The sequence below is a fragment of the Oryctolagus cuniculus genome, chromosome 11 (assembly GCF_964237555.1).
Source record: "Oryctolagus cuniculus chromosome 11, mOryCun1.1, whole genome shotgun sequence".
In the NCBI taxonomy this organism is placed as follows: domain Eukaryota; kingdom Metazoa; phylum Chordata; class Mammalia; order Lagomorpha; family Leporidae; genus Oryctolagus; species Oryctolagus cuniculus.
Window position 1 is genome coordinate 12,830,480 of NC_091442.1, and position 68,947 is coordinate 12,899,426.

The 68,947-nt window shown below is 57.8% G+C and overlaps 2 protein-coding genes across 9 annotated transcripts; one reads left to right on the forward strand and one right to left on the reverse strand.

The window, feature by feature from the left end:
- Nucleotides 1-30,428: 30,428 nt before the first annotated feature.
- SLC2A10 (solute carrier family 2 member 10) lies at nt 30,429-56,320 on the reverse strand. 8 transcript variants are annotated; one of them, XM_070051760.1, is made up of 8 exons: nt 55,261-56,320; nt 48,284-48,413; nt 47,089-47,556; nt 46,069-46,208; nt 34,865-36,151; nt 33,915-33,999; nt 33,663-33,798; nt 30,429-31,839 (listed from the first exon to the last, which is right to left on the reverse strand). In XM_070051760.1, exons 4-8 carry the CDS (start codon nt 46,094-46,096, stop codon nt 31,816-31,818), a joined length of 1,560 nt encoding a protein of 519 aa, XP_069907861.1. In that variant the 5' UTR covers nt 46,097-46,208; nt 47,089-47,556; nt 48,284-48,413; nt 55,261-56,320; the 3' UTR covers nt 30,429-31,815. The 8 variants fall into 8 exon arrangements, with proteins under 8 accessions (XP_069907861.1, XP_069907857.1, XP_069907855.1 ...); XM_070051756.1 differs by having other exon boundaries at nt 33,915-34,037; nt 48,284-48,387; nt 55,261-56,318; XM_070051754.1 differs by having other exon boundaries at nt 33,915-34,037; nt 55,261-56,318.
- Nucleotides 49,708-51,725, forward strand: TP53RK (TP53 regulating kinase). Its single transcript, XM_051844966.2, has 2 exons — nt 49,708-50,036; nt 51,147-51,725. The coding sequence occupies exons 1-2, from the start codon at nt 49,760-49,762 to the stop codon at nt 51,623-51,625; spliced, it is 756 nt and encodes a 251-aa protein (XP_051700926.2). The 5' UTR covers nt 49,708-49,759; the 3' UTR covers nt 51,626-51,725.
- Nucleotides 56,321-68,947: the final 12,627 nt, after the last annotated feature.

The window sequence follows — 68,947 nt, forward strand, 5'->3', positions numbered from 1 at the left end:
GTTTTATAGCCACTCGTTTCCCGTGGAGGATCCCGCCAGTGGATGGCCACAACCCAGTAAGGAAGAGTGACACTAGACAATTTCTCTACTCCCCCACCCCCACCCAGCACGATAGTCTGCAAATCTCCCCCTGGGACTTGTCAGCCCAGAATCAATCATAAGTGCTCGGAGGCACCTACTGGGCCAGTGACATTTTCTACAGTTACCTGCTCACGGTCCACCTTCGGTCATCCCAGCCACTCCCTTCTCCTGGCTGTCCTGCTGCACCCCAAGGAGGGGGTCGGGGTGCTGGCGGATGGCAGAGTTGGTCACCAGCAGAGCTGATGGGGGCATGCTGAGCAGAGCCAGGGAAGGTGAGGGAGGGAACCATATGTTTCTGGAGGAGACTTCCCAAAGCAGAGAAAAGAGCAGGTGCAAAAGTCCTGAGGCAGGTGCTGTGCCCACGGAGCATGGGGAGCCCAGAGCGGCTGGAGGAGAGAGAGTGAAACAGCATGAGGCCAGAGAGGAAGCTGGGGGCTGGGCAGGTCCGTAGGGCTCCGCGGACCACAGGGAAGGCTTTGGATGTGGTCATATATATATAGAGAGAGAGACAGGCAGAGTGGACAGTGAGAGAGACAGAGAGAAAGGTCTTCCTTTACCGTTGGTTCACCCTCCAATGGCCGCTGTGGCTGGCGTGCTGCTGCCGGTGCACCACGCTGATCTGATGGCAGGAGCCAGGTACTTCTCATGGTCTCCCATGGGGTGCAGGGCCCAAGCACTTGGGCCATCCTGCACTGCACTCCCTGGCCACAGCAGAGAGCTGGCCTGGAAGAGGGGCAACCGGGACAGAATCCGGTGCCCCGACTAGGACTAGAACCCGGTGTGCCGGTGCCACAAGGTGGAGGATTAGCCTATTGAGCCGCGGCGCCAGCCGGATGTGGTAATGTTGATATTAGCTCGATGCTCACTCATCACTGATCACACTCTCATGCACCCAAACTCCCACAGTTCTCCCCTCCCGCCAGCCACACCACACACGTTGTGTAGCAGTGAACACTCGGCCACGGCCACACTCACAGCCACGGATTTTCTCACAACCCTTGTCCGAGCACACGAGCTGTAATGGGCTCACCCACGCTCCCTATGACGAGCACTCACACCCAACCACAGCCAAACAAACATGTGTGTGTGTGCACGTGTGTTTCTTTGCACACATGGTCACGCGCCCTGGTATTGGCCCGGGGACACAGCTGTGTTCACATGGAGTTGCACTGGATCAGCCTCGCGCGGGCCTCACACTGCACACACGTGTGTGGGTGCACGCACACGCATTCTCTCACACACTCACACGCACACACGTGCACCCTCAGACCCAGGCAGCCACATGCTGTTCCCCCGGCCCCGCCACCCCCCACCCCCATTTCGTCACTGAGATCCATCCCCGGCGGGGTCAGGACAGACAGGGCACTGCTGCAGGGGGCGGGGCCGGCCGCTGCTTCTCCGGGGAAAAGGAGCCCCCGGGCCGCCGCTGGGAAGTGGGTTCAGGCGCGGGGGTAGGCGATCAGCGAGATGAGCTGGCTGCTTTCATTAGCCCCACGGTTTATTTTCCCCTCTCCTCCCTGAGAAGTTCGCGGGAGACTGAGGGCCACAGCCATGGCCTGGCTCCGCCCCCTGAACGCTAGGCCTCCAGTGCGGCTCCCCAGGGGCTTGGGCGTGGGCGGGGGTGTGGCTTCTGGCCAGCTCTGCCTTGCAGTGGGGTGATGAGTGTCCCCCCACTCACGTTCACCCGGAATCAGTGAGTGGGCCTTCCTTGGAGACAAGATCTTTTTGCACAAAATTGTTTCAAAGGACTTAGATGAGGTCATCCTGGAGCTGGGGTGACCCAAAGCCAGTGACTGACAGGAGGGACACACACAGAGCAGCCGGTGGAGAGGGAGGCAGAGGCTGGAGCTGCAAGGGGCTGGGGAGGAGCCTCCACGGGAGCCCCTGGAGGGAGGGCGGCCCTGCCCACACCTGGGCTTCGGGCTCCCGGCCAGAGATGCTAGGGCCCCCGGCCGTGCCTCTGCCTGCTCTCTGCATGCGCCAGGACCAGGACCCCACTCCTCTGAGCCTGCGCCGCCTCCTCTGTTCCTGGGGAACCCATGGAGCCCTGTCCGGAGCTGGGCCGGCCTGTTCCCCAGGGTTCCCGCTCTCGCCCTCTCCAGTGGCCACTCCTCAGCACTCACAGCCTTGTGGTGTGCGGGCTCCCGGCTCCCTGGTCCTCTGTAGCAGGGGGGAGCACACCTGCCACGATGCGTCATCATGCTGTCCCCCCCACCCAGGGCCCCCAGCAGCTGCTGATTCCAGGGACGCCGGGGTGGGATGGCGACGGCAGCAGCCGGGACTGGGGGGAGGAGCCGCAGCTCTGCCAAGGGCCCCGAGCTGGTCCCAGGAATGGTCTTCAAAAGCCCACCTTGCAGGGCCATCACTGGCTGATGCTCCCTCCATTCGGGGAGTGAACCAGTGGATGAAAGATTCTCTCTCTCTCTCTGTCTCTCTCTAACTCTGCCTTCAAATAAATAAGTCTAAAATAAAACCCCCACCTGGATCTTTGCTTTAGAATGTGTCACCGCAGCAGCATTTGATGCCTGGTAGCTGGGCACCTGCTAAGTGTCAGGCCGCTGGAGACAGAGCGGTGAGCAAGACAAAGTGCCCCCCACCTCTGTGCAGAGTGCAGAGGGTGAGACTTGGGGAAATACATGACAGGCGACAAAGGGAGAGCAGACAGGGGAGGGCCGAGGCCGCCACGGGGGATGCAGCGAGGAAAGGGAGGAGGGGGGGTGGGGAGGAGGCGGGTATCAGAGGCTGGAGAGTGAGGAGAGGGTCTCTGGGGGCTGTGTGGAGGCCCGCAGGGAAAGGGCTCTCCAGGCGCTGGGACCAGCATGTGCAAAGGCCCAGGGGACAGGGCCGCTCTTGCCCAGCGGAGGGCCAGCGGGGGCCGGCTCGGGTGTCCCAGGGCAAGGCTGTGTTTATTATGAATGGGACTCTTGCAACGCTGTAACCGCAGAGTGGCTTCCGAGCTGGCCTTCCCCACTCCCCACCCGTGTCCTCCTCTCTGTTCTCCCACACTTCTTTGCTGGCCCCTCCAGCCTCACACGCCCAGCTCCTTCCACAGCCTTCTCTGAAGCGCCCGCCCGCTTTGGCCTTGACTCGGGCCTCCAGCTCAGCCTGGCCCGGCGAGGGTCACCCCCAGCTCCGGTTCCGAGTGCAGTCACTTCCACGCAGGCTGGCACCTCCTCCGAATGGGTAAGTGAACTCCCAACAGGGCAGAGATGAGCAGGTCGGCCTGAGCTGAGCAGAGTGGGCGCAGGGCCCCTCTGCCCCCCCCAGAGAGAAGCTGGGGGCAAAGGTCCCTCTCTGGTCTCCCAACCCGCCACGTGCCTCCCCCAGGGCCTGCCTCCCTCCCTCAGGTCACCGGGACACTGAGACGGGGGACATCTGGAAGCCATTAGGATGGCATCGGTCCCACACGGCTATGTTTTGACTGGGCCCGGGGCTGGGATTTCGTGTACATTAACCGTGTTTATTTTCCAATAAAGACTCTTAAGTTGCCAGTGCCGCCTGGCCCCTTCTGAGGGCAGAGCTGCTCTCTGACCCAGGGGTCCTGGGGTCTCCCGGTGTGGACCGTGGAAGCTTCCAGATGTGGTGTAGATGGTCAGATCCCGGTGGCAAGCCCAACCCTGCCATGACACATGGCCTCGGGTCAAAAACCCCGCCCACATTCCACGAGAAGAAAAATGCAGCGTCCCAGGTTCTTCGATAGCTGTGACTTTCTTCGCAACAGCAGCAGCACTCGCTGAGTTGGAAACACCCTGACCTGTCACTCGTCCGCCAAGACATGGGGTCGGGCGGGTGGCGCGGGGATGGCTCGGGAGGATCTGTGGAGGGAAAAGTTCCGGGTTAGCTAGAACCCTGTTGGTCTTGGCAAAGACCTTGGTCTTGACTGTGACTGTGGCGGGAAAGCTGTGGAGGTGGTTAGAGAGTGGAGGAGGAGCGTGAGTGGGTGACATTTTAAAGGACTGTTGTAGGGGCAGGCACTGAGTGTGGCAGCTTGGATGCCTGCATCGCGTGTCAGAGCCCTGGGTTTGAGTCCCACCTCCACACCTGATTCCAGCTTCCTGTTAATGTGCAGCCTAAGAAGCAGCAGGTGATGGCTCAAGTCCTTTGGTCCCTGCCACCCACCCACGTGGGAGACCTGGGTGGAGTCCCTGGCTCCTGGCCTTAGCCTGGCCCAGTCCTGCCGGTGTGAACCAGCACTTGGGAGCTTTCTCTGTCTTTGCCATCTCTCTCTCTCTCTGTCTTTCTGACTTTCAAATGACCAATAAAATAAATAGAAATAAAAAAAATTATTCCAGCAGCCCAGTGCTAATGGGCTTTGGGAGCAGTGGAGGGGAGGCTGGGATTAGAAAGAACAGTTAGGAGGCCACCGTCACAGCCCAGAGAGGGGACAACGCTGGCATGCCGTGGGGTAGCAGGAGTGGGAGTGATGACAAGTAGACAGGGGTCTGAAGTGTGCCTGCACGCATGGCCCACAGGGAGCCGTGCCAGGGCAGAGCAAGGCCTTGAAGAGGTAGCCAGGAGCCAGAGGACAAGTGGCATTAGGCGCAGGTGTGGGCTCCAAGCAGCTGCACCTGTTAGCTGGGGGGGGGGGGGCACGGTGGCAGCTGGTGGTTATCTGTGAGGAGAGGAGCAAGGCTCCAGCAAAGCTGTTCTCTGCAGGTGCGCTGAGGCCCGGGGAGCCCCTGTGTGGACAGCCACCAAGGATCAAAGCATGGCAGTGCCAGGCACCCCCTGAGACCACACCATCGAAGCCCTTCAAAGCCTGCAGGTGTCCGGGCGCAGAAGGTTACGCTGGTGCTAGGGATGCGTCATCCCGTACTGGGGCACCTGCTCCAAGCCTAAGCCACTCCACACTTGCCATCCAGCTTCTAGCTAACGTACACCCCGGGAGGCAGCAGGTGACAGCTCAGGTACTTGGTCCCTGCCACCCAGGGGGGAGATCTGAATCGAGTTCCACACTCCTGCCTTCAGCCTGGCCTGGCCCCAGCTGCTGCAGGCATGTGAGGAAGAAAACCAGCGGGCGGAGGATGTCTTCTGCATGTCAAAGAAAACGAAATAAATAAAATTGAATAAGACTCTATTTTCAGAAATGGGAAATGGGCCATGATTCGCTGACCTCTGCCCTAAGGGACCCCAGCGCTTACCAGAAGATTGCGGCCATAATGTGGAGTCAAGAAACATTTGGTGATTTGCTGGGTGGCTCTTGCTGATGGCTTGCTCAGAAACTCTGAGAAGGTCGCTGTTCTCTGAGCACTCGTTTTCTCATTTGTAAAATAAAGAAATTGGGTTAGGTGAGCTTTGATGTGCCGGGGGCATATATTTGAGAAATGCAAGGTGTTCAAGCATTTTTTAAAAAAGATTTATTTATTTTATTTGAAAGGCAGAGTTGCAGAGAGAGAGAGAGAGAGAGAGGTCTTCCATCCTCTGGTTCACTCCCCAAATGGCCACATGACTGAGACCGGGCCAGGCAGAAGCCAGGAGCCAGGAGCCTTCCTCCGAGTCTCCTATGTGGCTGCAGGGGCCCAAGCACTTGGGCCATCCTCTGCTGCCTTCCCAGGCCATAGCAGGGAGCGGGATCAGAAGTGGAACAGCCGGGACTTGAGCTGGTGCCCATATGGGATGCCGGTGCCGCAGATGGAGGCTTTACCCGCTGCACCACCGCGCCGGCCCCTGGGCACAGCATTTCTGAATCAGTTTCCTGTCTTGAGGAGCCGTGGGCTGCTGTGCGCATGTTGTGCAAGGAGACGGGGTTCTCCTGGTCCCTTCAGGGATTCAAGTTGATTTGCAGTTCCTTTGTGAAAACTGAGGCCAGAGGCTCAGAGTCCGCCCTTCCTAGTTCCCCAGGGGACTCCGACCTGCCCGCCCCTCTGTCCAGGTCTGGCTTCACAGCGACTCCATCCTCAGGGCTCTCCCAGGTGTGGGTGGAAAATGCAAACTTGCTGTGGCCTGAAGAAGAGCAGTTGGCTCCTGCAACTACACACTCCACGAGTATCAAGGTTTCGCACTTTCTGTTGAAAGCTCAAGAAGTTAGAATTGAACTCCAGTAAGTTCAAGTTCTTTAAATCTGAAGCTGGTCTTTCAGGTGTATTTGACAAAGCAGGAAGAGAAGGAAAAAAAAAAAAAAAACCCACGGAGGTGCCTGCACTGTGGCATAGAAGGTTAAGCCGCCACCCGCAACACTGGCATCCCAAGTGAGCATGGGATTCGAGTCCCAGCTGCTCCACTTCTGATCCAGCTCCTGGCTAATGTGCCGGGGAAAGCCGCAGAGGATGGCCCAAGTGCTTGGGCCCCTGCACCCACATGGGAGACCCGGATGGAGTTCCAGCTTCCTGGCTTCAGCCTGGCCCATGCGGCCATTTGGGGAGTGAAACGGCAGATGGAAGATATCCCCCCTACCCCGTCATTCTGCCTTCCAAATAAATAAATACATCTTTAAAAAGAAAAACAAAAAACGCCTATAGCTTTGCTTATTCCTTTTAAATACCAGACGTTTGGGATGTGGGACTCCATTTGTAAGCCTCTGTCTGGGCCCACAGTGAGCTGGACCTGGGTGAGGCAGCCATGGCGAGCATGGGGGACAGGAGGGAGGCTGCTGCGGCCCCTGCCACGCCCTGGCTCCGGGCCCTGGAGCAGGTGCCTGAACGTGCTCTCTGAAATAGGACTAAAATAAAATCTTAGTGCGGGGCTGCTGTGAGAGGCCAGTGTGGTACCGTGTGCAGACGTGCTGGGGAAATCCCGCACAGCGATAAGGAGTTATTATCCTTACTGGAGGTGATTAGTGATGGCCACGCTGTCGTCACCCTCCGGGGAGATGGTGCCTGAGCGCATGGGGCATTCTGGGAAACACCTGACCCAAGGTGAACAGGGAAGGGCTGTGGGCAGGCAGAGGGCACCCGAGGGGCTTCACGGGGCGGGAATTCCCAGGAGCTCTGAGTATCGAGCTCGTGGCCCGGATGTCCGAATGGAGAAGGCTCCAGGAAAGACTGGCAAGCACCCTGTGTCCCGTGTCCGGCTCAGTCACGCACCGTCACCACGTGGCTGTGGTGGAGAAGGCGGGTTCTGTATCCTGGGAGACCGCGGTGTGGACAGAGGCAGGGAGCTGAGTGCAGAGGTGCGTCGAGCGGTGCAGACAGAGGCAAAGAGGATGGGGGTGGGCAGAGGAGTGAGGGGGGGCAACAGGAGAGAGAAGGGGGTGCAGAGTGGAGGTGCCTGGCATTTTCATTTCTTTTAAAGTTTTATTTATTCAGAAGTCAGAATGATAGAGAGAGATCCATCTTGCATCTGCTGGGTTTACTCCCCAAATGGTTGTAACAGCCAGGATTGGGCCAGGCCAAAGCCAGGAGCCAGGAACTCCATCCTGGTCTCCCATGTGGGGACAGGGACCCAAGTACTTGGGCCATCCTCTGTTCTCCCAGACATATTAACAGGAAGCTGGATCGGAAGCAGAGCAGCTGGGACTTCAACCAGCACTCCGATATGGGACGCCAGCATTGCAAGTGGTGCCTTAACCCACTGCTCCACAATGCTGGCCCCTGATCCTGCCCCACCCTCCGGGGATGGGGGGTGGGTCAGAAAGGTCGAGCAGCCTGCCGAGGTCACACAGCTCAGCCTTGGTCTCAGAAGAGACAGATGAGCTGCAGGAGGATGATGTAACAAGGGAGGGGCGAGGGCAGAGACGAGACTGCACCGAGACTCCAAACAGACGCCCCGCTGCAGAGTCGGCCCCAAGTGGGGAGGGGTGGTGGGCTAAGGACCAAGGGAAGCAGCTAACCCTGGCTGAGCACCCACTGGATGCTAAGCTCCATGCTGGGGCTGGCGCCGTGGCTCACTAGGCTAATCCTCCACCTGCGGCACCAGCACCCCGGGTTCTAGTCCCAGTCGGAGTGCCGGATTCTGTCCCAGTTGCTCCTCTTCCAGGACAGCTCTCTGCTGTGGCCCCGGAGTGCAGTAGAGGATGGCCCGGGTGCTTGGGCCCTGCACCCGCATGGGAGACCAGTGGAGGGAGGCACCTGGCTCCTGGCTTTGGATCAGCGAAGTGCTGGCTGCAGCGGCCATTGAGGGGTGAACCAACAGAAAAAGAAGACCTTAAAAAAAAAAGCTCCATGCTGGGTACTTTTCTTGCTCATCAAGCATCGTTTTCCGGTTATTCTTGGTCCAGGGTTTTCTGCTTTGTTTTTATTCATTTTATAGGAAACAGTTGGGAAAGACCAATCCAGTCCTTCTTGGGAATCTCATACAAGGCCAGTGTAAAGGCCCTGGGGTCTGGGGTGGCCTAGTCACATGAGGTCATTCTCACCAGTGCATGTCCCTCCTCAGTGTGTGTCCAGTTTCCACAGGGTCCCTTCAGGATAGCCAGCCTGGACCACTCATGCCGTGGGTGGGGTGCAAAACCTTGGTGAGTTTAGAAGTGCTCTGGCTGGGGCCTGAATTCTGCAGGTGCCCCCACAGCCCTCCAGCCACACAGGTTCAATCGAGGCCTGAAAGGTAGCAGCTGTGCCAATGTGGCGACTGTCTCAACGTCTCTGTGCCCCTCTGTCTATGCAACGAGGAGAAGAAGTTACCGTGTGGATGAAATGAGCAGTTCTGTGCTCAGAACAGAGCAGGCACACGCTCCGTGCTGTGGCCTGGATACGACCTCGGGGGCCCGCCGCGGTGCCTGTGCTACAGGCTGGGTCCCGGGAGGCTCAGTGGGGAGGATGTGGAACCTGGGGCTGGGGGACCTTCGTCCTGCCAGGGGCCATTTGGATATTTATAGCATCATTCACAGGCCACACAAAACAATCAACTAAAAAATCTGTCTGCTGTCAATTTTTGGAATTTCGAGTCCCACCTGCGATGGCCTTGGCACTTCTATGGCCCGTGGGCCGGATGTTTCCCCACCCCTGGGAGTCCTTGTGGGCGTGCCCTGGAAGGTGGTTCTCAGGAGGGCGTTGTCATGGAAGCCTGCATTTGTCCCACTCTGTCTCTGTCGGCTTCCTGGGCTGGCCCTGTGGTCCTTCCCGGCTTAGCCCACGGCTCAGCGTGGCACACGCTCCACCATCTGCCCTCGGCCATCCACTGTGGCTCCCTCGCCGGGGCCAAAGCCCGTGCCATGCCATTTGGACCCTGACCGTCCCGCCCTGTGAACTAAACAAACCTGTCTGAACCACACGGTGGCCGCCTCCGGCGCTTCCTTCTGGTTCTGAAAGCTGACGCTGCCACGCGCTCAGGAAGCGGCTGGTGTCACTGGCCAGCTTCTCCCCTTTCTCTCTCCTTGGCTTTGGAGGCCCTCACCCTCCCTCCTCAGTCTCCATGACACTGGCGCTGGGCTGTCCACGCAGGAGTTCAGAGTGTGGGGAGGAGGGTGGGCGTGGGGCCGTGCAGGGTTTAGCACAGTGCTCCACGCAGGTTTCCAGCGTTTCCATGTTAGAAACACGGGGTGGGTCCTGTTTGTCCCAGAATGGAGCTCAGAAGTATCTGCCCTCACCGATGGGACCTATGCAGTGAAGGGGCAGCAGCAATGGCGTCTCGGCCCTGCGCCCCACCCCTCCGCACCTGGCTCGGGGCAGCAGGAAGGGGGTGTGGCTTCCACACTTCTGGCCTCCCAGGTCCACCCCTGGCAGCCCCCCTCGCAGCTGGCTTGCCTGCCCGCTGGTCTCTCTCTGAGAGGTCCTCCTCTCTCAGACCTTGCCCACTGACCCCTTGCTTCTTGTTGACCAAGGTCCTCTACGAACTTGGCCAGACTTCTCCAGCCAAGCCAACTTCCAGGTCCGTGAGAGAAGTCAGGAGACCTGGGCCTGGAGGGGGCAGGGGCAGAACAAGAATCCAAGTTTCCTTTCCCCCAACCTCGTGCCTCCCACCCCTCCTTGGCCAGAGTGGCTGCCTGGGCTGATGGGCAGGCACAGAGTCCAGGCCTGCGGCTCTCAGTCAAAGTCAAGTGTGCGGCCCAGGACAGCCTGACAACATCTGGGCATCTTTGGTTGTCATGACTGGGGGGCGGGGCCGCTCCTGGCGTCTGCTGGGTGGAGGCCAGGGATGCCGCTAACCATCCCACCGCACACAGTGCAGCCCCTTTGCCACAAAGAGTTAGCTGGCCCCGAACAACAGGTTGAGAAACCCTGGGTCAGATCCACTCGCAGTGTTGACCTTGGCGTAAATTATGGACTGGCAAGACCTCTATGGAGGGCACAGAATTGGAGTAGGGGGATTTAACCATCTGGAGCACATGGTGGAAAGTGAGTGCGCTCTGCAGAGCGGGGGAGGGGCAGACATGCAGGTTGCTGTCCTCTTGGGGTCTGCCCCTGCCGGCATCCCCTAACCCAACTCTAGAAAGTTCCATGGAGGGCCATGGTTTTTCAAAGCCAAGTGCGGTGGCACCCTGGTGTCTAACAGGATTTTGAGTTCCGCCGCTGCTCCCCGCCATCAGCGTTTGAGAATTCGAGTGTTAATTTAAAAAGAAAAACTACATTACCTGCTCGCCACGCAGATCTGAGCCTCCATTTTAATTTGGCTTCATTATCTCTTTCCCTTATTAAGAATGGTAAATCTGTTTTGTGTTTTCATTATTCCATTAGCTCGAGGAAGCTCGTCAGGATGGTGGCGAGGTGCCAACATAAATAGCGCAATTTCCATACAAGCGAGGCAATAATTGACTGAAATCGCTATTCTGCGGGGGCCCGTGGCTCACAATTAGAGAAGCGGTGCGATTTGAAAACGAGTTACAATTGATTGGATTTCAGAGGAAACCAGGTTTGGAATGTGTTAATTGCATTTTGCCTAAACACCAGGTCTAAATGAGCCAGCCGGAGATTTAGGGAAATAACAAAATCTTCTCTGGAAACAGCCCCAAATTGCTTAACAGGCTGGGAGAGATCTGATTAAGACGCGGCGCTAATGGCCTTCCTCTATTTCCGGGGCCACGGACTGAAACGCTCATCTTGGAGACTGCTCGAGAGGAGACAGAAACCAACTTCCACCTGCTCTCCGGCTGGGCTGCCATCCAGGTCACATAGATGTCCACGTCACCTCCCACCCGAGCCCCTCGTCCTCTCACGCCCGCCGGCCACCCGCTGACAAACGCTGTGGGTGCTAACTTCAGAAGCATGGGGAATCTGCTGCCACCAGGGGGTTCAGGGCCTCTCTGGTCTCGGGGTTTCTGTGCTTGCGCCTGATGGTGTCTTCTTTGCACAGCGGAGAATCCCGTGGCAGCATCAGTCACACAGGGTTCCCGCCTCTGCTCAGACCCCTGCAGGGGCTCCCAGCTCATTCCAGGGAGCCAAGTCTCGCGAGGGCTTGTAAGACCCCTGTGGCCCGACCCCTAAACCAGCAGAGCCCCTCCCTCACCAAAGATGTCCATCATCCTTCCCGGTCATCTCCCACTCCTCTCTCCTCCCACGCCAGCAGCCTGGAACAACTTCTTTAAGAAGTTCCCTAATGATTCCATGCTGCGCCTTGCCCAGGGCCTTTGCACAAACGGTCCCCACCTCACTCACCTTGTGAATTCCTAACCCCCACCCGGACTTACTTAGTTCCTGTACCCCTCCTCCTCCAACCTTCCTGTTAAGTTCATAGGAATGCAGAGAAAAAGAAATGAGTGCAAAACTATTGTCTCCTGGGCCGGCGCCACGGCTCACTAGGCTAATCCTCCACCTAGCGGCGCCGGCACACCGGGTTCTAGTCCCGGTCGGGGCGCCAGATTCTGTCCCGGTTGCCCCTCTTCCAGGCCAGCTCTCTGCTGTGGCCAGGGAGTGCAGTGGAGGATGGCCCAAGTGCTTGGGCCCTGCACCCCATGGGAGACCAGGAAAAGCACCTGGCTCCTGGCTCCTGCCATCAGATCAGCACGGTGCGCCGGCCGCGGCGGCCATTGGAGGGTGAACCAACGGCAAAGGAAGACCTTTCTCTCTGTCTCTCTCTCTCACTGTCCACTCTGCCTGTCAAAAACAAAACAAAACAAAACTATTGTCTCCTGTGACTAGCTACCCCCGTCCCCAACTCCCACACCTTTCCCCTCCTCCCCCAGCTGCACAGATAAATGGGAACAGACACATTTATATCCAATGACTCTGCCTCCTCGTCTCAGGTGATTGGTCCAAAGTGGACCAATCAAAGTTTTCCCTGGGAATTTGGAATGTGACAATATTTGAATTTCCATCCCACTGCATGTCTCTCTCTCTCTCTCTCTCCTTCTCTCCTTTTGCTTAATTTCCTTTATAGACATAATTGTACATAAAGTAATACATGTAGCGATAGCATTTTGAGTGCAGTGCTCAGCTCCCTTGTTCCTAAATCTGTATCTTTGATCTCCACAATTCCTGTGACCCAGCGCAGGAGACCCACTTAACAACCCAGAGTATGTCCTTGCGGAAGATGTTTGATCCGTGCTCCGAATCCTATCTGTGTTGTACATGATACATACATGCATTCAAATACACACAAATGGATTGAAATTTTGAAATTATTCTTGGTTTTATAAGATTGTGATTCTAACTCTTTTCTGTACCTTGTTCTTTTCTCGCATTCAAAAGAATCTCATAGAAATGTCTCCAAGCTGATTGACAAAGCTCTCATTTTTTTCCTGCCGACGGCAGTGTGACAGTCTGGGCTGAGTCCACGCCAGGAAGAAAGGCGATTGTTCTCGGAGCAGAAGCAGAAACGCAGGGTCTGAAGGTGGAGGGGGAAGCAGCGCCTGAGAGAGGGACGGAGAGAAGCCCCAGAGACGGGTGCTGTCTGGGTCCATTGCCCATTGCTGTGACAGGACCCTGCAGGATGGGTAACTTACAAGGGATAGAAACTGACTTGGGGGCTGGGAAGTCCAGGAGCTTGGTACTGGCACCTCATGGCCTGTTTCCCTATCCCGCGGTGGAAAGCAGAAGGGCGAGAGATGGTGCCCACGGGAGCAGGAGAGGTCCAAACTCTGCTGTAACAGGCCCACCCTGGTGACAAGGAGCCCACCCCCCTGATTATGCCATCACTCGTGCATGACAGCGGAGTCATGCAGCACTGCTGCTGGCGCTCAGAGTGGCTGTCCTGCCGCCAGCGCCGGGTGCCCCTGTCGGGGAGACAATGTGGAGGTGGAGCCTGGGCCACACACATGGTGGCCCTGAGCCTGGCAAGGGGAGACGGGAGGCTTGCCACGCCCAGCACAAGGCCCGGGGTGTCTTGGCACAGCGTCCTGGCAGCCGCTGGGTCACCTCACCCTGCTGCGTGCCTGGGGCCAGCCAGGGCTCTCGCCCTGTGGCCCCACGGGTTCCTGGGCGTCAGGCTCCAGAGAACGCCTTGAATGGACAGAGCTCAGGTGTTTGCTGCTAACAATACCCTTGTGTCTCCTCCCAGCCCCGTCCCCACCCACTCGCACCCCAAGCCTTTGTGTGTGTTCATTCCTGTAATTGACAAGTGTTTATCGGGCACCTATGAAGAGCCAAGCAAAAGTGATTGTGAATAGAACCAGCCAGCTCCCTGCCCCAGCCCCACCCAAGAGTTTTCAGAGGAGGCTGCGGGCACTCTGAGGGCTGCACCCACTGTGGTCTGGGCAGCCAGCAATTGTGGGGAAAGGGTGCAGCTGAGACCCCCAGGTGAGTCCCGCAACTGCCACACTAATGGAGGTCCCCCTTACCTGGGCACTGCCTGTGTGCCAGCTGCTTCTCCCGGCCCCTCGCCAGGGGGTCCCTGCTCCGTGGACAAGAAGCCGGAGTCTCCAGGGGTGCTGGATGTGGTGCCACACCTGCCCCTGCTCCTACTTCTCTCCGGTCTCATCTTCCAGTACTTTCCCTCTTCCAGCTTGTTCCAGCCGCACGGGCCTCCACCCTGACCTGGTGCACACGCCGGGCATGCTTCCGCCACGGGACTTTGTGCCACTGAGATGGCCCGGAACGTGCCTTCCTCACCTGCATCGGGCCACTGTGCCCACGCCACAGCCTTTCTCCCTATGGTCCTTTGCCCCTGCCGCTGTCTGACATGTCCGTTTGTTACCTATTTCTCCCGTCTGTGTGTCTGTCTGTCTCTCCCTACCAGAAAGTCAATTGCACGAGGGCCAGGATGCGTTGCTCAGGTTCGGGGTCCCCGCTAGCGTGCAGAAGAGCCTGAGCCCGTGCAGGTGGCGTGGGTAGCTCTGTGGAGCCAGCGGATGGCACAGGCGCCTTGCCAACACCTTAGGAGCTGGAGCAATGCTGCTCAGAGTTGCAGATGCACACAGTCCCCCAGAGCTCGTGAGAGCCAGGTTCTGAGTCCGCGGGGCCGGGCTGGGGTCGCAGACCCTGTGATCCTGCCGCCGGGCCTTGGCCACCACTTCCTGGCGAGGACTCGGCTGCTGTGACCATCATCCGGGTCACGGACAGGGAAAAGCAGCTCTGAGACGCCCATTTGGCTGCCAGGAACTGACTGGGCTTGAGAGCAGATGTCAGTGCTAATCACCTGACATATCGGAGACCCTCCCCGCTGTTCACAAATAGAACATTCTCTGCGCTTCCCCAGTGAAGTATCCTGGGTGGCAGCCAGGGATTCTGGGACCAGCAGAAGCAGAAGACCGGCCGGGACTGACATCCTCCACTCCAGGTCTCCTCTGCCACGCAATGTGTGCATGTGTGCGTGCATGCATGTGCATGCGTTTGTGCATGTGTGAGGGTACAGGTGTGCATGAATGTGCATGTATATGTGTGTATAGGTGTGTGCATGTGCACGTGTGCATGCGTTTGTGCATGAGTGCGGGTACAGGTGTGCATGAATATGCATGTATATGTGTGTATAGGTGTGTGCGTGTGCATGCGTTTGTGCATGAGTGCGGGTACAGGCGTGCATGAATGTGCATATATATATGTGTGTATAGGTGTGTGTGAGTGCATGTGTGTGCGCGTGTGCATACATGTGTGGTATGTGTATATAAGTGTGTGTGCATGGATGTGTGTATGCACACACATGTGTCTGTACATGAGTGCATTGTGTGCGTGCATATGGGCGTGTGTGCATGTGTGCATGCATGCATGCGTGGGTGTGTGTGCACATGCACTGGGAGTGGAGGGTGCTTGAAGTCTTACACTTGGTGAGCACGAGCTGGCAAATTCGCTAAGCACATTGGGAAGACACGTGCAGCATCCTCTCATCAGCAGATCAAGGGCTCAGCCCCCTCGCTCCTCCCCACCCCCCAGAGCTCCATCAGAAACCCCAGTGAGGCGGGCACAGGGGGCCATGGTACCCAGAGCCCTCTGAGTCCTTGGCTGCTCTGGACTCTCAGAGACAGACTGCCAGATGAGCTGTTTTGCTCCCTCCCGCCTCTTACCCGAGGCTAACTAGCGAGGCTGCTAGGCCCAAACCTCAGTGGCTCCACCCACGATCAAAGGCCAGGGCCTCCCACTGAGCCAGTGCAGGCGATGGCCAGCCCTGCTGCCCGCCATCCACCCCCGGCCCCCGTCCACTCCATGGCCATGGCCACTGTTGCTTTTCCTTCTCCTTCCCTAGTCACCCTAGGCTACAGGCAGGTCAGGCATGTGTGGCAGACTCCAGGGTGGGTCACAAACTCCTCACCTAAGGGCCCTGGCAGGCAACGTAAGGAAGGTGGGCTGGGTGGGAGGGAGGACCTGGCACAGGCTCCTGGAAGGCAGCAAAGCCACAGCCCCTCGTCTGGCCTACATTGGCCCTGAGGGAGGCAAGCCTGGGGCCGGGTGGCCCCACTCCCCTGCTCTGTGTTTTGTTTGATCCAGGGAAGCCAGACACGCCTGAGTTTTCCATGGCCTCCCTCGGTAGTTAAAGGTTGCGACTTTGGGGTGCTGAGGGCCAGTTCCGTGAACCCCTGCGGGGCGCCCGGTGGCCATCTGCACTTGGAACGAGGGACTGAGGCAGGATCCGAGGAAGAGACGGGGACAAACCAAGCTGGGGGCAGGGGGGGGTGCTTCTGTTTACAGAGCACGGGCAGCTGGAGGGAGCGGCACCCGACACGGAGCTCAGTCCACACCCCAAGGCCTGGGGCATGGACAGAGAGCTGTGTGCAGATGGTCCCGCACATAGCCACGTCCTTGGGACGGGGGAGGCAGCCAGCACGGGCAACTCTGCAGCCGGGGGTGCTGGGGAACAAAGCCCCGCCCTCACATCACATGTGCCTCCCATCCTGTGAAAGATCACTGTTGGCCACGCCCAGCCAGGACCCACCCACCCCATGGGAGCCAGATGGTGCAGTCCCCTGGGCTGAGCCTCCTGGGCAGGTGAGTAGAAAATGGTGGCCCCAGCCCCCACGCCGTGCAGACACGGGCCACCCAGTCTCCTCCCGCGACCCCGTGCCATGCCCCCTTGCGGCATCCGTAGCCAGATTTGACACATGTGGCGCCTTCCAGGCTACAGCCAGGATGCTTTCCACCTGGGCTCTGATGGTGAGGGTGACTCAGACGGGGATGACTTGGTGTCTCACTGCTCACCTGCTGTGTGGTGCTAGGTGACTCCATCAGCCTCTCTGAGCCTCAGCTCCACTTCTGTGCTGCTGAGACCTGTCCCTCATAGGCTTATGCTTCGTGTTCTTACTGCCCATTCTCTGTGTGCTAGGACTTACATCTTGGTTAACAGCATCTCGGTTTGACTCACGCTCCTGCCTGGCTCCCCCTAGTGGTCGGGACGCTCCCCTTCCGGTTCATCCTGGTGTCCGCCCTAACCAAGGGCGCCACCCCGAGGTGCTCTTCTGTGCGGTCACTTTGCTAGTCTGATGGTGACTCCCTGGGCTCCACTTGTGGAAACCACCCCGGGTTTAACCCAAGGAAGTCCTCTGAAATCTGGTGAGACAGTTGTGCAGAGATGTTCACCGTGTTTTTTGTTTTAATTTGAAAGTCAGAGTTAGAGAGAGAGAGAGAGAGAGATCGTCCATCCGCTGGTTCACTCCCCAGATGGCCACAATGGCCAGGGCTGGGCCAGGCCAAAGCCAGGAGCCAGGAGCTTCTTCCAAGTCTCTCACATGGATGGTAGCAGCCCAAGGACTTGGGTCATCTTCTGCTGCTTTCCCAGGCACGTTAGCAGGGAGCTGGATCAGAAGTGGAGCAGCTAGGACTTGAACCGGCGCCCCATGGGGTACTGGTGCCACAGATTGTGGCTTTATCCACTATGCCGAAGCACTGGGCCCATCAATGTGTTACTTATCACTGGGAGAAATTACAAAGGACCCCAGAGTACATGAGTGGGGGATGGGCTAAACAGACAGGGGCACATCTTGTGGAAACGGAGCCCCTGGGGTGACGTGTGTGCAGAACCTGTGACAACGCAGACGCGGAAACAACTCATCCGAGGGAAAGGCGGGCTGCGGGGCTGCACGGTGGGGGGGGGGGGCGCGTGTGCAGGGAGGGCGGGGGTGGGTCCTCTGTCTGCCTGCCTGTTCAGCCGGGACTGCTGGATTGAATGCTTGAACAGGAAAAGAGAGAGAGACACCAGATCCACACAGGCAGCTCTGGTTTAGCAAGCGTTCGCTCCCGTGCGGCGTGGAGCAGGAGGTGGACTCCGAGGCCCATGAGGTCCCAGCCCCTTCTGAGGGCGTCTCACCCCGCCAACCCCCCCTGCTGTGTTCAGATCCGCGATTTCCTAAGGCACCTGCATTTCCTAGATGCAAACCAGCCACTGTGCAGTCACAGAACCATTTAGGAGCGATGGGAGAGGTTGGCAAGGACATTTCTGCAGTTTTCTCGTAGGCATTTTTTTTTTAAAGATTTATTTATTTGAAAGGCAGAGTGTCACAGAGCATCCATCCCCTGGTTCATTCCCCAAATGATCGCAAAGGCCAAGCCTGGGCCAGACCAAAGCCAGGAGCCAGGAATGCTAACTGGGTCTCCCACATGGGTGACAGGAGCCCACGCCCTTGGACCATCTTCTGCTGCCTTTCCCAGAGAATTTGCAAGGAGCTGGATCGGAAGTGGATTCACCAGGACTCGATCAGTGCTCTGACATCGACGCCAGTATCACAAGCAGGGAATCAATGTTGGCGCCTCTCTGGCAGTGTTTCTCTTTATACTGTAATCCCGGTGTATGCGGTGACCCACTGGAGAAGTAAAGATAAAAGCCGAAGTTTAAAAGTAAAGAGATGGGCTGGCGCCGCGGCTCACTAGGCTAATCCTCCATCTTGCGGCGCCGGCACACCGGGTTCTAGTCCCGGTCGGGGCGCCGGATTCTGTCCCAGTTGCCCCTCTTCCAGGCCAGCTCTCTGCTGTGGCCAGGGAGTGCAGTGGAGGATGGCCCAAGTGCTTGGGCCCTGCACCCCATGGGAGACCAGGAGAAGTACCTGGCTCCTGCCATCGGATCAGCACGGTGCGCCGGCCACAGCACGGCGACCATTGGAAGGTGAACCAACAGCAAAGGAAGACCTTTCTCTCTGTCTCTCTCTCACTGTCCACTCTGCCTGTCAAGGAAAAAAAAAAGTAAAGAGACAGACGCGTGAAATAGCACCAAGGCTGAACATAGAGAAGGGCGATTTCTTCTGCCCTTGCCTGGAACCCCTGCCAGATGTCTATGGTTTGCCTACTGTGTGCCCGGAGCCTACTGTGTGTCCCAGAGACAAAGCCCTGAGCTGAAAATTGAGCGGAGACGGACGCAAACACTGCAAGAAGCGAAAGCAGAGCCGGTCAGGGCGCCGACAGTGCTTGGGAGAACAAAATCAAGCCAGGCAGAGGGGACAGGCGGTGGCAGGTGTGGGAGTGGGAGCTGCAGGTGCAGGTGGGGGTGGGGACGGCCTCACTGAGAAGGTGACAGCAAGCAGAGGTTGGAGGGAGAAGAGAAGGCGCAGACACGTCGGGAACGGCCAGTGCGGGCTGTGCAGAGGACAGTTGGGGAGCAGAACGCAGGGGCACGGTCTCCAGTGGGAGTGTGTAACTTGCATTGGGTGGGAGAACCCCTCAGTATCTCTAAAGGAGAAGAATAGAGGGTGTGGGGTGGGTGGGAGGGAAGAAGCCCCAAAGCCCTCTTTTCTGGCCACTTGGGGCGACGAGATGGCTTTTCTCACCTCACTCTGTGGCCATGGGAGCACTGCATGGAAGCCCCAGGTGGCCCCTCTGGCCTGTACTTCCCTGGGTCACATGATCAGCCTGCCGGTCGCCACTGTCTGCAAGCTCACAGCAGCATGGCCAGTGGTCTGGGGACAGCAGCAGAGGGTGCACCTGTTCCTCCCCAGCCCCTCCCACCCCTACCACCTCAAGACCCCCTGGGGCAATGCGGCAGACCACACTGACCCCCAGGCCAGCCCTGGGAAGGACTTACCCGCAGAGATGCAAGGTGCTAAGGAGGAGGTGTCAATCCATTACCTGCACTCCGAGGGAAGGAGGAAATCCGATCACCCGATCACTGAATGGGGAGTCGCCAGCGGCTCCGGGCGCCTCCCGCTGACCCAGAGCATTAGCCAGGCGAGGAAGCCTTCTCCTTGGCTGCTCCCTCCTGTGTCCTTAATAGCATCAAATAAAAAGATTTTAGATAAGATTTCATTCTGTGAATCAATTGGCAAACCACGCGAGGCTTCACGGGGCATTCTGGCCTCAATCTAATGGAAGTTATTATTTTTGAAAATGAGAATATCAATACCAAATTGGATCCTGTCGCAGAAAGCGTATACAAAGGATTTTATTTCAAGTGGCTTCTCTGGCTGCTTCTGAGCTCTGCTTAACCCGGCACCTGCCAGTCTCTCCGGCAAAAGATGGCAAATGGCCAGGAGAAGCACTGAACCCCAAGTCCTCGTGAGGACGGCTCGGCTGGGAAGCTCTGGCCTCTCTCGAGTTTGCTGGGTCTCCCACACCTCTTTGTGCTGTTCCTCCGGCGGCCACACTGCAGCTCACCCCAGCACCCATGCGCTGGCTGCTTCTTCTGCTTCCTCCCTTGCCTTCTCCTGGCTACCCCCACCCCACTCCCACCCCTACCCAACCATGGACTTGGGTTGAAATCATTCACTCCGGGAAGCTGGCCTTGACCTCACACATTCCCCCGTTATTCCCTCTCTCAACACCCCTGATGATTCGCAGTTAGAACTGCCATTAGTAATCATCTCTAATGTTGCTGCTAACTTCTGCGTTGACCAGGGACCTCCATGTGTTACATTTATTTATTTGAAAGGGAGAGACAGAGAGACAGAGAGGTCTCCCATCTGCTGAAGCCAGGAGACAGGAACTCAAGTCGGGGTCTCCCACATGGGTGGCAGGGACCCAACCAGCTAAGCTGTCACTGATTGCCATGCAGGGTGCGCATCGGCAGGAAGAGGGGACTGGTAGTGGGACCCGAGCCAGTGACTCCCATATGGGATATGGGGTTCCAGTGTGCTGAACGCCCACTCCCAGACATTGGCAGAGGCGCTACTGTGTGTCTGTTTCCACAGCGGCCGCTTGCGCTCGTGAGGAATTTAACCTCTGGGTGGTCCGGAGGCTGGCTCGCTGGGTCTGTGTCTATGCCAGTGGCTTCCCTGCCATCCCGATGAATGCTGGGCCCCGTGGTCATTGGTGGCGGTTGTGGCTGAAGATCGGTGACGCAGGTGTCAGGGTGGCTTCTCTTCTGTGACTTCCATGCCATGTGAGGTGAGAGAGTTAGGGTCAGGGTCAGGGTTAGGGTTAGGGTCAGGGTCAGGGTCAGGGTCAGAGTTACCCCAGGGCACCCCCTGCCCTTGCACGAGCAGCATGTGGGACTCCAGGGCTGGGCTAGTGCAGAAGCCACGGCCCCCTTGTGGGAACCTCAATGCCAGTTCATTAAAACCACATTGAGGCTTCCGGCCTCGGTCACTCCGGCTGCATCTCAGGGGTCCTGCTCCGAACAGTACGGTGCGGGGCCTTCCGCCACGGCCAGGTTCCGTGGGACAGAGCTGCTCCAGGGGCAGCCCCGCCCTGAGGACTGGCATCCTCACCTCTGTCCCCAAAGGGCCCCGCCCTGCCCCCCCCGGGGGTGCTGGACACATCCAGCGGCTGCCAGGCCACAGCCTTCGACCCCGGCCATGAGCCTTGTGTGCAGAGCTGTTTCTGAGCCTCCATCTGGCCGGAGAGGTGGCAGCCACTGCGCCCCCGGACCTGCCGACCGCTGCTTTCTGCTGCCCGTTGGCCAGCGCGGCTGCATGTGGCCGAGCCCCGGCGGCCAGCTGCCAACGCTCCAGTTCCCCATCAAACGTCCCGGACCGCCTACTGTGTGCCGGACAGCTTTGTGGATGGTGGGGCTGCCACAGGGCACAGCGTAGGTCCAGTCCTCGCTTCCCAGCAGATCAGACGCTTGGTGCCCTCAGCGAGGAATCAGACGAGTAATTAGACCTCATCAGAGGACCCGAGCAGCCGGAAGGCAGTCGGGCACAGGGACAGGGTGACTGGGGCTGTGCCGAGGGAGCCGTTAGTGGAGCAGACAGAACACAGCCACGCCACTGTCCGTCACGCTGGGATCTCAGCCCTCTCCAAGGCTCTCTGCTGGCCCCTGGGCTCCAGACTTGCAGAGGGCACTGCTCCGGCTCCGGGAGCTTAGCAAGGTCGCTGGGCACGTGTGCGCACGCGCATGCCCGGGTTCCCTGCCCCCCCCCCCCCCACACCAAGTAAATTGCATTTCTTGTTGGGAGCTGCCGCCAAAAGACCAGGGGAGGTCGCCCTGAGGTCACCGGGTCCCTGGGCCCCAGCGCGAGCACACTGTTGATCTCCAGCTCTCAAGCCCGCGGGACCAGACAACTTAACAACGCGCACACGAGCAGGGTGGAAACTGAATCCGGGTGCATGTTCCGAGCAGACATCACCTCCGTTTTTATTATTCCCAGTATGCAAAAACCGCATTAAGGCTGCTCTTACAGACCCGTGACACCGCGCGGAGGCGTGCTGTTTCCTGTGGATCTGCAGCCTGCAACTCTGCAGTGCCCCCACCCCACACCTGCCCGCCCTCCCTCTCCCTGCGTTCCTCTCACACTCAGCCCCACCCCCCTGCACTGAACACCCATTCCGGGGGTGCCTGGCGGGGGCCTGCGGGTTCAGGTGGCGAACAGAGCCAGCAGCTTCCATTCCAAGAGAGCTCATGGTCGGGTGGGCAGTGGGGTTTGTGTCTGATGAGGAGGGATCGGTGACGGACGCTTTGGAAGCAGGATGCGGGATACAGGAGCGGGTGGCGGGAGGGGAGGCTGGTGCAGACAAGCTGCCCAGAGAAGACCTAAGGAGGTGACCAGAAGGAGCCAGGGGAATAGTGCAACAAGGAGGGCGCACGGCACATGCAAAGGCCCTGAGGCAGCTCCTGCTCCTCCCTGAGTTCCCAGTCTCCCCAGTGGCTTCACCTCCCCCTCATCTACCTCCTGGCCTCCCTGCGTCACAGTGAGTCTGCAGGGACGGCTCTCGAGGCCCTGATTCCTCCCTGCTCTGTGCCCTCCTCACACCTGTCATCTCGTTCGTCCTCCCGACCACCCGGGGAGCACCTGCTACTCATTCTTAGTTTCCAGATGTAGCAGCGGTTGCTCAGAGGGGAGAGCATTTGTCCACCAGCAGACGGCTCACATGGTGCCGAGCCAGGGCTTTGAGCCATCTGACTTTGAAGGCCACGGCCGGGGTTTCCGCCGGGCCCTTGCTCCGTTCCACGGCTCTGCAGGCTCCAAATTCGGCTGCTGTGGGCTCCGGGTTTCTCTCTCGTGCTCTGATGGGCTCCCCAGGGGCTGCTGGGAACTCCCCGTGCACAGGAAACCTGAAGCTGCACCCACGTGCAGTATTCATTCACCCAGCGAGGATTTATTCGGCCGGGACTGTGCACCAGGCCCTGTGTGAGGCACTGAACGGGGGCGGCCCACGGAGGAGCTGTGGCGGAGCCAATACAGCCACGGGAGACACAGAAACGGGAAGTCATAGGCTGCAGGGAAGGGGGTCAAAGTGGCAAATGGGTTTCTTCTCGTGGCTGGCTCAGGATTTGTTTATTTATTTGAAAGGAGGTGATACAGAAAAAGAAGGAGAGAGAGAGGTCTTCCATCCACTGGTTCACTCCTCAAATGGCTGCGATGGCCAGGGCTGTGCCGATCTGAAGCCATGAGCCGGGAGCTTCTTCCAGGTCTCCCACGTGGGTGCAGGGGCCCAAGCACTTCCACTGCTTTCCCAGGTGCATTAGCAGGGAGCGGGATCGGAAGTGGAGCAGCCAGGACTCGAACTGGTGCTTGTGTGGGATGCCGGCCCTGCAGGCAGAGGCTTAGACATCTACGCCACAGCACTGGCCCCTTCTCCTCCTCATCCTTTAAATCCCAGCTCAGGTGTCACCTCCTCTGGGATGCCCTCCTGGTCTGCCTCCCGTTGCCCCCTCGTGGCATTGCAGACCCTTACCCAGGCTTACCTTCGTGCACCGACTATCCCGTGTTCCCCCTGCATTAGAAGGAGACCTTGCCCACTGCTTTACCTGCGGGACCTGACACGTGCCTGGCATGTGGTGCGTGCTCAATCAAAAGAAAAACGTACTGAAGGCGTGGCGGAGCTCCCTGGGGTCACACGGCACCCGGCAGAGGAGTCCGGGCTCACGCAGGTAACTTGAGCACAAGTGCTCCAAGCTGCTCGCCTGGCCTGGCCTGGCCTGGCCTGGCACCCCGACCCCGGCTTGCAGGCTGCTCTGAGTGTAGACCTCAGCACCCCGGGGGCTCCCCCACGAGGCTCACGTTCCTGCCGCACGGCCCTGCAATTCTGCTTTCCTGCACCCAAAGACGTGCTTTGGCCCGTCTGAGAAGGAGCCCGGTGGTCCCCACCGCACCACCACCCACGCGGGAGACCCTGATGGAGTTCCTGGTCCTGACCTTCGGCCCGGCTGTCATGGACATTGGGCAAGAGTGCCCCCCACTGACCCCGATAGATCTCTGTCTCTGACACTGTCTCTTGGTTTTTCAAACAAAATAAGTAAACAAATAAATAGGAGTTCAGTGCTTAAATGTTACAGGAAAGGACTTGGGGGAGCAAGGAGCCGTCACAAGCCAGCTTGGCCGGCCCCTCGCTCCTGGGACCAGCGAGCACGCGGTGGAGTCCTTGGTAACGACACTGGTACCCAGGCGATGCCTTCCCTACCCCTGCTTTGGTGATACTTATAAGCTGCTCCCTGTGATGACACCGGATCTGCAGTTTGCTCCAAGATCATCTCCGGCACCTGCAGCCTCATGCCCCGCTCCCTGCAGAGCCGGGCCACGGAGCAGTGTCCCTCACCCCTCACCGACCTCTCCCGGGCACCCTGGGAACCTCAGCGTGGCGGGCATTGTGGCACAGCAGGCCAGGCGGCTGCTGGCGTGCCCGGTTCAAGTCCTGGCTGTGCCGTCTTTCGGATCCAGCTTCCTAGAGGCAGCGGAGGACGGCCGAGTGCTTGGGCCCCTGCCACCCACGTGGGAGACCCGGATGGAGCTCCGGGCTCTGGGCTTCAGCCTGGCCCAGCCCTGGCTGTTGCAGCCACTAGGGGAGTGAGCCCACGAATGGAAGGTTGATTGATGGCTCCTTCCTCCCGCCTTCCCCTCTCTCTCTCTCTCTCGCTCTCGCTCTCGCTCTCGCTCAGTAACTCTGCCTTTCAAATAAATAAATACAAAAGCTTTGAAAAGAAAATGACACGCATGGTTGGCAGTGTCAGCAGCACCACCCGTGTGATGCTCCCCCTGGTCCTCGCACCCGGGGCCTGCGACCACCAGCTCCTCCCCAGGCGGCTCTGGGAAGGGGGTGCGGGCACCAGCCTCACCCTGCACTCCCCGCCACCCTGGGAGTGCTACCATCTGCCCAAGCACCAGGGAGGAAACCCCGAGATGCCAAGCACCCCCCCCCCGCTGCTTCCTTGCCCCCCCCCACCAGGGGCCTCTCTCCAGGATTTGCCCCCTTCCCCCAGAGTCCCCTGGCCAGCCCCGCCCATTCCCACAGCTCTGGCTCACTCAGACTCTGTGCCACTTTCAGGCCCAGGTTCAGTGTCGCCGCCTCCAGGAAGCACCCCCTAGACTGCCAAACCCTGGGTCCCCCATCACATCACCTGCACCTTGACCAGCCTGGCCTGTTGACCTCGTTGTGCCCCCAGCAGTGGGGGAGGGTGGAAGTGTGGGTGAGGGTATGTGAAAATCCGGGCCACCCAGTAGGGCAGCAGTGGGGGTGACACCTGGATGGGTAACAGAACAAAACAAAAAGCATAAGGAGCAAAGTGCCACCATGTCCGCGCTCGGCTGTCCCCGGAGCTGGGACTACGGGCAGTGGGCGTGTCTTTGTTCTGCTCCTGTGGAAGGCACACCTTTATAATGAAAAGCCTAGACAGGCCAAGGCGGCCGAGGATCTCGTGCGCCCCCTTCAGCTCAGTATGTGGAACTGCAACACCACTCCCAGGGATAGCTGTCCCATATAGTTTGGACGCAGGGTTCCCTTGTACCAGGAGGGGATGGCAGGGGGGGTCCTGCCATACTCCCCCTCCCCCTGTGTGGAGTTCTCCCTTCCCTCCCCCCCACCCCGGGATGAGCTAAGAGCGGCAGGTGCAGGCGGCCGGCAGGGTCGGGCAGTCTGGACTGGGAGGTGGATCTCACAAGATGGGATGTGTGATGGGCCGCACCCTGGCCTGGATCTTTCCTCCCACGGGGCCTGCGCTGCGCGGCTGCCAGTTCCCCCGCACCCCTGGCCTCCCCGCACTGCGACAGCAGCGCCCCCAGCCCAGCCCCGCCTGCAGACCCCAGCTTCACAAGCGGCTCCTGGGGCCCCCATGGCCCCTGTTAGGGGGCGCGCGGAGAATCCCCGCGTGGACGCCCGGGGAGGTAGTTGGGGGTCTGCCCTGGTAACTGCAGCGGCTGAGAAACGGAAGTAGAGGCCAGGGGGCCGCCTCCCCCACCCCCCACCCCCCACCCCCCGCCCCTAGGCTGGCTGGGCCCCCTGCCCCTGCCCCTGCAGGCCCAGGCCGCTTCGCACCGAGCCTGCTGTGCTTGGCACCAACCCCGGGGGTCTGCGGCAAGGAGCGCACACTCAGTTCGCCCGAAACGCAAGCGCACCGTGGCCAGGGCTGCGTGCGAGCGCAAAGGTGATGACAGGATGCTGGCAGGCCAGCCCAGGCTCGAGCTGGGCTGGGGGAGGGGAAGCCGCAGGCGGTGGGGGGGCCGGGGCCCAGCGAGGGGGACAAAGCCTCGCCCCCATCCCCCGCCCAGGGCCTGCCGGGCTGCAGGGTGGAGGCCGCGTGGCTTGGGTCATGCCCTGCGTGGGGTGAGGGACTCGTGCACCCTGCGGTCCCCGGAGGAGAGGAGACCAGGCCTGAGAGAGGGCGGCCCAGGGGCTTTGCTTGTTCATTCCGGCCCCGCGAACGTCACCGCACCGGAACCCCTGGCCTCGCGGCGAGGAGGCCTCCAGTGCCCGCGGGGTCGGCGGCAGGTACCTGAGCACCCACTGTGTGCGCACTTGGGGAGCGCCTACTGTGTGCCGGGGTCCGTGCTCGGTACGGAGGAAAGAAAACAGAAGCGCAGAGGCAGAGCCAGGGCGGGTCCCCCGCGTCCCTGGCGGGGGCGTCCGCGGAGCAGCAGTGTCCCCTGGGCCCCCGCCGTCCCGCTCCTGGGCGCGTGAGCTGTGCGTGCGTGCCCGAACGCGTGCGACATCGCCCGGGAGAGGACCCGGCGGCGGCGGCAGCTGAGCCCCCACGCGCGGGGCCGAGCGGATGGAGCCGCCCGGGAAGGCTCGGTTCCTTCCAGGGCGGGTGGACCCAGGGGTGCGCGGGCATTGCGGGGCTCAGCCGCGGGTGGGAGGAGCCTCTGCCGCCGCTGCGGGAGTCAGAGACGTCCTGAAGCCCGAGGCGGGGACCCCAGGACGTCCCCGGGACGTGCGGTTAAAGGGGGAGCGTATTTTGGTGCGTTCTTCTTGAGACCAGCGTGGGTGGGACGGGAGGCGGCAGAGGGGGCCCCTGGAAGGGTGGCCCCGCCGCCCCCGCAGCTCGGGGAGGCCGATGGGGAGCCGCTCGTGGAGAACGTGGCTCTTCCATCCCCCCCGCTCCCGCGAGGAAGCTGAGGTCTCACGGTACCCGGGACCCACGCACGCACGTGTCCTAGGTGGGGCGGAGCTGAGGTCGGGCCCCCGGCCCTTGCGCGGGTGCCTGTTCTAGGCCAAGTCCAAGGACGCTCAGAAGGGAGCCCCTGAGCTTCCCGTGGGCTCTTCCTCGTGGCCCACGGTGTTCTCGTGGCCTTGCGCCAGGGATGGGCTTTAGAGGAGCTGCCGTGGTGAGGCAGTGGGTTAGGTCGCCGCTGTGGTGCCCGCACCTCCTATCAGAGCGCTGGGTCCAGTCCCAGCTGCCCCGCTCTGACCCAGCTCCCTGCTAACGCACCTGGGAAAGCAGTAGAAGATGGCCCAGGTGCTTGGGCCCCTGCATCCACGTGAGAGACCCAGAAGAAGCTCCTGGCTCCTGGCTTTGGTCTGGCCATTTCAGCCATTTGGAGAGAAAACTAGCAGATGGAAGATTCTCTCTCTCTCATTTTGACTGCAGTAGCATATCATTTGATAGGGCCTTACGTTTTCTAGAAAGTGTATGACAAGTCCTGCATGAGGTGACTCCAGATCTCGCCCATCTGGGAGCCCCATCATGCCATACAGGAGGGTGGGGGAGGAGCCCTGCAATGCCCTTGGTCTTTTCTTTGTGGTATAATATGACTGCTGCAGCTCCAGACATTGTCACAACAGCCACAGATAGGACAGAAGAGCAGTTATCCCACAGGAAGATCTCCCAGAGGCTCCCGGGAGACATCTGCTTATGCCTCCCCTGCCAGGGTCAGGATCTAGAAACCAGGATCAGAGCCATCCCAGTCCACCTCGGGGGCTGGAGTCTCTCCGATGGGTGCTCCACCCTGAGCTGCACCGAGGAGCTAAGGCAGAGTCCTCTCAGCCACCAGGAGACACTCGGTGGCTTTCCAGGAGATGAGCTGGGCCCCTCCGATCACACGGGGCCTGCCGGCACTGATGACAGAGGGGCCAGGAGAAAAAGCCTCCAAATCGGGGTGCTGCCATCACCCGCACGGACTCCAGATTGCTGTGTGCTGGGTGTGTGTGCAAGGGGTCACTACAGGAACTCCCCTCTTGGTGGTGCTGTGTGTGGGGTGTGTGTGCAAAGGGTCACTACAGGGACTCCCCTCTTGGTGGCGCTGTGTGCGGGGTGTGTGTGCAAGGGGTCACTACAGGGACTCCCCTCTTGGTGGCGCTGTGTGCGGGGTGTGTGTGTGCAAGGGGTCACTACAGGGACTCCCCTCTTGGTGGCGCTGTGTGCGGGGTGTGTGTGTGCAAGGGGTCACTACAGGGACTCCCCTCTTGGTGGCGCTGTGTGCGGGGTGTGTGCAAGGGGTCGCTACGGGGACTCCCCTCTTGGTGGCGCTGTGGGGTTTCTCTGGGGAAGGACAAAGGTCAGGCTTCTTTGACCTCTGAGAGACCCTGTGTGACCTCACGATGGTCGAGCATGGTGGGTGTGCACGGTGGGTGTGCACGGTGGGTGTGCACGTCCCTGGCCCCCGGCAGGGGAGCAGGGGACACTAAGGCCATGTAAGGGGGGAGCCCCTGGGCCACCCCCATCCCAGGAAATGAATCTTGGCATCTCTGTGGCAAAGCTGGTAGACGAAGCCAAAACTCACCCTTGTAACTCACAGGAGCCCCCAGGATTCCCCCATTCTCCCCACATACAGAATTACTGTGGGGTGGGGCAGCGCTGAAACTCTCCTGTAACAGAGCGCGTGCGCCCTCGTGTGTCTCCACGGTGTAACAACATGGCCGCTGTAACAATGACTACAGCTGACACAGGACTCACCGAGCGCGGCCCGCCAAACAATGCATAGATTTAAATGCACCCTGTCAGCTTTGATTTGCTTTTTTCCCTTTGGGAAAAGTTATGTAAGACAACGGTAAAAACAAATCCCAGCACACAAAGGCAGAGTTGTCTCCACTCCATTCCATCCCCCAGCAGGTGAAAGGTGACACCCAGTGTTGAGCAGTGCACAACCTGCCCAACCACACCTAAGAGATGAATTCTGAGTACTAACATATATATGTATTATAAAAGCCTCTTTGTTTTAACAGAGGATCAGATTTTAATTAATAGCTTTTGTATCCAGAACATTTTTCATTACCTTTTGGGACTTTCTCACATCTTTTACTACTTAAACTTGTTTTTAAAACCTCTTTTTACAATTTAAACCTATTTTTAAACCTCTTTCTTTTTTAACCTTTCTTACCAAGCACAGCTTTATACTTGTGACGCCTTTTTATCTGCTGATTTCTTTATTTATACTGAAATAAACCTTTAAAAGTCTGTGAATTAAGACAACATTGTTAAAATAAGACATCGTATCAGATTTTAACCTGGGGCCAGTGCTGTGGCACAGTGGGTTAACGCCCTGGCCTGAAGTGCCGGCATCCCATATGGGCGCCGGTTCGAGACCTGGCTGTTCCTCTTCCAATCCAGCTCTCTGCTGTGGCCTGGGAAAGCAGTGGAGGATGGCCCAAGTCCTTGGGTCCCTGCACCCACATGGGAGACCCAGGGAAGCTCCTGGTTCCTGGCTTCAGATCAGCGCAGCTCTGGCCGTTGCGGGCATGTGGGGAGTGAACCAGTGGATGGAAGACTTCTCTCTCTGTCTCTATCTCTCTCTGTAACTCTTTCAAATAAATAAAATAAATCTTAAAAAAAAATTTAAGCTTAATTTTTTTTGACAGGCAAAGTTAGGCAGTGAGAGAGAGAGAGAGACAGAGAGAAAGGTCTTCCTTCTGTTGGTTCACCCCCCAAATGGTGAAGACTTTCAGAGGGCGGCTCTGTGAAAATCCTGTGTCTCACCGAAACTCCGTCCTCCCCCACGCCACAGATGAACGCTTATTTGAGCTGATGGTGGAATGAACAAATATGGAAGCTGAGTCTGGCCCTGGGACACAGCGGGGGCTGGGGACGGCCCTCTGGTGAGGCGCGTGGGCGCACGGCCAATCCCAGCCTTCCAGAACCTCAGCCAATCCTCCCCGAAGCCCGCTGAGGTGGGGCTCCCTCTGCTCTCCTGCTCATAGAAGGAGACTGGCTCAGCGGGCTGAAGCCCCCGGTTCAGTGACAAACCTGAATGCAGAGTGGAACTTAGCCCCGGGTCTCGGGGCTGCAGGTGCTGTGCTCTGTCTTCTTCCTGTCGTCCGGGGGCCTCCACTCCCTATGCCCCCATCTGCAACCCACCCACTTCCCTTTGCAGCTCCTGGCAGCTCAGCCTTGTGCAGGGGAACCCCCAATCCGCCACCAAATCATGGCCGAGACAGCAAATAAGCCCCATGGCAGACCTGAGGGCAGGGCGCCCCCTGGGGGAGCCCCAGCAGAGCTGCAGGCTGCCTGGTGCAGCAGTGAGCCCCGCCCCGGACGCGGGTGCAAGGCCAGAGGATGCCTGTAGCTGGGAGGATGTGGCAGGACCCAGTCCTGCTTCCCCCGCTGGGGTCCTGTCCTGGTCCGTTTTCTCTCGCTGGAACGAAACACCACAGCCTGGGTGACTTTTAAAGGAAAGACATTTATTTGGCTTACAGTCCTGGGGACCAAAGGTCCAAGGTGGGGGCCCGCATCTGGCAGAGGCCTCACGCTGCCTCATCGTGGCTCCTGGGGGAGCCGTGTAGGGCAAGCGAGTGAGGGCGGAAGACACAAGGGCCGGGCCGGCTCTGCAGCAGTCCACTCTCGCAGGGACTTATCACTGCGCCAAGAGTGAACCCGGGCTCCAGGGAGCAGCCTGAATTCCTCTTATAACTTAGTCTCCTCCTGAGGCCCTGGGCCCCACGCAGCGGCAGCCCATGGTCCCCAGGACAGGACCGCACGATGGCGGGTGGATGGGGCTAGGGAGAGACAGTGGACGTCCCAAAGGTGGGTGCTGGGAACAGGGGTGAACAGAAATCCCAGAGGCCCTGGCCAGCTGAGTTTAACAGCCGACCCTCCTCCTGGAGGGAGACGGGGGTTAGGTAGCCCCTCAGGGGCATAACTATTCCATTCGGAACTGGACTGAAGCCCGGGGAGGGAGCGGCAATGCTGACATCCAGGTGTGCCTGCACCGTCCTGGAAACAGCTCCGGGTGCTTGTCCGTGCACTGGGACAGCTCGGGGGGCTCTGTGTGCACAACAATAGGATCCTGCTTTCCTTTCCTATGAACTAAGACCCCCAGGAGGGGACCCCCGAGGGCAGGGCCCTTGAGAGCTCGTGTTGGGGTCCTAGCATTTGTAATTCTAGCTCACTGGAGTCAGCAGATGTCCTAATAAAAACCTGGTCCCATCCTCCCATTATACGGATGGGGAAACTGAGGCCCCTGGCCACACAGCAGCGACAGCCCTGGAATCGGGACCAGCACTTGGGTCTCCTGTCGGTTGACTGATAAACGTTCCCAGGAAGAGAATGTGAGGCATGGAACAAACAGAGACCTAGGATGTGAAATGCAGGCTGCCCTGGGCCAAAGTGTCCCAGCCAGGCCGCAGCGGACGCCCTGGGCCAAAGTGTCCCAGCCAGGCCGCAGTGGACGTGTTGTCGGGGTGATGCCGGGAGAGGGCTCCTGCCAGGGTCTTCGTGGAACCAATGGCTCCCTGGGATGTTCCCATTCCAAACACTGCAGTGCTGTGCAAAGAGCACCGGGAAACTGAGGCAGGAAGCTAGGTCCTCAGGAACCCTCAGAGCCTGGGACCAAAGGGAAGAGTCTGGGGTTCTCAGACTTTCTTCCCGTCACCCCAGCCGAAGTAGCTCCAGTGGGGCAGGGGCGACTCTCTGGGGACCCCATGGATCTCGTGCTCCAGGTCGCAGCAGGTGGCAGGCTAGGGGTGGGCTCCTGGTCCGGGCAGGTGGGCTCCTCAGGAGGCTGCACAGGCCTTGATGCGGCTGTACTGGACGCCAGCGGGGTTCTGCCTACGGCCAGAGCTCAGGGAGAAACTGTCAAACACAGAATGAGGGGGTGAGACGGTGGCAGGCCTGGGGGCCTTCCCTGGGGAGGTGGCAGCGGGCCACCCGCCTGGCCCTCCCCCAGTCCCACCCTCAGTCCCACCCTGACCCTCCCACTTCCTACTATCAGGTGCACTTGTTCTCTGCGTGGACACTAAGGGCTGGGCCAGGCTCCCCATGTGGCCCTGACACACCCTCGGCTGCAGTCACACCCTGCCTCACCCCGTCTCACCCCTGGGCCGGCTTCCACCTGCCTGTTGGTCCCATTGTCCCAGAGGGTGGGTCTGGGATGTTCTGCCCAGAAGGGAAGCATGGCAGGAATTCTGGACCTGGCCAGGTAACAGAATCCTTGATGTTCAGCTGGGCACGTGGCTGCCCCAGCATGTGGGCGTGGCCAAGTTCTGACCAAAGGGACTCGGTGGCCTCTTCTCCCTCCTGCGGGAACGTGGGGGTGCATTGTCTTGGGCAGTGTTAAGGAGATGGCAGAGCCCATGACAGAGGAGCTTGGGGCCCTGAACCGCCCGGAGCCTGCGACTCCGCCATCCCGACTCTTCCGGCAAGCTGAGCTGGGGGCTGGGAGGGACTCACAGGGGCATCGGGCTGGCAGGGGGCGCTCTGCAGGGCGGGGCCAGGTTAGAGGCTGTTAGGGCGGGCCAGCCCTGCACCACGTCAGGGGTCACATGGGTGTGCGGCAGGAAGCTGGAGCAAGGGCGGTTCTGCCCCAGAGCTTCCCAGGGAGAGACCAGGCTGCCAGGAGCGGGGCCTGCTCCCTCCCCCGAGACGCAAGCAGGGGGGCTTTGCCAGGCTTGTTCAGGAAGCAGCAGCGCTTCCAAGTCCCTGCCAGTGCCTCTGTGGCACCCTCCCGCCACGTGGGCAGCCTGAGGTCCCACGGTGCTGAACTACCTGACTCTGATCAGCCCAGGCTCCTCCCCCAGCCACACTGGGTCACTTGCTGGTCCTAGTTACTGTTAGAACATCGCGCTTCTCCAAGGTTCCATGGCTCTCAGATTCTGTGGTTTAAGAATCTCTCATTCTTGGGCCCACATAGGAGACCCGGGTGGAGATCCAGGCTCCTGGCTTTGGTCTTGCCCAGCCCTGGCCATTGCAGCCATTTGGGGAGCGAACCAACAGATGGAAGATTCTCTCTCTCTCTCTCTCTCTCTCTCTGTAACTCTGAATCAATAAATAAATACATCTTAAAAAAAAAAAAAAGAATCGGGGGCTGGCGCTGTGGCACAGTAGGTTAATCCTCCTCCTGCAGTGCCGGCATCCCATATGGGGACTAGTTCGAGACCCGGCTGCTCCACTTCTGATCCAGCTCTCTGCTATGCCCTGGGAAAGCAGTAGAAGATGGCCCAAGGCTTTGGGCCCCTGCACCCACGCAGGAGACCTGGAAGAAGCTCCTGGCTCCTGGCTTCAGATAGGCGCAGCTCCAGCCATTGTGGCCAATTGGAGAATGAACCATCGGATGGAAGACCTCTCTCTCTCTCTGTGCCTCTCCTCTCTCTGTATAACTCTGATTTTCAAGCAAACAAATTGATTTTTTAAAAAAGCATCTACCATCTAGCCTCCCATAATTCCATACTCAAGGGATTCTAGAATATTCCTGTGAGCTGAATCTTTTAGTCCGATGTGAAGCTGCTATAGGAAGATGGGAAACAACTCGAGGGGAGCAGCTCGTGTGCGAAGCCAGCACGGAGCTCAGTGGGCCTGGGCAGTAAAGGGCCAGGAAGGGAGGGAAGGGAAGACCTGAGCCGCTACAGCCACGTGTGCGGTTCCATGTGACTTCCCCCGGGCCTGGGCCCACCCCGTACCGCCTCTTCTGGAACTGCTGATCTATCTCCGCCAACGTCTGGCCTTTGGTCTCCGGCACAAACGCGTAGATGAAGCCCAGGCCGAGGGCAGCCGTCAGTCCATAGAGCAGGAAGGTCCAGGACAGGCCGATGGCACCTGGCGGGAGGGGGGCGGGTGTGGGTCGGGGCGTGGACGGTAGCCCCGGCGGTGTCGGGGACACCGTCCCAGGGTCTGGAACGAAGCAGCTTGGGGCTCGAGGCGTGAGGACTCACCGATGAGGTGGAGGAAGGAGAGGCTGGTGAGGAGGTTGGAGCCCCAGTTGAAGCTGTTGCAGAAGGCGAAGGCTCTCCCTCGGATCTGCACAGGGTAGATCTCGCTGAGCACCAGCCAGGTCACTAGGACGGAAGGGTGGGGGGCTCCTGGCACCGGGGAGCAAGCACGCGGCCTCTCCGTGCCCCCGATGTGAGTCCCGCGGAGTGTCAGGCCCCTGGCCCCCGTGCGCCACAGCTGCTTCCCCATACCCCAGACGAGCCTCTTAGGGGCCCCCCAGGCTCGCTGTGCCCCACGACGGAGGGGCTTCCTCAGACACAAGGCTGGGCAGCTGGTCTTGCCCTACTCCTTCCTCTCGAGTGGACCCTTTGGACTGAGCTGTCCAGGGACAGATCCAGGCTTTGTGGAGCCTGGAACAAGGGATTTGGGGCACGGAGTTGGGCCCTACCTGGAGAAGTACAGGCAAGCGTGCGAGGATCATGGGAACGTCATGGCCCACCCACCCTGCTGCCTCTGTGACCCTGGCTGACCCTGCCCCCAAGCACCCCACTGAGGGAAGTGGGGGCTCCAGGGTCACCCGCAAGGAGCCCCACTTAGGGGCAGGTGCAGCGTGGCGGACAGTTAAACTGTTTCTTAAGACAGCTGCATCCCCCTGGCTGCTCTGCTTCAGATCCAGCTTCCTGCTAACGTGCCCAGGAGCAGCAGGTGACGGCCCAAGCACTTGGTCCCTGCCACCCACGTGGGAAACCCAGATGCAGTTTCTGGCTCCTGGCTCTGGCCTGGCCCAGCTCTGGCTGCTGTGGGCATTTTGGGGAGTGAACCAGTAGATGGAAGATTCTCTCTCTCTCTCTCTCTCAATCTCTCTCTCGTTCCCTCTGTAACCCTTTCACATAAATAAACAAATCTTCCAAATAAATAAATGACAAAGGGGAAAAGAGCAAACCTCACTTACCAGGTCCAAACCCAAAGGAGAAGGCACCCACGAAAGCCATCAGGCAGAGCAGTGTGGCCCAGCGCAGCAGGGCACTCCCGGGGACAGGGGTGGGGGGCCCTGGGGAGGTGGAGCCCAGAGCTGGCGGGGGCGGGGCCGTGGAATCTTCGGCGCTGGGCAGGAGCTTGATTTTCTTAGTGGCTAACAGCACGGCCTCCTTTTCTTTCTCCTTGGTTCCTGGTATTGGAGGTGGAACTGAACCCCGTAGTAGGCCAGGGTCTCCAGGGAGGCCGGTGTGCCTTGTGGAATTGGGTGTGGCCAGGCAGCTGGGGCCCGAGGCTATGGGCACGGCAAAGCTGACGAAGCCTATGCCGCTGACCGACAGGGCCATGAGGGCACAGCCGGCGAGCAGCAGGGTCCTGCGGCCCACACGGTCCACCAGCGCCATGGCGGCCAGGGTGGCTGCCACCTTCACCACGCCCAGCCCCATGGAGGCCAGCATAGCCGAGGACCCCGCGCGGAAGCCGACCGAGTGGAAGATGGTGGAGGCATAGTACAGCACGTTGGGCTGGCCCGTCAGCTGCTGGAGGAGCACCAGCCCCAGCCCCACGGTGGTCCGGCCCCGCATGTTATCCCGGGCCCTGAAGAGGTCCAGAAAGGAGTAGCGAGGCGCCCCCAGACTCGGCTTGGCGGCCTCGCTGCCCTGGAGTGGGATGAGGGCTCTGTGAGCTGTGGTCTCGTCGGCAGCAGCAGCAGGGAGGAAGAGGAGGCTGCAGCACTGCAGGACAGCAGGTGCCACAGCCCAGCCGAACATGTGTCTCCACCCCCGGGGGGCCCCGGCCAGCGCGTAGCTGAGGGCGTAGGAGAGCAGGATGCCCGTGGTAATGCCGGCCTCGTAGAGGGACACCAGCACTCCCCGCTGCCGTGGCCCCACCAGCTCGGACACGTATATACAGCAGGCCATGGAGGACAAGGAGATGGCGAAGCCAACCGCCGAGCGGCCCAGGACCAGGCAGGCCAGGGAGCTCGCCAGGCCTAGGCTCAGGCTGCCTGCCAACAGCACCAGGTTGGCCCCCAGGATGGCTTGTTTCCTGCCATGGCGGTCAATGAGGAAGCCCCCGACCAGGGAGGCGAGGAGAGCGCCGAGCAGCAGGCTGCCCACCAGGAGCTCCTGCTCTGAGCAGTTCAGCCCGAAGTCACGGCGCAGGGGCAGCAGGGCACCCGATATGACCGCCAGTTCATAGCCGAAGAGCAGGCCGCCCAGCATAGACACACAGGCACACAGGGGCAAGACGGATGGCAGACAGCCTGGAAGACAAAAGTGACACAGACAGAATTCAGAGTGGGGCCTCGTCAGGGCTTCTGTCTACCCCACCTCCCCTGCATCTGCCAAACCCTCCCCCCTCCACTCAACTGTTCAACCATCCATCCATCCACCCACCCATCCATGAATCCTCTTATCCACCCATCCACCTATCCATCCATCCACCCATCCACCCACCCATCCATCCACCCTTCTATCCACCCATCCATCCACCTACTCATCCACCCATCCATCCACCCATCCATCCACCCATCCACCTATCCATCCATCCACCCATCCATCCATCCATCCATCCACCCACCCATCCACCCATCCACCCACCCACCCTTCTATCCACCCATCCATCCACCTACTCATCCACCCATCCATCCACCCATCCATCCACCCATCCACCTATCCATCCATCCACCCATCCACCCATCCATCCATCCACCCACCCACCCACCCACCCACCCATCCATCCACCCATCTACCCATCCACCCACCCATCCATCCACCCATCCATCCACCCATCTGTCATCCATGCATCCATCCTTTGTCCTTCTTCCATTCCACCAGTTGACTGGCCCATCTGTCCACAAACCTACCCATTAACCCACCCATCCTGGCATCCCATCCCTTTACGTATCCACATGCCCACTCACCCACCATCCATCCATCATGCATCCATGCATCTGTCCATTCAGATTGATCTATCTGACGTCACAACAGGCCAGGCCGTGTTCTTGGGGCTGGCAAGTCAATGGTGTTGTTAAGCACTTGACATTCCAGTAGGAACAGGTGGATGATAAGTAAGTGTACGATAACTTCAGGTGGTGACAAGTGTCATAAAATGGCAAAGCCAGGAAACGGGATTAAAGGTGGAAAGGGGGCATTATTTCAAGTGGAGTAGTCAGCTGAGGCCTTGCCGGAGAGTGGGCATCGGAGTAGAGAGCTGAATGAAGAGCCAAAGCCATTGGAAAATCTGGAGAACATTCTAGAAAGAGGGAACAGCACGTATAAAGTCCCTGAGGTAGGACAGCTCTCAGTGTGTTTGAATAACTATGAGTAGCAAGGGCTGGTACCTACGTGGCACTTACTAAATGCCAGATGTGGTCACACTTCTCATGGTCACATAGCAAGTGGCAGAGCTGACATGGCTGGAGAGTGAAGGCTTTTTTTAAAAAAGATTTATTTTACTTACTTTGAAAGGCAGAGTTACAGAGAAGAGGAGAGGAAGACAGGGAGAGAGAGAGAGAGACAGAGACAGAGACAGAGAGAGACAGAGAGATCTTCCGTCCACTGATTCACTCCCCAAACAGCTGCAAAGGCCAGGCTGAAGCCAGGAGCTTCTCCCAGGCTTTCCACGTGGGTACAGGGCCTTAGTATGGACCATCCTCTGCTGCCTTCCCAGGCACATTAGCAGAGAGCTGGATCGGAAGTGGAGCAGCCGGGACTCGAACCAGGGCGCATATGGGATGCCGGCACTGCAGGCAGTGGCTTAACCTGCTGCACCACAGCGCCGGGGACACTTGAGATGCGTGGTTCCCCGTCATCTCACAGCAACCCAGGCAGGAAGATCACTATCTCTGCTTTACGGACAAGGAAACTGGAACACAGAAGGGCCAGTCGCCAGCTCTGATTTAAGACGAGAAGCCAGAAAGATTATTAAATATAAATATAAATACTATAAATATTAAATACTTTTTGGATCAAATAAAGCACATCTCAGAATCCAGCCCATAGGCACCAGCTTTCATTTAAACTTTTTAACATTTACTTATTTTATTTATTTGAAAGGCAGAGAGACAGAGAAGTCTCCATCCCCTGGTCCGATCCCCAAAAGCGGGTGTGATGCTGTTGTCAAGGTTGTTTTTGCCGCTGGTTTTATTTCCACCCCTGAGTGAGAAATGTAGTTAGGACAAAGCGTGTTAGCAATCCATGGCTGAGCCGCTCCCTTCACCCCATCTGCGGGAAAGAGAGGAGTGAGGTTGCCACCTTACCCCATGTCCCCATCGCACCTGCTCCTGCTGGGATTTCTGGGGAAGCCGGGGATGACGCCAAGCTTTCGTTTTCTTAACCAAGCTGGAAACAGGCGGGTGGGAGTCCCCCTGCAGCCCTTACCGACTGACCTCTTCCAAGAGCCACGGGAAGGGACGTAGTCACATACACTCCATGCTTCGTGCTGCTCGGCTCGTGCACCCGCACCTGCTGGCCCTCCTGCTGGCCCTGCCCTGTCTCCCTGGGTGCTGCTGTCCCTCCTTGGTCCCAGCACACCTGTCACCTCCCCCAGGAGCCTCCAGTTATGCACACCTGCTATTAAACATCCACGCCCTGCCCTTCTCCATGGCCCCGAGGTCTCCTGGCTTGGGTGGAGGAGGCCATCGCATCTCCACCCCAAGGGTTGTGTCCATGGCCCAGATCTGGCCAATCTGTAGACTCCTTGGCTCCGGAAGAGGTTGACCTGAGCCAGTGAGAATCAGCCTGGAGGTGACCGCTCAGCAGAGGGGCTGCCCTGGTAGTTGACCTGCCTGGAGCAGCTGGGGGCATCTTTCCTGGGAGGATCCCTCTCTCTCCCCCACCCCTCAAATGAATGAATAAATAACAGCTTAAAAATACCTATTGATGGGGCTGGCACTGTGGTGCAGCAGGTTAATGCCCTGGCCTGAAGCGCTGGAATCCCGTATGGGCACCTATTCTGGTCCCTGCTGCCCCTCTTTCGATCTAGCTCTCTGCTGTGGCCTGGGAAAGCAGTAGAAGATGGCCCGAGTCCTTGAGCCCCTGCACCCACATGGGAGACCTGGAGGAAGCTTCTGGGTCCTGACTTCAGATCGGCTCAGCTCCGGCCATTACAGCCATTTGGGGAATGAACCAGCAGAAGGAAGACCTCTCTCTCTGTCTCTCTCTCTGTCTCTACTTCTCTCTGTAACTCTGTCTTTCAAATAAACAAAAATAAATCTTTAAAAAATACATATTGCACAAATGAACGAATGAATCAGCTAAGGACAAACTCTGCAGATGTAGGAATGCAGAGAGAAAGGGTCTTGGCTTTGGAGCATCTGGGGTGCTCCAGTGTGGGGAGCAACTGAGACTAGACTAAGTTACTGGAACTAGGACTAATTCTATGCATCTGATCTCCCACAATATGGCGCTGAGAGAGAGCAAACAACTTCTACGCAGCTGCCTCTCGCCAATTTGACTGATAAGCTGCAGGAGCTGATCCTGCTCCTGATTGGAGGAGAGCAGCGTGCTTGGTGTGTGGGTAGCAGAGTTGGGATTGGAGGAAGAGGACTATAAAGGAGGAGAGAGACAACATGCACCGGGGAACACCTGAGGAACATCTGAGCAGCCCCCGAGAGAGCCAGCCGGCGGTGTGCCGCTCCTCTGCGGAAGCGGGGAAAGCGGCGGGGGGAGGGGGGTGCTGCCCCTCTGCGGAGGCGGGGGGGAGAGGGGGAGCGGCAGCTAACCCAGGATGGCGTTCCTCCGCGAGTGAGGGACTGGCAGCTAACCCGGGAAGGGCCGGGCAAAAGAACAGTGCAGGGTCCAGTGTCGTTCCTCTGCGAATGGGGGAGCGACAGTCCAGGGCCCAGCTTGGCCATGGACAGGAAGTAAATCCTGGTGCCCACATTAGCATGGCCAGCCTGGGTTTAGTCACTGTCCCCTTCCGGTGACTTGCCCATCTGATATAGGCAGTGCATGGAGATGTCTCCTGCTGGGGGAGATCCCTTAATCCTCCACGCCTCTCCCCATGGAGGCAGAGGCAGCCGAGAGAAGCCAGGGTCGGGATGCACACACCACCAGCTGCAAGTCCCAGGGTGCCTTCTGTCCCTGACATCAGAGCAGTGTCTCATCCAGAGGTCACAGGGCATCGGGTCCCTCCCTTGCCAAAGACCAGTCATGGCCTCCTCCAGGGCTCCAGGGAGTGGCTGGGAGGCAAACCGAGCTGGACAAACATCCTCCCGGACAGGCTGACTTCTCCCGCCTCCACACCCGTGACCGCCAGCCACTCCTCTGGGGCCACACCTGTGTCAGCAGGTGCAAGGATTTCACTGTGCCCCCAAAGTTCCAGGATTGGAAACTGGCATGTAGAACCCCAAGAGGTGAGCAGGTGGTGAGGGCTCCGCCCCCAGGAGTGCACTAAGGCCGTTATCGTGGGAGCGGCTTCAGTACCGCGAGAGTGCGTTTGTTATAAAGTGAGCCTGCCCCTCAGGCTCTTTCGCCCACGCGGTGCCTCTCACCGAGTGGAGAGGATGCAGCAAGAAGGGCCTTGTCAGATGCCAGCACCACGCCTTCACTTCACCGGCCTCCAGAACAGTGAACCAAACAAACCTACCCACAGGCTGGTGCTGTGCCACAGCGGGTTAAGCCACCGCCTGTGACGCTGGCTTCCCATGTGAACACCAGTTACAGTCCCGGCTGCTCCACTTCCCATCCAGCTCCCTGCTAATGCTCCTGGGCTAGCAGTGGAAGACGGCTCAAGTGCTTGGGCCCCTGTCACCCACAAGGGAGACCTAGAGGGAGTCGCTGGCTCCTGGCTTTGGATTGGGCTAACGCTGACCATTGTGGGCATTTAGGGTATGAACTAGTGAATGGAAGATCTCTCTCTCTTTCTCTCCCTCTCTCTCTCTCTTTCTCTGTAGCTCTGCCTTTCAAATAAATAAATCTCGGCCAGCGTCATGGCTCAATAGGCTAATCCTCTGCCTGCAGCACCGGCACACCGGGTTCTAGTCCCGGTCGGGGTGCCAGATTTTGTCCCGGTTGCCCCTCTTCCAGGCCAGCTCTCTGCTGTGGCCCGGGAGTGCAGTGGAGGATGTCCCAAGTGCTTGGGCCCTGCATCCGCATGGGAGACCAGGAGAAGCACCTGGCTCCTGCCTTTGGATCAGCGCGGTGCGCTGGCCGCGGCGGCCATTGGAGGGTGAACCAACGGTAAAGGAAGACCTTTCTCTCTGTCTCTCTCTCTCACTGTCCACTCTGCCTGTAAAAAAAAAAAATCCTTATCAAATAAATAAATCTCTAAAAAACAAATACTCATTATAAATTAGCTGGTCTGTTACAGCAGCAGAAAATGAATTTAAGACAGCTTGCTTAATCCCTACAACAACCCTGTGTCACAGCTGCATGACCAGTCCCATTTCACAGATTAAACAACTGAGGCACAGAGAAGCGAAAACAGCTGTCCAAGGTGACACAGCGGCATTTAAACATGTGCAGTCGGACTCCAGAATCCCAACATTGAGTGTGATAAGATCTAATGCTAAATGGTCATTTGCCTTGTGCAAATAGTGGGTTCCAACTTCATTTTCTCCCATCATCCTCACGGTGGCGCTGTCATCGTGGGCAGGTGAAGGCCAGAGGCCTTGGCATGAGGTCCCAAGTCACAACGGGGCGGGAACACAGTCCTGATGCCAAAGCCTGTGTGCAGAGCCCAGGCCCTGGCCACGGCCGTGGCCACGCGGGGAGCAGCCTGGGTTGTTCCGTGTCCCCTCATCTGCACCGCCCAGCCCTGGCCCTGCCCATCGCAGACATTCAGCATGTAGCTGTGGCATTAACTCAGGATGGGCAGGAAGGGCAGGAGGAAGGGGCCAGGGCCAAGTTGAGGGTCCCTGGGAGGACCTGGTTCCCTGGGCCTCACTTCCTGCAGGCTGCGGGGCAGTGTGCTGTGCAGGTTGAGAGCATGGACCCCGGAGTCCGCGCTGGCGTGGCCCACCAGCTGTACCATTACTCTGCGCATGCGCGGCCGTGTGGCACAGTGGTTAGGAGAGCAGACTGCAGCCGGACTGCTGGGGTCCCACCCCAGTTTCTCCTCCCCGTGGCTGTGTGATCTTAAGGAACTCGCCTACCCTCTCTGGGCCTCGCCATCCACAAATGGGCCAATCATGCTAGCTCCTACGATTCTCCACAGGACACCCAGAGTGAGTTTCAAACAGACAACTCAGGTCACGCTTCCCACCGGCCCTAGCTTGACAGTTCTGCAGGTTCCTGTGTTACTGGGAACAAGGTGCAGACTCCTTGCCACCCCTGCAAAGCCCCGGATGATCGGCCCGGGCTCACCTGTCCGACACCCCTTGGCCCTTGCCCGCCCACTCTCCAGCTGCCTTGGTCTGGACCACACCAGCTCCTTCCTGCCACAGGTGCCTTGCGTTTGCTGTTCCTGTATGCTCTTCCCCCAAATCTTAGCAAAGCCCCACTTCTGAGTCAGGGCCCAGCTCCAACACGCCTGCGCCAGGAGGCCACTGCTGTCCTACTCAACAAACCTACCTCGCCTGGCCTCCGCTGTGTCTCCCTCACCTCCGCAATCCCTGAGATCATCAACAGCTTACTACTTGATCCAGCTCCCAACTAGAGAGCCAGTGCCGCGAGAGGGAGAATTTCTGTCTATTTTGTTCACTGCTGAGTCTCACCCCCTCCACCAATGTCTGGTATGCAGCAGGTGCTTAATAAAGAATGACAGGACGATCCCTTGAGACTTCTGAATCGGAGAGGAAAATAGAAACCTTAGTCCCCTGTGGCGACACAGAAATTAGCGACTGTGCTGGACTCTCCTTCAGGGAGCACCCGGGTTTTGTCCCTTTGGTTGGGGGAGTATCCAGGGTGCCGAGGAGTGCCTGGGGCCGGGCGATGCACTATCAGCCCCGCGCTGGGGGCTGTCCCGTGAAAGCGGAATTGTAGCGCCCGGCCCTCCCGCATCCACTGGGCGGCACTCGGCGTCGCTTCTCCCGGGCAGAACCCAGGGGAAGGAAGCCCCGGGCCCCGTTCCCAGCCCCGGGCGGGCCTGCTGCCCGCGAGGCCCGCGCCACCCCCTGGCGGATCGGGTGGGGGAGCGCGGAACGGGCGCGCGCTCCCGGGGTGGCGGGGGGCTCCCCGCGGACTTACCCGTGGCGCGCATCCCCGGGCCGGAGTCCCTGCCAACGCAGCAGCACAAACTTTGCGGCCCGCCTCCGGCCTGCCTCCCTCCTCCTCGCCTGCAGCGCGGCTGCCACGTCGGCCGGCCCAGGCCCCTGGGGCCTGGAGGCGGGACGGAGGGAGCCGGGCCCGCCCCGGCCGGCCCCGGTCTGGCCAGGACCAGCCCGCCGCCCTCCCTGCGTCCCCGCCGGCCGTTCTGCCGTGGGGGAGACCCCTCAACCAGCACAGGCTCCCCCTAACCCCGTGTCTTCGAAGGGAGCAAACTCCCAAAATCCCGGGGGTTCACGGCCCCGGGCCTCCCTGGCCTGGGTACACTCAGGGGTGTCTACACTGTCCGTGTGTCCAGCTCTATCCAACCCGCCCGAGCTGCTCAGACACTGTCCCACGAACCCAGCATCCATTCATTCCACACCTTCCACGTGCCAGGGGCTGCGAGTCGGGGTGGCGGCAGAGCAGGACACACGGGTTTTTCCACTCCTGTGGAGTTTGCATTCTCCTGGCAGAGGCTAAACACAGCGAGAGAAATGCCAGGTATTGTATTGGAGGGCTGGGTGCATTCCCAGCTCTGGCTCCTGACTCCAGCTTCCCGCCTAGACAGGGAAGACAGCGGTGACCCCAAGCGGGTGGCTTCCTGCTATACATGAGGGAGACCCAGATTGGGGTCCTGGCTTCCCCAGCTGTGCATGCGTTTGGGGAGTGAACTGGCAGATGAGCGCTCTCTCTGCTGATGTCTCTCAAATAAATTAATTAACTGCACATTTATCTGGGCATTCTGTTTGCTGTTGTTGTTTTGATAAATCTGGCCGTCTTCGCAGCGACATCGCTCTGCCAGTTAGGAGGACGCTGGAGGGAGGAGCAGGGAGCAGGTGCACACTCAGGAGCAGGTTCCAGCTGTCCATCAGGAAGCAGCGAATGGGGCTGAAACCCGGGGGCGGCAGTCCTGAGGTTTAGCAGAAGAGGGCATTCGTTGGGCAGGTGCATTAGGGCGGGTGTGTGTGTGTATGCGTGTGTGTGTGTGGTGTATGTGGAAACTCACCTGGAGAGTCGGTTTTATGACTGGTCTGTGCTTTGAGATCCCTGTGGTTTCTTTATCTTCTGTTTTAGCACTCAGAACCTCTTTCGCAGCCCACCTTACATCCCCTCTTTGCCTAGTCTCTTTCTGTTGCATGTATCACCGTCTGATACAACTATGTCTTTTTCAAGATGAAAACAAAACAAGTACTTTATTAAAAATTGCAGTACCTGGCACCTTATCTTTAATAAGTGTATGTTAAAAGAATACATATTTGGAACAAGAAATAAGCAGAAACTTAGTTACATTTTGGTATCATTCTGCGTAAACTTTGGTTTCTTTATTTCTTTCCGTAAGCTTTGTTGGAGTGCAATTGACAGATCACAAGTTGCACATGCTGGAAGGGCACAGTCTGGTCAGTCTCACAGGTGAGCGCAACCATCATCACAACCATAAGAAATGTCTGTTGTCACACACGTACATATTATTTATTTATTAATATTTATTAATGTATTTGCCACTACCACACTGTATGTCTTATTTATGTGTTCACTGTGTCACCCCATTAAAATGAAGCTCCATGAGCGTGAAGCTTTTTTTAGTCTCTTTTATTCTCTTCTGCATCCCCGGTGTTGTGGATCAACATAAACAGCTAGCATAATGCCCAGCACACAGAAGCTCAGTAGTAACTGTGGGAGGAGTTCGACTTTCTCCTCGTCCACCCCAAGAGGCAGCATATAGGACCTCTTGGTCTTGTTCCCCAAACTCTACCCTTAAAAAGAACTTAAATTAGGGGCTGCAAACTCAGATGCCGATAGATGCCACAGACATGATCACAAGTGTTACAGTGAGCTGGGCATAAGGCAATGGGGACTGGTGAGGACTGCGGCGAACTGAAGCCTGGGCGTGCAGAGCGGGAGTCAGACAACCACAGGTAGCAGCCCGCGGCGGCTGTCAAGTGTCCCCGGACGCAGCCACGCCTGTTCATTTACGGATACTCCATGTGGCTTTCACACTACAAGAGCAGAGTTGAACTGCAAAAGAGATGATGCAAAGCCCAAAATATTTGCTATCTGGATGTTAAAATTGTCTATTTATCACAGCGAGAGAGCAAGAACTCACCTCTGCTGGCTCACTCCCTGGCTTCCCGCTGTGGCTGCTGGGAACTCGGTCCAAGGCTCCCGTTTGGGTGGCAGGAGCCCGACTATTTGAGTCATCATTGCTGCCTCCCTGGGTCTGCATTAGCAGGAGGCTGAATCAGGGACTCCTGCCTTACCTGCCAGGCTCACCGCCTGCAATCACGCGCGCACACACACACACACCCTCCCTGAGAGTGGGGTCTGTACAGAAGCAGTGTAATACTCTGTTTTTAAAACAAGGATGCTGGCAAAATCATCTCCCAAACTGGATACATCCCAGCGGCCACCAGCACGCGCACTGGAGCGAGTGGGTGGCACACAGGCACACGTGGCGAAGTCTCCAAGCATTCCCCAGAAGTCACAGAGGCTGAGCCGCTGGAAGGAGACGGCTCTATGCCTCCCTTTGCAGCAGTTAGATGTTGCCACAAAATTGCTGCGTAACAACTGTGTGAGCAGGCGCCACGGCTCACTAGGCTAATCCTCTGCCTGCGGCACCGGCACACCGGGTTCTAGTCCTGGTCGGGGCGCCGAATTCTGTCCTGGTTGCCCCTCTTCCAGGCCAGCTCTCTGCTGTGACCTGGGAGTGCAGTGGAGGATGGCCCAGGTGCTTGGGCCCTGCACCCCATGGGAGACCAGGAGGAAGCACCTGGATCCTGGCTTCGGATTGGTGCAGCGCCGGCCGTAGCGGCCATTTTGGGGGGTGAACCAATGGGAGGAAGACCTTTCTCTCTGTCTCTCTCTCTGTCTCTCTCTCTCACTGTCTAACTCTGCCTGTCAAACAAAAAACAAACAAACAAACAAAACAAATGTGTGATGATAGCAAAAGGACCCCAGGAACCCTCAGGGGCCTGTAACTCTGTTTACTTACTTCTCAGGGTCATGGCACTGGCTCGCATGCAGCGTGGCTGGCCCTGTCACTTGTCTGCAAATTAGCTCTGTCCACAGGCTTGTCATCCTGGCAGTCAGCAGGCTTTGAGTTGCAAGTGCCAGGGACCTATCGCAAAGTGTCTGCAGCACAGAGCAAACGTATCGGTTCACAGGTATTGGAATATGTGCTTCAGGCATGGCTGGACCCACCTGCGTGATATTGTTAGGTAGCAAGTCAGAAATTCAGCCTGCGTGTGTGTGGAGGTGACACTTGCCAACGGAAGCACGCCTGCACGGGCCGTGGCAACAAAGTAAGGGAAGAGCAATTCTGGCCGGGGGTGTGGGTGGGGGGCACATGGGGAGCATGCAAGAGACACAGAAGGTAAATATGTCAGAAGTGTGGAGATCCCAGGGCGGCTTGCTGGGGGATGGGTGGGGAGGAGGATGCGGGGGTCCCACGCACAGCCTCGTGGTTTGAATTAAGGATTGGGTCTTCATCCAAAGTGCAGTGGGGAGGCAACAGATTCTAAACTCATTTCCCTACTGTAGAAGCCCGAACAGCCTGAGTAGAGCCTGGGTCTTGTAGACAAGTGTGCACTGCAGATTTCTTCCTTCCTTCCTTCCTTCCTTCCTTCCTTCCTTCCTTCCTTCCTTCCTTCCTTCCTTCCTTCCTTCCTTCGCTGTAGATTTCTAAAGCGGGGCTTCAGATGGCTTTGGTAACCACAGAGCTGGCCATGCGGCCACCAGTGGTTATGATAAGGAAGCCACAGCCTGGGGAACTGGGAGCACTCTGCTAGTGTGGGCTGCTGACCCGTGCTGGAGTCCACACGGTCCCAACATAGAGGTCTGCCAGTTGCGAAGGCGCCCTGGCGTGTGTGTGTGTGTGTGAAGGAGACCCGGGGGCTGCCGAGTGGCAGGACCTCTCTGCAGAGTCTCTGGTGGATCCCGGGACTGCGGGAAGGCAGAAGCAGCCAAGCACAGGCAGGGTCTGCCATCCATCGGGCACCCACGTGGGCCATACCTCAGTGGGTCGCAACAGGCACTTGCTGAAGGACAGCTGACTATCCCATCCTGCAACTCGGAGAAATGGTGCTGGCCGCCGTGGCACCCAGGGTGACGGGCACCGGCGCTTGGCTCCCCAGGAGCTATGCCCAGCCGCCTTCCCCCCTGCTTTGTCCGCAGAGTCTGAAGATGCCAGACGCACACTTTTCCAGCTTCTTCTGGACACAGGGGCCAGCTGTGGCTACTGTCCTGCAGGGGCAGTCAGCATAGAAGGGAGAACCAGCAAATACGGTGTGCAAGGGCTCACGCCTCTCCTCTTGAATGCGATGCGGTTGTGTCTTCACAGGATGAAGGGAGCTCTGATGGCCATCTCATGCCCACCAGGCAAGGATGGCAACAACACACCGAGGCTGCTGGGTGCCAATGCAGAGATCCTGTGACCCTGCTTTCAGAAGATGACCGAATCATCGCTGGAATACTCCACTTCCTGAAATGGTGTGAGATAACAAGTGAGCTCATTGTTTACCCTAGTTAACTAACTGACTAATGGGTTACTTGCAGCTCAAAATGTCAAAACTGTGCCATGCCACAGTCTACTAACTGTCCCCTAATATTCTCTTCTACTTCCTGTTTTGGTAATAACCCCCCCAAGGTTTTGGCTGAGTCCTCTGCTGCCCTGCTGGGGGATAGGTTTCCCAACCGCCTTTGTGCCTGGGACCAGGCAACCAAGTTCTGGCCAGTAGGATGGAAGTGGGAATGCTGGGTGTCACTCTGGGTCAAGTCCTTAGCTATTCAATATCTGCTGCCCGCCCTCGTCCCGGCTCGCCGAGTGGGGCAGCTGACAAGTGGAATAAGGCTCAGAGAAGGAAGCAATGGGTGGAAGACGGCTGATCTCCACTGTTGCATAAGAGAGAACCAAACATCTCTCATATTTCATCCACCGTTTAGGTCACCTGGCTGCAGTCGCGTAACCTGGCCCCCAACTGCTACAGGACTCAAAGCACAGAGCTGTTCCCTGGCGGTTTAGGTCACATGACCAAGCTGCTGGCCTTTGTCCAAGCCAGCCTTGCCTCCTGTTCATTCTTTGGGCCTGCAACCCGAGCACTCTCCCATTCCTCTACCTGGTTAGGCCTTTCAAAACCTGGGAAAATCAGAGAGGATGAGGGTGCAGGGAAATGGGATATACTTGCATAGAACTCTAAAAAGACACAGACCTTTGGAAGGGCAGTTTGGCTGACGGATCGGATTTTAAAGAGCTTGTCTCCTGCACCCAGTGACATCACTTGTAGACAGACGTCCCCAGAAACACTTGTGCATGCTGCAATGAATGATGCCTGGATCAGCCTGTTCATCGCAGCGTTTCGTAAGAGAAAGTAAAACGACAATAAGAAATGTACTAAAACTTAGCAACAAGGAACCGTTTGACCCTGTAGAAGGATGTGGCAGCTCTAGATATTCTGATAAGGAAGATTATCTGGGACAAACTGCTTAGGGGGAAAAAAGCAAGTAGCAAAATAATGTGCATCATATTCTCATTTCTGTTGGGGGAGAAGCCTCACAATGATATGTGTGTGCATGCACATTGTATAAAAACATGTGGAGGGGCTGGCCCTGTGGGGTAGCAGGTAAAGCTGCCGCCTGTGACCCGCCATCCCACGTGCGTGCCGGTTAGAGTCCCTGCTGCTCCACTTCTGATCCAGCTCCCTCCTAATGGCCCGGGAAAGCAGCAGAGGGTGGCTCGAGGCTTCAGGCCCCTGCACCCTGTGGGAGACCAGGAAGAAGCTCCTGGCTCTTGGCTTTGGCCTGGCCCAACCCTGGCCATTATGGTCTTTTGAGGAGTGAACCAGCAGGTGGAAGACCTCTCTGTCTCCTCCTTTCTCTCTGTAACTATTTCAAATAAATAAATACACGAATCTTTTAAAAATGCATCTAGAAAGGCATGATACATATAAAGTTCTGTGGGGCCTGGTGAGGAGTATAGCAATCTTTGATGACTGAGTGCAAAATTCTTTATAGCAAGAATCTGTTACTGCTCCTATCAGCCTTGTGATAAAGTCATCAATTTCTGCAACACAGTTAGGTTCTGTCCCCTCTCGGCCCCAGTGATCTGGCCATCACCATAGTCCTGAGTCTGTTTTCTGTAAGGAGGGTTTTCCACCGTTTAACCTTATTATTCCCCAAGGCGCTGAGAGAAACGGTGGTTGCTATCCCAGCACCCGCTCTGACTGCAGTGAGCCTTGTGAGTTCCGAAAAGGCTCTACTGGCCGCAAAGCTTTCCAGGATCCTGAGGAACTCCTGAGAAGGGCAAAGAGCACCCCAAAAATCGTTTTAATCGAAAGTAGCCGAAGTTTTCCGGAAAGAGCCGAAGAACTGGGAGCCGAGCACCCCCGCCCCCGGCAGCTCGCCAGCGTCACCGAGGGCTTCCGGAAAGTGCCGAGCAGTGGTGAGGAACGATTTCCCGAGAGTTGCCGAGCGTTTACGGAGATAGCCGAAGGGCTGGGGGCGGAGTCACAGAGCCGTTCGCTGCGGGCACCAAAGGCTCTGACAGGAGCCGAAAGTTGGGAGGCGGAACCATTTTCCCAGGGCGGAAGTGTTGCAGGGGGAGCCGCTAGAGAGGCGGAAGAGCCCGGAGGATTTTCGGAGCGAGCGGAAGCGTCGCCGGCATTTCCGGGGAGGGCGGAAGCGCTGCCATGGCGGCCCCCGACGCTGGTGCCACAGAGAATCACGAAGAGCCCGCGGCGGAGGCGTTGGCCGCGGCCCTGGAGCGGAGCAGCCGCTTCCTGAGCGGCCTGCAGCTGGTGAAGCAGGGCGCCGAGGCGCGCGTGTTCCGCGGCCGCTTCCAGGGCCGGGCGGCCGTGGTGAAGCACCGCTTCCCCAAGGGCTACCGGCACCCGACGCTGGAGGCGCGGCTCGGCCGGCGGCGGACGGTGCAGGAGGCGCGGGCGCTGCTCCGCTGCCGCCGCGCAGGTGAGGCGGCGCGGCCGGGGCCTGGGGGTGCACTGGCGCCTGCCGCCCGGACCCCCGGTCGGGACGCGTCGTCCTCGCGCCCGGTCTCGATGCGCTCCGGGCGAGTTGCTGGCGCGTTTGGGCCCTGACTGTTGCTCGGTGGTGCACGGTTGCTTTGCCGCCTTGGCCTTGGGTTTTCCCGCGTGCGGTGTCAGGGTTTCCGTCACAGCAGCCGGGCTCTCTGGGCTCGCGTCTCGCGCAGCCTCGGCGTCCTTGCCTGCAAGGCGGCAGCGGTGCTGGGGAGCCCGCCTCCGGGGGCGCTGTGAGCGGTCGCCGGCTGTGTTTGAATGTCAGCCTGGCACGTGTTAGACTTCATTCGTTCATTTTTTTCATGAAAGCACCCCTGTGCCCCGCCGCCGGGAACTCCGACCTCAGCCGAGAACCTGGGGCTGGGAGAGCGGCAGCAGCTTTCCCGGGTCACATCCTCCCGACCTCCTGCACACCAGGGCCATGTCGGGGGCTGGGAGGCGCGGGGAAGCTGGGGGAGAGCAGGCGGACAAGTCCCGGGCGTTTCTGCGGTTCCGGAAGCTGCGGGCGTCTGTGTTCACCCCTCTCTGCGCTGCAGGCGCCGTGCAGCGGGGATCGTGGGCTGTAGCCCCGGGAGAGGTCTCCGTTTCTAGAACGTGGCCTCCTTGACTGTGCGCACTGAGGGTGGCGACCCCATGAGTAGCATAAACCGAGGTCGCACCGCTGCTAAGCGCAGGGATCGGACTCCACCCTTACAGACTGCGAAATGAGCCTCCCCGTGGCCACTCTGCCGGGCTCCGTTGTGTCCAGAAACTTCTGTCTGGGCCGGGCCTCCCCTGCTGGCTCCCAGGTTGGTGTGAGAACTAGGGTTCAGCCCCAAGTTGTAGTGTGGGGAAGGAGGAAGCTTTGGCCCCCCTACCCCGGGCTGTTTAATGGTCTCAGGCCTGAGCCCGAGAATGTTCCAGAGTCGAGTTGTGCCGTTTCCTAAAGCTGTTTCCTGAAGTGAGTAAAGACTGGAAGACTCACTTAACTTTGAAAATGAAGCCTTGACTAAGGGAAAAAACCAAGAATGCAACCCAGTAACCCCCCGCGTCTTGATTCCAGGCATCTGTGCCCCAGTGGTCTTTTTCGTGGACTATGCTTCCAACTGCTTGTACATGGAGGAAATCGAAGGCTCAGTCACGGTGCGGGATTATATCCAGTCCACCCTGGACTCTGAAGGAACCCCCCAGAGCCTCTGTGGCTTGGCCAAGGCGATCGGGCAGGTGCTGGCTCGGATGCACGACGAAGACCTCATCCATGGGGACCTCACGACCTCCAACATGCTCCTGAAGCCCCCGGCGGAGCAGCTGAGCATCGTGCTCATCGACTTTGGGCTGAGCTTCGTCTCGGGGCTTCCGGAAGATAAGGGCGTGGACCTGTACGTCCTGGAGAAGGCCTTCCTCAGCACCCACCCGAACACCGAGCCCGTGTTCGAGGCCTTCCTGAAGAGCTACGCCAGCGCCTCCAGGAAGGCCAGGCCAGTGCTCCGAAAGCTGGACGAAGTCCGGCTGCGGGGCAGAAAGCGGTCGATGGTCGGGTAGGACGCGAGGCGGCTCCACAAGGCTAGGCCGATCTTCAGGGTAAATCTGGACTCTACAAACGTGAGACTAGGCCTCAATAAATGTATCGAGCTGTTTTGAAGCCGTGTGTGTGGTCATGCCTGTTGAGTGTCGCCATCTGCAGTGAGTATTCCTAAGAGCTTGCGTGAGGTGCTCCAGGCAGAACTGGGTGTTTGCAGTCAATCCAGGACTGGGCATCAGCTTAGCGGTTGAGACCCCTGTGTCCTGTCTCGGGGTGCCTGGGTGTGGCGCGACCGGCTTCCCACCAGCGCTGATCCTAGGAGGCTGCAGTGATGGCTCGAGTAACCGGCCCCTGCCATCCCTGTGGGAGACCTGGATTGCCTTCCGGGCTCTGGTCCCTGCCTAACCCCGGCCATCGTGGGCGTATGAGAAGTGAACCAGTGCAGGGGAGTGCACTCTCTGCCTTCATCTGTCTGTCTCTTGAGTGAATGATTCACGAGAAAGTCAATCCAGGGCAGGCCTGCCTTTCAGCTTTGGTGTGTAAGCCTCAGGTGCGTAGACATAGCATCGAAAGCAGCCTGTGGCTGGGTGAGCAGAACGTTCGCTGTCGGTGCTGCTGGTGACACATCAGACCGTTGGTGATGAGCTCGTCTTCAGACTCGTGGGATAGAGTCCGACCAGAAGGTAGCAGAGCGCACTGTTTGATGAAAGCTGCTTTGAAAGCTGCTTCGGACGTGTTTCTGTTAAGGGTCATGGCAAAGCACGATACGTGCTCTAGAGCCTCATTTTCTCTTTCCTCTTACAAAGGGCTGCGCCTGCTCCAGTGGAACGGACATTCTGGTGAGACTGGCACCATGTCTGTTTTGGTCAGCACAGTCAGCGTCCACTCAGGTGCCCTGAATGGAGGCGGCCCTTCCCTGCTAGTGACTGGGGGAGAGGAGCCCTCGCGTGGCTGTTGACTGTTGAGCACTGTGCCTGTGGAAACAGCTCTGAGTCAGGTACTGTCTTTGAATGGTTGGGGAAACAGACTAGAAAGGAGCTCACTGCTCACGATGTCACAGGAGCAGGAGGAACTTGTCCCTGGCGCCAAAGCCCCTGTCTTCCCCTGGTCTGTAGGAGATACTGGACATGACCCATCTCTGTGTTAGGATAGTACGGAGGGGCTCCCAGCAGCTTTGAAGAACTGCAGGGCCCCGGGAGCTGCCAGTGACTTTGTTTGAATTGATAGACTCAGCGTGACTGAGAGGGCTCATTTAGTTTCTTCGTTTGTACTACAAGCCTAATACTTACCTCGTGGGGCGTGTGACTGGTTGATCCACGCCTGTGGGCATAAGTCAGCAAATCCCTGTTGTGTGCTGTGTGCCAGGCCCTGGAGAGCGCCTGGGAGAAGTGAGGAAGTCCCAAGTCGGTGTACTGCAGGGGTGAGGGTAGATGTGAAGAACGAGCAATTCAGGAGATGGGCGAAGTGTGCCCTGCGGAAGTTGGTGACGAGGACCGTCCCTGAGGGGCGGGGCGGCAAGGCTGCAGTGGCTGGCGTGAGGGAGCCAGGATGAAGAGAGGATGGGATTGGAGAGCTGGGTAGAGCCCGGGCGGTCACAGGCTGGATTTTACTCTTACTGGGACTAAAGCAGGGTGACATCCGATCAGTGTTTCGAAAGGGTTGCTTTAGATGCCTGTACAGAAAGTGTAGGGGCAAGAGGGGGAGCAAGAAGCCAGGAAGTGAGAAGGCTGCTGTACCTGGCTGGGCCACTAGGGAGGTAGCTGGGGCTGGGGGTGGTGGTGGTGGTGGCGGCGGAAGCAGTGGGGAGTGTGCTGCAACCCCTTGGCCGGGGCATGGCACCCGGCAGCGCGTGGAATGTGGCCGCCAGCAGCCGTGGGGTGGGTGGGGGGAGGCAGCAGCATAGGAAGCACTAATGAGGGGAGAGATCGGAATGCTGGGGGCTGGATAAAAGCCAGGGTTGTTCCCAGCAGTGTTGTCGCATCCGTGTTCTGACAGAAGCCCCAGGGGAGCCGAGGGTTCCTTTCCCGAGGGCTAAGGGGCCTTCAGAGTTGCAATCCCAACAAGGGTTACAATCCCCCATCCCAGGTGCAGAACACTCAGCAGTGTGAGGGGGCTCTAGGATCACAGTAAGTGATAGCTGCGATTCAAACCCAATTTAAAAAATGACTTATTTGAAAGACAGTGATGGGGGGTGGAGAGAAGAGTTAGCTTCCAGCTGCTGGTTCATGCCCCAAAATGGCTGTAACAGCCAGGGCTGGGCCAGGCCAAAGACAGGAGCCTGGAACATGGGTGACAGGGGCCCAGTTACCTGGGCCATCTGCTGCTGCTGCCCCAGGTGCGTTAGTAGGGAGCTGGGTCAGAGCTTGGCCGCTGGGACTTGAACCTGCACCCAGATATGGAATGCTGGCCTCCCAGGCAGCAGCTTAGCTCACTACACCATGACACCGGCCCCTGCACCCAACTGTTTAGCCCCAGTAAGTAGTTGAGTTGTCACTAGGTTCTCGCATGCACTAACTCATCGTACAGAGGAGGCAGCTGGGCCTGGTCTTGCCCGGGATCATTGACTGAATGCAGTGGGCTGTGACCTGGGCTGTGTCCAGCACTGAAATGGACAGGGGTCCGTGTCCTGTCATCGACAAGGGCTGTAGCTGGTCCACAGGCCTGGAAATGCTTCCAGGACGCAGTTAACGCCTTGAAGGCAGGGCCTGGCGAGTGTTCCAGCCGAGGCTCGGCCTTGGTAGATGAGAGGAGCCGGGCACACTCAGACCTGCTGGGGCATTTGGGAACACCCGGGTTAATGAAAGCTTGTAGGGTGCAGTGCCTGCCCTAGGTAGGAAAGAGAACCCTAATCCTGATCCTGGCTTCAGTAAAACTATTTACAAAAACATGCACGTTTGTCCTAGTTTGCTAATTTCTTTCTAAACAATTGTGTTAAAATCTTTGTCTTGATTATGTTGAGTTACCTGGCTCCCTCTTACCCTGTTACAGTTCATCCCTTGCCTCGTCCTAGTCCTAACCAGGCTGGCACTGGCGGCCAGACCTTCTAACAAGCGGAGCTAGGAGTCTGTCTTGCGTACTTAATTCAAGGCCCTGCACCTCCAAAGGACTGTGGCTCTCCTTTGCCACCAGAGGTCGCAGTCACTGTCGTTGGCTGGGCAAGCAGGTCCTCCACTTCCTTCTCTCCTCCCTCCTCCCTTCTTCCTCTGCTTCCCAACTCCCTGCCTTGCTTCATTCCCTCCTTCCCGTCCTTGAACTTGATCATGCATTCATGCCACACCTCAGCTGAGCACTTGTTTTTTTGTTTTTTGTTTTTTTTGACAGGCAGAGTTAGAGAGACAGAAAGGCCTTCCTTCAGTTGGTTCAAATGGCTGCTATGGCCGCTGCGCTGCGCCGATCCAAAGCCAGGAGCCAGGTGCTTCCTCCTGGTCTCCCATGGGGGTGCAGGGCCCAAGGACCTGGGCCATCCTCCACTGCACTCCCGGGCCACAGCAGAGAGCTAGCCTGGAAGAGGGGCAACCGGGACAGAATCCGGCGCCCGAACCAGGACCAGAACCCGGGGTGCCGGCACCGCAGGTGGAGGATTAGCCTAGTGAGCCGCGGCGCCGGCCGCAGCTGAGCACTTGTAAACACGGCAGGCACCACACGAATCACTCACCAGTAGGGAGCCAGACAGACTTGGGGACGTCCGGTTCTGTCTTGTTTCTTCATCTCTTCTCTCCTTCACTAGTTCCTTCGCTAAGTGGGCGCCTTGCCTGTGTCCAGTGCTGTGCCGTGTCCTGGAGGAGCTGCAGTGCTGACAAAACCCAGGGACAGCCCTGGTGCGCCCGGGCCTCCGCCGCAGTGCTCTTCTTGGTGGCCTCCTTGCTGGTCCCCTGCGTCTGCTGTGGCCCCGCGTTCTCCTGTCAGCAGCCGGAGGGACCCTTCCCTCCCTCCCTCCCTCCCTCTCTTCCTTCCATTTACTTGAAAGAGTTACACACAGAGAGAAAAGGAGAGGCAGAGAGAGAGAGAGAGGTCTTCCATCTGCTGGTTCATTCCCCAGATGGCCACAATGGCCAGAGCTGTGCCAGGAGCCAGGAGCTTCTTCAGGTCTCCCAGTGGGTGCAGGGGCCCAAGGACTTGGGCCATCTTCTGCTGCTTTCCCAGGCCATAGCAGAGAGCTGGATCAGAAGTGGAGCAGCCGGGACTTGAACTGGCGCCCTTACGGGATGCCAGCACTGCAGGCAGTGGCTTTTACCCGCTATGCCACAGCACCGGCCCCCGGAGGGACCCTTTCATGGCCAGGCTATGCCATATCTCTACTCTGAAGTCTGATGGCTTCCATCCCATGCTGCCTTCCTGCAGAGGCAGGGCCTGGGCCTCCTGTCTGTAAAACAGGACAGCGGCGCCCTCCTTAAGAAGCTGCTGGAAGCTCCGTCGGGCTCGGCTGCAGGGAGGCGTGGAGGGTGCTTACTTAGGTGATTGTTCGCAGAGGGGAAGCAGCAGAGAGGGCAGAGCAGGAGACTTGAGAGGCAGCCCCCACTGAGCTGTGCAGCTAGGATTGTCCTGGGACGTCCCACGCTGGGCCGAAGGGGCCAGGCCTTCCTAAGCCCGTATTCTGTGGTCCACGCTGGCCCCCCTGGAAGACAGGCCTGGTCCCTGGAGATGGATTGCTGATGGCTCTCGCTGGCCCTGGGGCAGGCAGTTGTTCTGTGAAGGGCATCTGGGCCGCATATCAGTTCTGCCATCGGCCCCAGTGCCTGGCACCCTGGAACAATGCACAATCATTGTCATTATCATGTCACTTAGATTGCCGTTATATTTAGCGACTGACAAACAGGCGATGATAATACAGTGTCATTTACTCCATTCGTCAGCTAAGGGTAGAAACACGCTGCTGGTCCCCACCCTGTGTTTCTGAACTGGAAGTTGTGAGGCTGGGCTTCTCCGTCCTTCTCCGTCACGTTCCCAGGTGACGCGACCAAGTTTCCCTGGGCCTCGGTTTCCCCATGTGTGAAGGGAAGGGTTTGACCCGGATAAGACTGGTTGCTGTTACTGTCGACATTTGTTGGGCCCATGTGATGTTTGTGTTTTAGTTGACAATGGTAAGGAACTGGGATGGTTTGCTTCTTTGGAAATGTCATCAGGAGGTCTGGGCCTCCCCGGGTCTAACTCTCCCCCTTAGAAGGGGGCTGAGCTCTCAGGGCACCCCAGTCCCTACCTCTCCCTATTGCCCCTCCCCTCAGGGGGCAGCTCCAGTTCCTGTTTCCCGTCCTGCCCCTGCTGATCTCTCTAGAGCTCAGTGGAGTTGCGCTTTCTCTCCCCAGACTCCTGTCCTCATGTTGCTTGTCCCAATCAGGCGGGTCTGGGTCTCCCAGGCGTGTCTGAAACCAAACTGCTCGGTCCACTCCTTCCTCTCTGCCCCCCACCTTCCCAGCTTCCTAAACAGCAGCTCGGAATCCCGCACTTCAGCCCCGAACCCTGGCCACTGCCTCCCGCCCAGCAGCAGGTCTCGCGGCTTTCCTTTCTACATGCAGTCCCGCAGTTAGGCGAGCGGCTCCTCCTGGTGGTGGCGGCGGCTGGGCGGGGACTGCTGGCGGAGGGGCAGGTGCCATTTCTCGGACTTGGTGCTCTTCGGCAGGTGGGTTTGGGCTATAAGCTTCACCAGAGTGCACGCACGTATACCAGTGAGCTTTTTTGTTGTAATGCTGCTAAGCAGTCACGAGCTAATGAATGCGTGACTGTCGCACCTGTGTCCCTCCCAGCCAGCCCTGGGCTCAGGCCGTGTGGTGGTTTGCCTGCACCATCGCCGTCTCAGCTGCCTCCGCACCCCTGCGGTCCGGCTTCCCCAAGCAGGCTGGGGAATCCGATTTCATCTCAGTTCAGATCCTGTCCGTCCTGCATTGCAAGCACTCCAGGGGTCTCTGCCTCACTCAGGGGCCCATAGATCCACCTGTCCCCCCTCAAAAAACTTGTGGACCCCTCTTCTCCTGTGCCCCACTTCCTCGAGGCAGCCGCGTGGGGCTCCTTGCCTGCTTGCAGCTCGCCACGCACGCTCTCATCTCAGGCCTTCCCAGCTGCTCTTGCCTTTGCCATAGAGCCACACGAGGCTCCGTCCGTTATTTCCTTCTGGTCTGCCCAGTGCCGCTCTGCCGGGTAAGCCACCCTGAACACCCCGGGAGGAGGCGATACCCACCCCACCCCCTCCCTGCGTATTCCCCTCTGTGGCCGTTGGGGCCACGCACATCCTTCACTGGTTCGTGTGCCACCGTCCGCACCCCCTCTGGGACCTGGGGTTTGGTCCCCTGCGCTGTGCTGGTGCCTGGAAGGGAGTAGGGAGGGCTCCACAGACGTTTCTTGAATCGAGTTGAGTTCCTTCTCACAACCGAGCCTGCTTGGACAGAAAGCCAGGTCTGTGTGTGAACCTTCCTCCCTCTCCCCCAAGCACACACGCATGCATTTCTCTCTCTCTAATCTGTCTCATGCTCACTCTCTCTCTCCCTGTCTCTCCTGCCTACCCGCACTCTTCCCTGCTGGAGGCCAAGCAAGTGTGGTCCTGGCCTGCAGTTTGGAACAAAAAACAGTCAGAACACTGGGGGTCTGCTGGCGATCAAAGGCCTCTGCGTGTTTGTAAACCTCCCCGCTCGCTGGGATGGAGGGGGCTCAGGACGGCCCAGAGGCCAGAGCTGGCCCTCGCTCCAGGCCAGGGGCACCGGGGGCCTGGCCCTTCCCGTCTTGAGGAAAGGCCCCCCAGGGCCAAGCTGCTTGACTGCCCCCCTCCGGGAGAAATCAAGAGGGAGGCTGTTTCCCAGCCCTGGTCTCAGGGCCTGCTGGGACCTGCTTCAAACCCAATATTGCTCTTGGAGCTGCAGAAGCCTTGGACGAAGATGCTGATGGTGGGGCAGGGTCCGGGGTGGGGAGCTGGAGGCACGGGGGACGCAGCGTCCTGTTGGGGGAAGGCTGAAGTTTGGAGCCAGTGCCGCCCTTCTGCTGTGTCCCTGCTTGGTTTTTCTTCCCAGCATTGAGCACCGTGTCCTGAGCTGTCTCCTTTACACACTTATCTTATCCGTGAGACCAGAGACGTGTGTGGGATTTGAGCACTGCTGTCGGGGCATCGTGGGTACTCAGTTAACCCTTGCTGAGTGATCAGTAGTCATGATTTGGATTGATGTTTACAACGATCAAATACAATGTTATACAGCAGGTTCAATCTGTCAGTATTTTTCGATCCACTACTGTGTTCCAGGCACGGGAATGTGGCCGGGGACAACTGGAACTCCTTGTTCCTGTGACGTGTACACTAGCAGGGGATAACGAAATGGTGAATTATGCTTTGGAGGAAATAACTGGGCGGTAACTTTATACAGAGTGGCTTGCAGAAGGCTGCATTTCGCTGGCTTAGGTGCTCCTGGGGGCTTGTCGGGAGAAGACGTTTGAGACCTGAGCAGGGGGGAGGATGGTCACTGTGATGGGGGAGGGGGAGGTGCTTGAGGATCAGTAAAGCAAAAACCTGGCTTTTTTTTTTTTTTTAACAGGCAGAGTGGACAGTGAGAGAGACAGAGAAAAAGGTCTTCCTTTGCCGTTGGTTCACCCTCCAATGGCTGCTACGGCCAGCGCATTGTGCTGATCCGAAGCCAGGAGCCAGGTGCTTCTCCTGGTCTCCCATGGGGTGCAGGGCCCAAACACTTGGGCCATCTTCCACTGCACTCCCGGGCCACAGCAGAGAGCTGGCCTGGAAGAGGAGCAACCTGGACAGAATCCGGTGCCCCAACCAGGACTAGAACCCGGTGTGCCGGCGCCGTAGGCAGAGGATTAGCCTAGTGAGTCATGGTGCCGGCCATAAACCCAGCATTTTCAAGGAGTGGGAAGAAGGCCTCAGAGAGGGTGGTGCCCTTTGACTGAAGAGGAGGGTGGTGGGCATGGAATAGAACAAGGGCCATCAGTAACCGGGCCGATGACTTTGATTGATGTGTCCACGTCCGCCTTACACAGTTTGTCAGTTCCCAGTGTTTAGTGAGAGGTTGATATGCGCTTGGCCTTGTGCCTTGGCTTTTCATCCTTCGAACCCTGGTGTAACCTCATGGTCTTGTTTTGATTACGCTCATTTTAGTGACACCACAGAGGCTCACTGAGGATGTGACACTGCCAGGGGCAGTGTTTCCGTGTGAAGTGTCTGCTGTTGCCTAATGAGCTACCCCAAACACAGGAACTTAACCAGTGTGTTCTAACGCCTCGTGGCGTGGTGGGTCAGCCACTGGAGCTGGGCTCAGCTGGCTGGTTCTTCTGTTCAGTGAGGCATAAGGGAAGGTCACTCAGTGTTACTCAGCAGATGTGCTTCTCTGGAGGGTCTAGGATGGCTTCACTCACGTGTGTTGTGCCTTGGGGGTGGCTGGAAGTCTGGTTCTGCTGTCCATTAGAACAGCAACTCGGGACCGTTCTGGCATGGCAGCCTCAGGGCAGTGGTCCAGCGCTCCAAGGGCAAGTGTATTAGAAACAAGGCAGAAGCCACATAGTGTCACCACCACTGTAAGCTGCTGAACCAAGTCATCAGAAGCTCACCCAGGTGTCAGGAGAGGGGACATAGAGCCCATCTCTTATTGGAAAGAGCATCCTGGGATTTGTGACTATCTCCAAGTCACTGCAGATGCATGCTCTGACTGGTGTTTGAACTGCCTGCCCCACGAGACCGTGAGCCATGGAGGGAGGGGCACTGACGGCCTCGTTCTGGTTGGGTTTCCAGCTCCCAGCACAGTTCCTGGGGCACAATAGCACTCAATAAATACGTGTTCAATGAATGAGAAAGTGATTCCAGACTCCTGCAGTAGACCTGGGCTCTGCAGAGCTTGGTGCTGGGAACACCAGGAATCCTGGGAGCGCCTCCCAGAGGTCAGGATTTGTACATCAGTTCCGTTCACCCCAGCTGTTATTTATTTCCCACCTGCTGTGTGCCGCCCACTTTGTGCCGGTGGACAAATGACTGGGTAGATCCAGGCCCTGACTGCAGGGAGCTCAAAGCCACATTTCTTTCTCCTCCTGTGAGTTGACCTAAAGTCTTGTGGAACAACCGCTGGGCTGGGAATTGGCCAAAGTGCAGACCCTGACTCTTTTGGTGATATCAGATCTGACGCTGTGACCCTCCATGTGTTGATCTACGAAGTGGTACAGGTGCATCAGAATGGATGACTGTACAGAAGCCTCCCAAGCTAGGGGTAGTCATGGAGATACGCTGCTGGCTGCCCAGCTTCTCAGGGCCTTGAGTCAAGGTCATGATCTTAGCAGGGTGGCCTCAGTGCCTAGGCGAGCACGACATTGGTACCAGTGCCTGCAGGACACTAGTGGGCAAGCTTTTCCCGGTGCTCTCCACTGCTGGCCAAGACCGTGTTGGGTCCACCATGGCCCAGAGGCTCCCTCCGCCCAATCCTGCTTCTCCTTGTTCTGTTTCCTTTTCACAGGTGTTTCTTCCAGTTAAGCTTTGCCCCTCACAGAACCCACACGGTGACATGGTGTGACTTAGGAACTCTGTCTTTTTGTTCTACAGTGCAAAATTCAGAAACTGCTTAAAAAGGCTTGGCTGCAGGTTGGGTCCCCAGGACTTGCAAGTTCACATGCAGAAAATGCACCGGGGCACGCCCTCGGGCTGCACGCTTGTAGAAGGAGGAGAAGGGTACCACGCGAGCAGAGGGCGAAGCTGAGCTGGGCGCAGCCTCTCAGAGGCCTTGCTGACCACGGGGTGCCCTCTGGGGAAGGGACCCTCCAAGTTGTCTCCAGTTAGAGTGAGGGCATCAGCACTTGTTACGCTGCTATAGTCGGCTGGCTTGACTGCACATCCCTGGGGAGGAAGCCTGAGTTGGCTGAGCTGGCCCTTTCTCCTGAGACCACCACAAGGACTGATGGCCAAGGCTGGTGGCTGGCAGCCTTCCCAAGAGTGGGAGACTTTCCTCCCTCAAGGGCTGCAGCGTCGTGCGTCACAGCCTCCGCCCCGGAGCAGGATGTGACAGCGAATCTCCCACTTGCCCAGGTCCCCTGCAGACAGCTTCAGTTGCAGATAAGGGGAAAGCGTGGACATAAAGGCTCAGCACATCCGGGTTTATGCAGCTGTGGCGGTGATGGACAGAGGAGTCCCCGCCTCCACAAAGGAGCCCAGTTCAGCCCATGCCTTCCGTACCACATGTTCTCCCCACATTACAACAGCAATTGTGTTGCTTCTCGTGACAGTTGGCTGGGCTCAGCTGGGTGACTCTTCTGTTCTGTGTGATGTAGCTGAAGTCACTTACCTGGCTGCATTTAGCTGGGAGTGTGGATGGGGCTGGGACATCCAAGATGGTTTCTCACCTTCGAGGGCCCTCTCTGTAGTCTCCCCTCATTCAGGAGTTTAGCCTGGGTCTCTGCAATAAGCCCCATTGTGCAAACAGTTTGTATCACGTTCACTGATGTGCCATTGGCTAAAGCAAGTCACATGACCAAGTCCAGGGTCATTGTGGCAGGGGACTCTGCATGGGTATACATACCAGGAGGTGTGGCTCACTGGGGGCCACCTGCAAACATGCCTTTCACACCTCTTGATCCAAGGTGGCTGCTGGAGCTCAAGCCATTATAACCGTATCCTAGGAGTCGGAGGAGAAAGAGAGGAAGAACAAAAGTGTGTGCTCCCTTAAAAACGTAGTCCTAAACACCCTGCGCAACTTCTGTTTGCTTCTCATTGGCCGCACCTAGTTCCTGGAGGCACGCCTACCTGCAAGGAAGCCTGGGGATGTTCTTTCAGCCGGTCGTGCATTCCAGGTGAACGTTACTAAGGACAGAGGGAAGCTGGACACGAGTGGTTCCCACCATACCCAGCCCCCAGCACCCCGTCTAGGAGGCAAGCAGCGGAAATGAGCTCTTGTCGGTCCTTGTGTTGTTAAGTGAGAACGGTGTATCCGTCCCCTGTATCTCTGTTTGCAGCTGTGACGTTTTATGTGTGTTTCTGTACAAAGTTCTTGGCACAGCCTTGGAATACAGCTGGCTCACTCATGTACCAGCTCCCCGTTGCCAGAGGTCGTTGGGGAGCCTTGGTTTCTCTTCCCCCATGGCCGTCTCCCTGTGGGTTTTCTGCCTGGTTCAGCTGAGGGCTGGACCTTTGGTGCAATGGTTAAGACACTGCTTAGGATGCCCACAGCCCACGTCACGGTGTCTGGATTTTAGTTTTGGCTCCAGCTCCGGACTCCAGCTTCCTGCTGCTGTGCGCCCTGGGAGGAGCAGGCAATGGCTCAGGTGGTCCCTGCCACCCATGCGGGAGGCCCAGGTTGAGTTGCAGGCTCCTGGCTTTGGCCTGATCCAGCCCTGACTGTTGTGAATTTAGGAAATGAACCAGTGGATGGGAGATCTCTGTGTGTCTATCTCTCTGCCTTTCAAAGAAATAAAAAAATAAATTAATTAAAAATTTAAAAAAATACAGCACCTGGGTTTCCAGAGTGAAGGTTGCCTGAGTGTGTGAACCAGGCAGAAGCTGTATACTCTGACTCAGCCTTGGAGTCTCCTAGCGCTGCTTTTACCATGGTCTCCCTCCCGGATGGGGCACCGCAAGTCCCCGTTCACATTCAAGAGTACGGACAGAGACCCCTCCAGCTCCGAGGGGAACTAGTACAAAGCATAACAGTTGCTGCCCTGCACTGAGCACTGTGCGAGCGTGGTGCTGATTCTCCCACGGACCCTGGGCGTCACACACTGTGACTGTCCTCGACTCAGGACAGCTCGGGCCCAGTGAGGTTAAGCAGGCAAGGGGCCCAGCCAGAAGCTCAATGTCGCTTTGTCTAGTGCAGGTTGCGTGGGTTTTGTAAGGATGAAAGGAGTTAATACATGAAGAGTGCTGAGAACAGTGCCCGGCGCCCGTCCGCGCAGGCCACGTGCTTGCTATTGTTACTGTCATTACATTCAGGCCACCAGACGTTGTCCTGGGAATCTCTTAGCAGGATCTGGAGGAGGGGAGCCAACCCAGGGCCCCGCTTGGGCAGGGGGCCTAGGGGTCCATGATGCTAGCTGATCCAAATCTCTAGCAGTGGCTTTTCTGGGGCACCCATGCCCACGCCTCCAAAGTCCAAAGTGCCCCTTGGGAGGCCTCCCCCCCCATTCAAGGCTGTCGGGAGCCTTTGATGGAGCCGCCTGTTGGGCGGGCTCAGGGTCAGGTCCCAGGCTGAAAGGTCGCAGGAGCACGTTTCATCACAGTTGGGGCTAGCGGGAAACAACTTGGCCCCGGGTTTGCGGGAATGAAGGCAGCGCAACCCGGACAGGGACCGAGCACGGACCACCCCCCCCCCCGGCCCTGCTCTCGCCATCTCCAGGCTTCCCAAATGTCAGATCTTTGCAGTCAGTTTCTGAATGTTACCTTAACCACTGCACTGCAAGTTACTTATCATTTTTATTGAGTCACTTCCCGTTGTACACTTACGTAGATTTCATTTAAAAGGACCTTTGACTTAACATCACAGGCGTTAATGAAAAACAAATATCACCCACCCAAAGTTGAAAGTAATTCTCAAAATAAATAAAATTAAAACGACGTTGTCCTATTCCAGCGAGATGCCAGCATCTGCGACCCTAACCTGCTGTGTCAGGCAGAGGTGAGCAGGCGGGTAGGGAGACTGACGCCCGGCCTTGCCGCCCCGGGGTGCAGCGAAGGGTCAGGGAGCAGCTTGCACTTTGTGCAATTCACTGTTACCACGTAAACCTGCACACCGCGCCTTCCCACCGTCTCATTCGATCCCAGCGTCAGCTCTTTGCACTGGGCCTCCCGCGACATCTGTCAGCGTCACCAGCAACTTGGATCCAGGCCCCAGTCACTCTCGGCACTTCCCCCAGTGCGGCTCGGGGTCACACCACCGTCTCGGCTGGAGGAATCGTTCCGATGAAAAAGTGCGCCCTGGGAGGCTGTAGTGGAGAAGGCTGGCAAGGGCGCTGAGACGGCGGCAGCTCACACCGCGCCGGCGGGCCATTGGCGGAGTGCACACCTGGGGAGCAGCCTGGCGGCCCGCGGAAGGCTGGCCGCAGTTTCTCCACGGGTCAGAGAAGTGCCCTCCTCGGACTGTGCCTGAGAGAGATGGAAACGGGTGTGAGGCCTTCAGAAAGTTCGCGAAAAATGCAAGCTATGAAAAAATGTTTTGTACAGTAAACTTAGCTATTTAAAATTATTTTTAAATGTTTATTTTAAAAGTTTATTTGAAGGGGAGAATGAGAGAGATCATTTTGCTGGTTCATCCTCAGATGCCCACAAATGCCGGGGCTGAACCCAGGAGCCTGGAACTCCATCCGTGTCTCCCACATGGATGGCAGGGAGCCAGGTGGCTGTCCCATCATGTGCTGCCTTCCAGGGTCCGCATCAACAGGAAGTGGACTGGAAGTGAGGAACCAGACCTGAGCCAGGACTCCACTACGGGGTTTGGGGGTCACAAGTGGCAGCTTAACCCACTGCAGTGCAACATTGGCCCCAAACTTGGCTTTCAGTTTCATTTCCATGAATGTACAGGAATGTCCGGAGCAGCCCGACCTGCCAACAGCCCAAACGTCTGTCAGCCAGCGAATGCGTAAGAAGACGCGGTACAGCACACTGTGGGGTACCATACAGAGAGGAAGTACTGACACCTGAGACAACGTGATAAATCTTGAAAACATTATGCTGAGTGAAGTCAGATACAAAAGGGCCACATGTAGCATGTTTCCATCTATATGACACCTCCAGAATGGGCGAACCTGTGGATGCAGGAAGTAGCTGGGGGCTGCGGAGGTGTGGGTAGGTGGGAAGTGACTTGTAATGGTGTGGGGCTTAGGGTGATGTAAATGTGTGAAATTGTAGTGATGGTTGCACTGTGAGTGTGCTGAAACCTACTGAGTGTACATTTACGCACTGATGGGTTGTATGCAATGTGACATATATCAATGCTGGGTTTTTTTTTTTGTTTTTTTTGTTTTTTTTTTTTGAGAGGTAAAGTTACAGACAGTGAGGGGGAGACAGAAAAGTCCTCCCCCCACCAGTTCACCCCCCAAATGACTGCAATGGCCGGAGCTGCGCCGATCCAAAGCCAGGAGCCAGGTGCTTCTTCCTGGTCTCCCATGCGGGTGCAGGGGCCCGAAGACCTGGGCCATCTTCCACTGCCCTCCCGGGCCACAGCAGAGAGCTGGATGGGAAGAGGAGCAGCCGGGACTAGAGCTGGTGCCAATATGGGATGCTGGCGCAGCAGGTGGAGGATTAACCTACTGCACCAGCGCCAACACTGGTATTTTTTTCTTTAATATTTATTTATTTATTTGAAAGAGTTACAGAGAGGGAGAGACAGCGAGAACTTCCATCCACTGGTTCACTCCTCAGATGGCTGCAACGACTGGGGCTGGGCCAGGCTGAAGCCAGGAACCAGGAGCTTCTCCCAGGTCTCCCACTTGAGTGCAGGGGCCCAAGCACTTGGGCCATTTCCCACTGCTTTCCCAGACCATTAGCAGGGAGCTGGATCAGAAGTGGAGCAGCCGGGACATGAACTGGTGCCCATATGAGATGCTGGTGATGCAGGCAGCGGCTTTTCCTGCTATGCCCCAGTGCCAGCCCCACTGGTAGTTTTGTTTCTTAAAGATTTATTTTATTTATTTGAAATACAGAGTTACAGAGAAGTAGAAACATGGAGAGAGAGATCTTCCAGCCACCAGTTCACTCCCCAAATAGCCACAATGGCCGGAGCTGAGCTGATCCAAAGCCAAGAGCCAGGATCTTCTTCCAGGTCTCCCACTGTGGGTGCAGGGCCCCAAGGACATGGGCCATCTTCTACTGCTTTCTCAGGCACATTAGCAGGGAGCTGGATAGGAAGTGGAGCAGCCAGGACTCAAACCAGTGCCATGTGGAATTCTGGTGCAGCAGACTAGGTCTTAACCCGCTGTGCCCCTCCCCCCAACATACTGGTATGTTTTTAAAAATGAACTCTGGGCATAGTAGGTTAAGCCGACACTTGCAATGCCTGCATATCGGAACACCCATTCAAGTTCAGGCTGCTCTGTTTCCAATCCAGCTCCCTGCAAGTGTGCCTGAGAAAACAGCAGGAGATGGCCCCTGCCACTCATGTGGGAGACCTGGATGGAACTCTGGGCTCCAGGCTTCAGCCTGGCCAAGTCCTGGCTCTTGAGGCCATTTGGGGAGTGAACCAGCAGATGAAGATCTCTCTGTGTCTCTCTCTTTCTGTGTCTCTCCTCTCTGTCACTCTGCCTTTCAAATAAATCACTCTTTAAACAATGAATAAAAAATGACTGCAGACTGTGCCACTTTGCTTAAATCTCTGTAGAGGCTTCCCTCGTCACTCAGTGCAGCTGCTACCTGGGCCTTCAAGACCCTCTGTAGTGGACTCCCCGATGGCCCTCTGCATCCCAGTGCCTTGGTGATGCCTGCTCTTGGAGTCCTGCCCTTGACTTCTGCCTCCCGGAGGGGCCACCGGGTCACTTTCCTTAGCGCTCTGCTGAGCTGAGGTCCTCGGTCAGCTGGGCCTGGAGGGCTCCCTGACCACCTTATCTAAAATTGTGTCCCCACCCTGTCACTGTTCCCACAGCACCTGCGATCCTTTGACCATATGACACTTTATGCACGCTTTTTTTTTTTTTAGTGATTTTTAAAAAACATTTATTTTATTTATTTGAAAGGCAGAGTTACAGGAAGAAGAGATCTTCCATCCTCTGGTTCACTCCTAAATGGCTGCAATGGCCCAGCTTGGGCTAGGCAGAAGCCAGGAATCAGGAGTGTCATCCAGGTCACTTGGGCCATCTTCCACGGATTCCCCAGGAGCATTAACAGGGAGCTGGAGCGGAAGTGGAGCAGCCAGGACTGGAACCGGCACCCATATAGGATGCCCGTGTTGCAGGTAGTGGCTTAACCTGTTAGGCCACAACACAGTCCCTAGGCATTCATTTTCTGTTTGTCCCCCCTCCACCCACACACAGCCCAGGATATGTCCCATGAGTCAGGGATTTTACCTTTGTTGGTCTCATCCATTATTGCACAGCCTGGTTTAGATTTGTTGTACACTGAGAAATCAGACAAGTAAGGACAGGGATGGGTGATGATTCTCAAGTTTACCAAGGAGGAAGAGTGGGTCTGCCATTCAGATATGAAGTGAACCTTGACAAGGGCCCCGCACAGACCGTGCTCAGGCCCTGCGACATTAAGTGGCAAGAGTTGGTGCAAACCCGTGGGATCTCAAGACCCAGGCTGGAGCCTTGAGACTCAGTGAGCTAGAAGCCAGTTCTGATTTCGCATCAGGGAAATGATCCTTCCAAAACCTGCTAAAGATAATGGTTGAATTAGATTTTAGGGACCTGGGGAAGCAAGGCGGTTGTTCAAACGATGGCTTGCAACCCTGGCCGCGCTTCAGAATCTGCTGGGAGCTTTAAGACGTCCAGATGCCCATGGTGCACCCCAGGTGATGGATTCAGGCGCCCCGAGGCTGGAGCCTGGGCACCAGCAGCCTTAGAGATGTGCAGGAGGTTCCCCGTGTGGCCAGGGTTGAGAAGCTGTGCTTGCTCAGAGGAGTGCAGGTCGCCCTCGTGGTCTGAGGGTGATGACCCCGGGTGAACACACTCGAAGTATGCGCCACTGAAGGGATGGGGCATGGGAGAAAACTCTCCCTGCCATTTTATTTGGTTGAATGCTCAGTATTAAAGTCATCGTTCCCATATCTAATAAGCATATACAAAGTTGTCCCTCAATATCTGCAAGGGACTGGCTCCAGGGCCTCCTGTAGATGACCAAGTCCATGGATGCCCACAGCCCTGATAGGGGGAGGTACGGTGTTTTCCAAGAACCTCAGCAAGCCTCCTGCAGACTTTGCAGCACCTCCGATACAATATCCAATCCCATGTAAATGTTGCATAAATAGTTGCTACACTGTATACACCACACGTGTATGTGGTTAGGGTGGATGCCATTTTTCTAAAACATATTTTCAGTCTGTGGTTGGTTGAATCCCCAGATGTCAAACCCCTAGAGTCCCGGGAGTCCTGCCTGAGGCATGGTCAGGCCTGTGGGTTCTGGGCCAGACTGCTGGGTTTGAATCTGCGTTCAGCAACTGGATGAGTTGCTGGAGCCGTCTGCCCCTCAGCTTCCTTCCCTGCCACGCGGGATGTGGAGGCTCTTCCTCGCAGGGTTGTTGAAGTGCCCAGTGAGTGAAACCCCATCCAGCTCCCCGAGCGGCGCCCGGCACAGAGCCCGCCCCCAGTGAACACTGGCTGCCGTCACTCATGAATCAGTCACACGAAGAACCAACAAGAACCAACGCTCCCTGGGCATTTGACACAGCCCACGCGCTCGAGTGAACGCCCGTGAACAACAGGAACCGCAAGTGTCAATTCGGGCAAAGCTGATGGTT

What these genes read in the sequence shown, in the direction of transcription:
- TP53RK (XM_051844966.2), top strand. Translation starts at nt 49,760, where the DNA reads ATGGCGGCCCCCGACGCTGGTGCCACAGAGAATCACGAAGAGCCCGCG. An exon ending in GCTCCGCTGCCGCCGCGCAG is followed by an intron (nt 50,037 to 51,146) that starts GTGAGGCGGCGC and finishes TCTTGATTCCAG; the next exon opens with GCATCTGTGCCCCAGTGGTC.
- SLC2A10 (XM_070051755.1), bottom strand. Translation starts at nt 46,096, where the DNA reads ATGCGAGCCAGTGCCATGACCCTGAGAA. An exon ending in CTCCTTTGGGTTTGGACCTG is followed by an intron (nt 34,038 to 34,864) that starts GTAAGTGAGGTT and finishes CTTCCGTCCTAG; the next exon opens with TGACCTGGCTGGTGCTCAGC. An exon ending in CTCCTTCCTCCACCTCATCG is followed by an intron (nt 33,799 to 33,914) that starts GTGAGTCCTCAC and finishes CCCTCCCGCCAG; the next exon opens with GTGCCATCGGCCTGTCCTGG.